Consider the following 72,089-nt stretch of genomic DNA (forward strand, 5'->3'; position numbering starts at 1 on the left):
CCCTAACCCTAACACTCACCCTAACCCTCACCCTGACCCTTACCCTCAGCCTAATCTCAACCCTAACCCTCACTCTACCCCTCACACTAAACCTAACCCTCCCCTAACCCTAACTCTACCCTTCACCCTAAACCTCACCCTAACCCTAACCCTCACCTTAACCCTAAGCCTAACCCACACCCTAAACCTAAACCTACCCCTAAACCTAACCCTCACCCTAACCATCACCGTCAACCTAACCCTCATCCTAACCCTAACACTCACCCACAGCCTAACCCTCACTCTCACCCGAATCCTCACCTTCACTCTAACCCTCACCCTCATCCTAAACATCACCCTAAAACTAAACGTGACCCTAACCCTCACCCTAACTTTAACCCTCACCCAAAACCTCACCCTCAACCTAATCCTCACCCTCACCCTAACCCTAACCGTTACCTAACGGAAACTCTCGCCATCCCATCACCCGAACCCTAACCATAACCCTAACCTTCACCCTCACCCTCTCCCTCACTCTAACCCTAACCCTAACCCTCAGCCTAACCCTAACCTTCACCTTCACCCTCACCTAATCCTAACCATAACCCTAACCATAACCCTCACACTCACACTTTCACTCAACCTAATCCTTACCCTCACTCTCACCCTAACCCTCGCCCTAATTCTCATGCTACTCCTAACACTCACTCACACCCTAACCTTTACCCTAAGCCTTACACTCACCCTAACCCTAACCATAACCCTCACACTTACCCTAACCCTCACCCTAACCCTAACCCTACACCTCAACCTAACCTTCATCTGAACCCTCACCCTAACCCTAACCCTAACCCTCACCCTAACACTAACTCTAACACTAACCCTGACCCTAACCCTCACACCAACACTCACTCTAATCCTCAAACTAAACCTTACTCTCACCCTAAACCTAACCCTATCCCTCACCATAACCATTAACCTAACCCTCACCCTAAACCACCAAATAATCCTTACCCTCACCCTAAACCTAACCCTAACCCTCACCCTGAACCTCAGCCTAACTCTTACCCTCACACTAACCCTAACCCTCGCCCTCACCCTATCCCTCACCCTAACCCTAACCCTATCCTTCATCCTAACCCTTACCCTAACCCTTACTCTAAAACTAACCCTTACCATAGCCCTTATCTAACGGAAAATCTAACCCTACACTCACCTTAACCCTAACCCTAACACTAACCCTAACCCTCACCCTCACCCTCACCCTCATTTTAAGCCTAACCCTAACACTAACCTAATACTAAATCTAACCCTCACCCTCACTCTCACCCTAAACCTAAACCTAACAATAAACATCATCCTAACCCTAACCCTCATCCTAACCATAACCCTAACCCTAACCCTCAAACTCAACCTAACCCTAACTCTAACCCTAAACCTAACTCTCACCCTAACCCTCACCCTAACCCTTACCATCAGCTTCATCCTAAACCTAACCCTCACCCTAACCCTCCCACTAACATTAACGATCACCCTAACTCTAACTCTAACCCTCACACTCACCCACAAACTCACCCTAACCCTCAACCCAACACTCACCCTCACCATAACCCTCACCCTAAACCTAACCCTCACCATAACCCTAACCCTAACACTTACCCTCACCCTAACCCTAATCCTATTCTTCAGCCTCACTGTAACCCTAAAGCTAACACTAACTCTCACCCTAAAATTCACCCTAACCCTCACCCTGATCTTAACTGTAACCTTAACCCTCACCCGCACCCTAATACTCACCGTAACCCTTATCCTCAACCTAACCCTAAATTGAACCCTAATCGTAACTCTCACACTAACCCTAACCCTCAAACTCAGCCTCACCCTCACCCTAACCCTAACCCTCACCCTCACCCTAAACATCTTCATCACCCTAACCCTCATGCTAACCCTAAACCTAACACTCACCCTCAACATCACCTTAACCCTAAACCTAAACATAACCCTATCCCTCACCTTAACGCTAGTCCTCACCCTAATCCTAACTTAACCCTCACCCTCAACCTAACCCTAATGCTAACCCTAACCCTAACACTCACCCTATCCCTCACCCTCACCCTAACCGAAACCCTAAACCTCACCCTAACCCTAACCCTAACCATCAGCCTAACCCTCAACCTAATCGTTACGGTAACCCAAACGCTAACCCTAACACGCTAACCCTCACCCTGACCGTTACCCTCACCTAACCCTAACCTTAACCCTAATCCTAACCCTCACACTAACCCTAACCCTCACCCTAACCCTAACCCTGCTCCTCACCCTAATCCTAACCCTAACCCTCACCCGAATATTCACTCTAACCCTAAACCTCACCCTCACTCTAACCCGCACTGTCAACCTAACCCTCAACCTAAACCTATCCCTAACACTCACCCTCACCCTCACCTTCACCCTAACCCTGACCCTATCCATCACCCTAAACCTAAACATATCCCTCAGCCTATCCCGCACCCTAACCCTAACACTAACCAAATCCCTTACCATAACCCTTATCTAATGAAAACTCTCACCCTCCCCTCACCCTAACCCTAAGCCTAACACTAACCACAACCCTCAACCTCACCCTCACCCTCCCCCTAAGCCTAACCCGAACCCTAACCCTAATCCTAATCCTAAATCTAACCCTCACCCTCACCCTCAACCTCACCCTCACCCTAACCCTAAACCTAACGCTAAACCTCACCCTTACAATAACCCTCGCACTAAACCTAACCCAAAACCTAAACCTCAACGTCAACCTAACCCTAACCCTAATCCTCACCCTAACACTCACCCTGATCCTAACCGTAAACTTAACCCTCAAGCACACCATAAACCTCACATTAACTCTTATCCTCACACTAAACCTAACTTTAACCGTAATCCTTACCCTCACATTAACCCTCATCCTCACCTTCACCCTCACCCTAACCCTAACCCTAAAGCTCACCCTAATCCTAACCTTCACCTTGACCCTAACCCTCACCCTAACCCTAACCCTAACACTCACCCTCACCTTCAACCTAAGCCAAAACCTAACCCTAACCCTAACCCTAACCCTCACCCTAGCCCTCACCCTAACCCTAACACTAACACTCACCCTCACCCTACCCCCTAATGCTAACCCTAACCCTAACCCTCACCCTATCCCTCAACCTCACCCTAACCCAAACCCTAACCCTAACCCTAACCCTTACCCTAACCCTCACCCTAACCCTCAACCAAACCTTTACTGTAACCCAAACGCTAACCCTAACACTCAACCTCACCCTAACCCTCACCCTAAATATTATCGTCACCCTAACCCTAAATTAAACCCCAATCTTAATCCTCACACTAAACCTAACACTCACCCTAACCCTATCCCTGCTCCTCACCCCAACCCTAAACCAAACTGTCACCCTAATCCTCATTCTTGCCCTAACCCTAAAACTCACCCTCACTCTAACCCTCAACTTCACCCTAACCCTCACCCTAACCCTAACCCTAACACTCACCCTCACGCTAAACCTCACCCTAACCCTAACCCTAACCCTCACCTTCACCCTATCCCTCACATTAAACCTAAACCTATCCCTCAGCCTAACCCACACCCACACCCTAACCCTAACCCTAAGCCTTACCATAACCCTTATCTAACTAAGACTATCACCCTCCCTCACCCTAACACTAACCCTAACACTAACCCTAACCCTAAACCTATCCCTCACCATAATCCTCACCCTAACCCTCACCCTAACCCTCACACTAATACTTACCCTCACCCTACCCCTAACCCTAACCCTCACCCTAAACCTAACCCTAACTCTTACCCTCACCCTAACCCTAACACTCACTCTCACCCTAACCCTCACTCTAAACCTGACCCTACCATCACTCTAACCCTAATGCTAAGGCTAAACCTCACCTCACCCTAACCCTCACCCTAACCCTAACCCTCACCCTAACCCTAACCCAAACATTCACTGTCACCCGAACCCTCACCAAAAGCCTAACCCTCACCCACACCCTATGCTTCAACCTCACCCAAGCGCTCACCGTCACCCTAAACAATACCCTAACCCTCAAACTCACCCTAAGCCTAGCCCTAACCCTCACCCTCACCTTAACTCTCACCCAATCCCTTACCCTCACCCTCACCCTAACCCTCCCACATACACTAACAATTACCCTAACCCTAACTCTAAACCTCAAACTCACCCTCAACCTCATCCTAAACCTAACCTAACCCTAACCCTCACCCTCACCCTAACTCTCACCCTCCCCCTAACCCTCACCCTCACACTACCCCCAAAACATGATCCTCACACTAACCCTAACCCTCACCCTAACACTCACCCTAACCCTTATCCTCACCCTAACCATAACTTTAACACTAATCCTAAACCTCACACTAACCCTCACTCTCACCCTCACCCTCACCCTTACCCTAACCCTAACACTCACCCTCAGCCTAACCATCACCATCACCCTAAACCTCACCCTAACCCTAATGCTAACCCTTACCCTCACCCTCATCATAACCCTAATGCTAACCCGAACCCTAGCCCTCACCCGATCCCTCACCCTCACCCTAACCCAAACCCTAACCCTCAACCCTAATCCTAATACAAACCCTAACCCTCACTCTCACCCTCACCTTAAATCTAACCCTATACCTAAACCTCACACTCAACCTCACCCTAACCCTAACAGTAACCTTAACCCTAAGCCTAACCCTCACCCTAACACTAACCCTAACACTTACCCTCACATTAAACCTAACTCTCAACCTAACCCTAAACCTACCCCTCAGCGTAACCCTCACCCTAATCCTAACCCTAAACTTTATCCTCTCCTTATCCCTAGCACTCACCCTAATCCTAACCCTCGCCCTGACCCTAAAACTCATCCTAACCTTAACCCTAACACTAACCCTCAACACACGCCTCACCCTAAACCTCAACCTAACCCTAACCCTAACCCTAAACCTAACACTCACACTCACACTAACCCTCACCCTAACCCTAACCCTAACCATCATGCTGACCCTCAAATAAACTCTAATCCTAAACCTAACCTTCACCCTCACCCTCACCCTAACCCTCATCCTCTACCCTCACCCTCAGCCTCACCCTATCCCTAACCCTAAACCTAACCCTCACACTAACACTAAAACTAATCCTGACCCTAACCCTAACCCTCACACTAACCCTAACACTGACGTTACCCCTCACCCTACCCCTCACCCTAACCATCTTCCTAACACTAACCCTAACCCTAACCCTAACCCTCACCCTCATTCTAACACTAACACTGAACCTAATCCTCACCCTATCCCGAACAATCACCCTAACCCTCAACCTCACCCTAACACTCACCCTAACCCTTACTCTCACCCTAACCCTCATCCTCACCCTAAACCTCACCCTAACCCTTACCCTAATACTAAACCTCATCCAAATCCTAACCCTAACCCTAAACTTAACCCTCACCCTCACCCTAACACTCACCCTAACCCAACCCTAACCCTCACCCTAACTCTAACCCTAACCCAACCAAAACCCTCAGCATCACCCTAACCCTCACCCTAACCCTAACCCTCAACCACACCCTAACCCTCACCCTCAGCCTAACACTAACCCTAAACCAGCCTAACTCTAACCCTAACCCAACCCCAAACCTCAAGATCAACCTAACCCTAACCCTAACACTAACCCTCAAACACACCCTAAACCTCACACTCACTCAAACCCTCACACTCACCCTCACCCTCACCCTAAGCTGAACACTCACCCTAAACCTAACCCTAAACCTAACCCTCACCCTAACCCTTACGCTAACCCTTACCGTCAACCTACCCCTCAGACTAAACCTAACCCTTACCCTAACCCTAACCCTATCCTTCAACCTAACACTCACCCTAACCTTAACCCTAACCCTCAACCTAACCATAATTCTAACCCTCACCCTCACCCTAGCCCTCACCCTCATCTGAACTCTCACCCTCACACTAACACTCACCCTCACCCTCAACATCACCCTAACCGTAACCCTAACTCTAACCCTTCCCCTAACCCTCACCATGACCCTAACCCTCACTGTAACCCTCAACCTCAAACTAATCAGCACCCTAACCCTAACCCTAAACTTTACCTAACCCAAAACCTCACCCTCACGCTCACCCTCACCCTAACCCTTACCCTCACAATAGCCCTCACCCTAACCCTAACCCTAAACCTCACCCTCAAACTCACCCTCACCATCAGCCTAACCCTAAAACTACACCTAATCCTAATCAGAACCCTCACCCTCACCCTCAACCTAACCTAACCCTAACCATAACCCTCACGCTAAACCTACCCCTCACCCTACCCCTCACCCTACCCCTCACCCTAACACTAACTTTAACCCTCTCCCTCACCCTAAACTTCAACCTAACACTTACCCTCACCCTAACCCTCACTCTAACCCTAACCTTAACCTTAAACATGACCCTAACCCTCACCCTAACCCTAACATTAACCCTCATACTAAACCACTCCCTAAACCTCACCCTATCCCTAACCCTAAACCTAACCATAACTCTCACACTAACCCTAACTCTCACGCTAACCATAACATTACCCCTCACCTTAACCCTCATCCTAACCCTAAACTTAGCCCTAACACTCATCCTAATCCTAATCCTAACCCTAACCCTCACCCTCACCCTAACACTCACCGTCACGCTAACCCTCAGCCTAACCCTAAGCTTCACCTATACCCTAACACTCACCCTCAACTTCACACTCACCCTCACTCTAACCCCCACCCTCACACTAGCCCTTACCCTAAACCTAGCCATAACCCTAAACGAAACACTCACCCTAACCCTCACCCTCAACCTAAACCTTATCCTCAACCTAAGCCTCACCATAACCATAAACCTCACCTTCACGCTCACCCTCAAGGTCACCCTCACTCTAACCCTGACCCTAACCCTTACCCTCACCCTCTGCCTCAGCCTAACCCTAACCCTACCCTCACCCTCACCCTCACCCTAACCCTATACCTAACCCTAACCCTAACCCTTACCCTCACCCTCACCCTCAACCTAACCCTAACCCTAACCCTCACACTCAGGCTCACCCTAAACCTAAACCTAACCCTAATCCTCACCTTCACCCTCACCCTCACCCTAAACCTAACAATAAAGCTAACGCTAATCCTAACTGTAACCCTAATCCTAAGCCTAAACCTCACCTTACCAGAACCCTAACCCTAACCCTCACCCTAATCCTAAACATAAACCTCACCCTCACACTAACCCTAACCCTAAACCTAAACCTCACACTAAACCTAAACCTCACCCTTACCCTAAACATCACCCTATCCCTAACACTAACCCTCACCTCCACCCTAATCCTCACCCTAACCCTTACCCTCACCCTCACCCTAACAATGACACTAAGCCTAACCCTAAACCTCACGCTAACCCTAAGCCTCACCCTCACCCTAAACCTGACACTAACCCTAACCCTCAATCTAACCCAAAACTTAACACTTAACATAACCCTCAACCTCAACCTCAGCCTAACCCTAACCCTAACTCTAATCCTAAACCTCACCCCCACACTCACACTAACCCTCTCCCTCACCATCACCCTCACCCTCACCCTATCCCTAATTCTAACCATAACCCTGAACATAGCACTAGCCCTCACCCTAAACCTAACCCTCACACTAACTCTAACCCTCACACTCAGCCTCACCTTCACCCTCACCCTAACGCTCAAACTAATCGTAACCCTAACCCTCACCCTAAAACTAACCCTAACCCTAAACCTAACACTCACACTAACTCTAACGCTCGCCCTCTTCCTAACCCTATCCCTAACCCTAACACTCCCCCTCCCCCTCACCCTTACCCTTGCCCTTAGCCTAACCCTAACGCTAATCCTTATCCTAACCCTAAACCTCACTCTCACCTTCACTCTAAACCTAACATTAAAACTCACATTCCCCCTCCCCCTCCCCCTCACCCTCACCCTCACCCTAAAAATAACCCTAACCCTAACCCTAACCCTCATCCTAACCCTAAACATAACCCTAATTCTAACCCTCCCCTTCCACCTCACCCTCAACCTCAGCCTAACACTAACCCTAATAATAATCCTAACCCTAATCATCACTCTCCCTCACCCTAAACCTAACCCTAACCCTAAACCTCACCCTCAACTTCACACTAAACCTAACAATAATCTTAACCCTAACCTTAACTCTAAGCCTAACCCTCACCCTAACATTAACCCTAACCCTAACCCTCACACTAAACCTAACACTCAAACTAACCCTAAACCTATCCCTCAGCCTAAACCTCACGCTAAACCTAAGCCTAATCTTAATCCTTTCCGTATCCTTAACCCTAAGGCTAAACCTCACCCTCAACCTAGTCATCACCCGAACCCTAACCCTAAAACCTAAACCTCACCCTAACCCTAACCCTCACCCTATCCCTAATACTTACCCTGAACCTAACCCTCATCCTAACCTTAATCTTAACCCTAAAAATCACCCTAACCATAACCCTAACCCAAACCCTCACCCTACGCCTCACCCTAACCATTACCCTAACCCTAACCCTCACCCTCACCCTAAACCTAATCCTCACCCTAAACCTTACCCTCACCCTAACCCAAACCCTAACCCTAACACTCACCTTAACTCTAATCCTAAACCTAACCCTCACCCTCACCGTCACCCTAACCTTAACCTTAAACCTCATGCTAACCCTTACCTTAACCCAACAAAAACACTCAGCGTCACCCTAAAGCTAACACTAACCCTAACCCTCAACAACACACTAACCCTCACCCTCACCGAAACCCTCACCCTGACCCTCACACTCAACCTAAGCCGAACACGCACCCTAACCCTAACCCTAACCCTAAACCTCACCATAACCCTAATATTAATCCTAAACCTCACGCTAATCCTCACCCTCACCCTCACCCTCATTCTAACCCTAACCCTAACCCTAATCCTAACCCTAACTCTCACCCTCACCCTAACACTAATCCAACCCCAACCCTCACCCTAACTCTAACCCTAACCCAACCGCAACCCTCACTGTCAATCTAACCTTAACCCTAACACTAAACCTCCACCACACCCTAACACTCACCTTCACCCGAACCCTTACCCGAACACTCACCCTAAGTAGAACACTCACCCTAAACCTAACCATATACCTAACCCTTACCTTAACCCAAATTTAACCCTAAACCTCACCCTAAACCTAACCCTCACCATAACCCTAATGCTAACCCTCAAACTCAGCCTAACCCTAATCCTAACACTAACCCTCACCCAAATCCTAACCCACACCCTCACACTCACCCTAACCATCACGGTCACATTAACCCTCACCCTAAATCTAAGCCTTACCCGCTCCCTAACACTCACCCTCACCGAAACACTCACCCTTACACTAAACCTCACCCTGGCCCTAAACATCACCTTAACCCCAACCCTGACCCTAACATTAACCCTAAACCTCACCGTAACCCTAAACCTCATCCTCACCTTCACTCTCATCCTAAGCTTAACGCTAAACATAACATTAATCCTAATCCTAACACTAATTCACACCCTCACCCTAAACGAAACCCTCTCTCTAAACCTAACCCTAACCCTCACCCTCACCCTAACCCTCACCCTAACCCTAACACTAAACCTCACCCTAACTCTAACCCTGACCTTAACCCTCACCCTAACCATTACCCTCACCCTAACCCTAACCCTAACCCTAATCCTCACACTAACCAAACCATCACCCTAAACCTAAACCTACCTCTCACCCTAACATTCACATTGTCCCTAAACCTATCCCTAACCCTCACCCTAAACAAAACCCTAACCCTCACCCATATCCTAACCCTCACCGTCAACCTAACCCTCACCCTAACCCTAAACCTAACACTCACGCTAACGCTTACCCTCACCCTAACCCTCACTCTCACCCCAATTCTCACCCTAACCCTAACCCTTACCTAACAGAAAAACTCACCCTCATCCTCACCCTCACACTAATCATCACCCCCACCCTAACCCTAACCCTAACCCTAACCTTAACCCAAACCAACAACCTCATCCTCACTCTAACCCTAAACGTAACCGTAACCCTCACCCTAACACTCACCCTCAACCTCACCCTGACCCTCACACTCACCCACAACCTAAGCCTAAAGCTAACCTTAACCCTAAACCTCACCTTCACCCTAACCCTAACCCTCACCCTTACCCTCACCCTAACCCTCACACTAAACCTAACCCTCAACCTAACCCTAACTCTCACACTCATGCTCACCCTATACCTCACCCTCACCCTCACACTCACCATAACCCTAACCCTAAACTTAATCCTCACCCTAACCCTAACCCTCACCCTAAACTTAACCCTAACCTTCATCCTCACCCTCTCCCTAACGCTAACCCTAACCCTAACCCTCACTCTAACTCTAATGATAACACTAACACTCACCCTCACCCTAACCCTCACCCAAACCATTAACCTCACCCCAACGCTAACTCTAACCCTAACCCTAACACTCACACTAAACCTAAACCTCACCCTAACTGTAACCCTCAACCTCACTCTAAACCTCACACTAACCCTAGCCCTCAAGCTAACCCTAAAGCTAATACTTAACATAACCCTCTACCTCACCGTCAGCCGAACCCTAAACCTAACCTTAATCCTAAACCTAACCCTCAACCTCAACCTCACCCTAACCCTCACCCTCACCATCACCCTCACCCTCACACTAAACCTAACCCTAACCATAACACTCACCTTAGCATTAACCGTCACGGTAAACTTTACCCTAATCCTCAACCTCACCCTCATCCTCACCCTAAACCTAACCCTAAACGTAACCCTCATACTAACTCTAACCCTCACCCTCACCCTAAACCTAACCCTAACCCTAAACCTCCCCCTCCTCCTCGCAGTCCCCTTAAACCTAAAAATAACCCTAACCCTAACCATTATCCTAACCCTAATCCTAACCCTAATCCTAACCCTCCCCCTCCAGATCACCCACACCCTCATCCTAACCCTAACCCTAATCCTAATCCTAACCCTAACCCTCACTCACACCCTCACCCTAAACCTAAACCTAAACCTATTCCTCACCCTTACCCTCATCCTCACCCTCACCCTCACCCAGAGCCTAACAATAACTATAACTCTGACCTAAACCCTAAGCATAACCCTCAACCTAACCCTAACCCTAACCCTAAACCTCACACTAAACCTAATCCTCAACCTAACCCTAAACCTTCCCCTCAGCCTAACCCTCATGCTAACCCTAACCTTAAACATAATCCTCTTTCTATCCATAAACCTAACCCTAACCCTCACCCTCACCATTGTCCTCACCCTAAACCTAACCCTAAACCTAACCCTCACCCTAACCCTAACCCTCACCCTAACACTAACACTCACCCTGACCCTAACCCTAACCTTACCTTAACCCTAATCCTAACCCTCACCCTAAACCAAACCCTCACCTTATGCCTCAACCTAATACTAACCCTAACTCTAAACCTCACCCTCAACCTAACGCTCATCCTAACCCTTAACCTCAACCTAACCCTCACCATAACCCTAACCCTAACCCTAACCTTACTAACCCTCACCTTAACTCTAAACCTAAACCTAACCCTCCCCCTCAACCTAGCCCTCACTGTTACCCTCACCCTCATCCTATCCCTAACCCTAAACCTAACCCTAACACTAACCCTAACACTCACCCAGACCCTAACACTAATCCTCAGTCTAACCCTACCAATCACCCTACCCCTCACCTGACCCCTCACCCTAACCATCATCCTAACCCTAACCCTAACCCTAACCCTAACCCTCACCCTCAGTCTAACCCTAACCATAAACCTAATCCTCAACCTATCCCTAACACTCACCCTGACCCTCACCCTCACCTTACCTCTCACCCTAAGCCTTACCCTCACCCTAACCCTCACCCTAAACCTAAACCTCATGCTAACCCTCAGCCTAATCCTAACCCAAATCCTCACCCTCAACCTAACCCTCACAGTCACCCTAATCCTAACCCTAACCCTAACCATAACCATAACCCTGAACCTCACACTAACCCAAAACTTAACCCTAAACCTCACGCTAATCCTCACCCTCACACTCACCCTCAATATAACGCTAACACTAACCATAATCCTAACCCTAACCCTCATACTCACCCTCACCCTAAACCTAACCCTAACACTAAACCTCACCCACACCCTCACCCTCACCCTCACCTTCACCCTAACCCTAACAATAACCTTAATCCTAACCTTAACCCTAAACCTAACCCTCACACTAACCCTAACCCTTACCCTACACCTCACCCTACGCTTAACCCTAACCCTCAACCACACCCTAACCCTCACCCTCACCAGAACCCTCACCCGTACCCTCACCCTAAACATCACCCTAAAGGGAACCCTCACCCTCACCCTAACCCTAACCCTCAACCTAACCTTAACCCTAATCCTAACCCTAATCCTCACCCTAATCCTAACCCAAACACTCACCATCTCCCTGACACTCACCCTAACCTTCTCCCTCACCCTAACCCTCACCCTAACTCTTACCCTCACCCTAATCCTCACCATAACCCTAACCCGCACCCCAACCCTCACCATAACCCTAACCATAAACCTAACCCTCAACATAACCCTCACTCTAACCCTAAACTTAACCCTCACCCTCACACTAACCCTAACCATCACACTACCCCTCACCGTACACCTCACCCTAACCCTAAACCTAACCCTAACCATAACCCTCATAATCACCCAAACCCTAACCCTAACCCTAAACCTCACCCTACACCTAACCTTAACCCTAAACCTCATGCTAACCATAACCTTAACCCAACCAAAACACTCAGCTTCACCTAACCCTAACCCTAACCCTAACCCTCAAACACACCCTAACCCACAACCCTCACCGAAAACCTCACCCCCACCCTCACCCTCAACCTAATCCGAACACGCACTATCACCCTAACCCTAACGATAAACCTCACTGTAACCCTAACCTTAACAAACCTCACGCTAATCCTCACCCTCACCCTCACCCTCAGTCTAACACTAACCCTAACCCTAATCCTAAACCCAACTCTCACCCTCACCCTAAAAATAACCCTAACCCAACGGTAATCCTCACCCTAACTTTGACACTAGCCCAACCCCAACCCTCACCATCACCCTAACCCTAACGCTAACACTAACCCTCATCCACACTCTAACCCTCAACCGAACCCTCACCCGAACCCTAAGCAGAACACTCACCCTAAACCTAACCATACACGTAAAACTTACCCTAACCGTTACCTTAACCCTAAATCTCACCCTAAACCTAACGCTCACCATAACACTAATGCTAACCCTCAAATTCACCCTAACCCTAATCCTAACACTAACCCTCACCCAAATCCTAACCCAAACCCTCACACTCACACTAAACCTCACGTTCACATTAACCCTCACCCTGAACCTAATCCTTACACACTCCCTAATACACACCCTCACCCGAACACTCACTGTCACACTAACCCTCACCCTCGCCCTAAACATCACCTTAACCCCAACCTTCACCCTAACATTAACCCTAACCCTCACCGTAACCCTAAACCTCATCCTCACCCTCACCCTCATCCTAAGCTTAAATCTAAACCTAATGTTAATCCTAATCCTAACCCTAAACCACACCCTCAACCTAACCCTAACCCTCACTCTAACCCTAACCCTAACCCTCACCCTCACACTAAACCTAACCCTAACCCTAACCCTAACCCTCACCCTAACCCTAACACTAAGCCTCACCTTAACTCTAACACTCACCCTAACCCTCACCCTAACCATTACCCTCACCCTAAGCCTAACCCTAACCCTAATCCTCACACTAACTTAACCATCACCATAACCCTAACCCTACCCCTCACCCTAACACTCACACTGTCCCTAAACCTAACATTAACCCTCAACCTAACCATAACCCTAACCCTCACCTTCATCCTAACCTTCACCGTCAACCTAACCCTCACCCTTATGTAACCATCGCTCAATCCCTAATCATCACCCTAAACCCAACCCTCACCCTAACCCTAACACTCACGCTAACCCTAACCATCACCCTAACACTCACGCTAACCCAAATCTTCACCCTAACCCTAACACTTACCTAACAGAAAAACGCACCCTCATCCTCACCCTCACACTAACCCTCACCCCCAACCTAGCCCTCACCCTATCCCTAACCTAAACCCTAACCATGACCCTCACCCTCACTGTTAGACCTGACTCTAACCCTCACCCTAACCCTCACCCTCACCCTCACCCTGACCTTCAAACTCACCCCCACCATAATCCTAACGCTAACCCTAACCCTAAACCTCACCCTCACCCTAACCCTCACCCTAACCCTAATCCAAACCCTAACCCTCACCCTCACCCTAACCCTTATGCTCACCTAACCCTATCACTCAACCTCACTCTAACCCTCACCTGAACCATTAACCTCACCCTAACCCTAACTCTAATCCTAACGCTAACCCTCACACTAAACCTAAACTTCACCCTAACTGTAACCCTCACCTCACCTTAAACCTCACACTAACCCTTACCCTCAAGCTAACCCTAAACCTAACCCTTAACATCACCCTCAACCTCAACCTCAGCCTATCCCTAAACCTAACCCTAATCCTAAACCTAACCCTCACCCTCACCATCACCCTAACCCTTATGCTCACCATCACCCTCACCCTCACGTAATCCTTAACACTAAACATAACCCTCACCCTAACCCTAACCCTCACCATAACCTTAACCCTAAACCTCATCCTCACCCTCACCCTAACCCTAACCCTAACCCTTAACCTAACTCTCGTACTAACTCTAACCCTTACCCTCTCCCTAACCCTAATCCTAACCCTAACCCTTCCCGTCCCACTCACCCTCGCCCTCAGGCTAATCCTAACCCTAAAACTCACTCTCACCCTCACCCTTAACCTAACCATAACCCTAAACCTCCCCCTCCCTTCCCCTTATCGCAAACCTAATAATAACCCTCCATAATCCTAACCCTAATCCTAACCCTAATCCTAAGCCTCACTCTCACTCTCAACCTAAACCTAAAACTAACCTTAATCCTCACCCTTACCCTCATCCTTACCCTCACCCTCACTCTAACAATAACCTTAACCCTGACCTTAACCCTAGGCATAACCCTCACCCTAACACTAAACCTAACCCTAAACCTCACACTAAACCTAACCTCAACCTATCCCTAAACCTACCCCTCAGCCTAACCCTTATCCTAACCCTAAACCTAAACCTAATACTCTCCCTCTCCGTAACCCTAACCCTCACCCTCACCATAGTCCTCACCCTAACCCTAACCCTAAACCTAACCCTCACCCTAACCCTAACCCTCACCCTAACCCTAACACTCAACCTGACCTTAACCCTCACCTAACCTTAACCCTAACCTTAACCCTCACCCTAACCCAAACCCTCAACCTACGCCTCACCCTAATAGTAACCCTATCTCTAATCCTCACCCTCAACCTAACCCTCACCCTAACCCTTACCCTCAACATAACCCTCACCCTAACCCTAACAGAAACCATAACCCTAACCCTCACCCTAACCCTAACACTCACCCAAACCCTAACACTAACCTTCAGCCTAACCATAACCCTCACCCTACCCCTCACCCTAACCATCATCTTAACCCTAACCCTAACCCTAACCCTTACCCTCAGTCTAACCCTAACCCTTAACCTAATCCTCACCCTATCCCTAACACTCATCCTGACCCTCACCCTCACCGTACTTCTCACCCTAAACCTTATCCTCACCCTAACCCTCACGCTCACCCTAACCCTAAAACTAAACCTCACACTAACCCTCAGCCTAACCTTAACCCTAAACCTAACCCTCACCATTACCCTCATCCTAATACTAACTCTAACACTCACCCTCACCCTAAACCTCACGATAACCCTTACCCTCACCCTAAACCTAAACCTAACCCTAACCCTAAAACTAACCCTCACACTAACTCTAACCCTCATCCTACTCCTCACCCAACCCCTCACCCTAGCCCTCATCCTAACCCTAACCCTAAGCCTAACCCTCACCCTCAGCCAAAGCCTAAACCTAACCCTTATCCTAACCCAAACCTTCACACTCATCCTCACATTCACCCTCAGTCTAAACCTAACCCTAACCTTAATCCTAAACTTAACCGTCACCCTCACCCTAACTGTAACCCTAACACAACCTTAACCCTCACCCTAACTCTAACCCTAATCCAACCACAAACCTCACAGTCACCAGAAACCTCATCCTAACCCTCACACTCACCCGAATAATCAGCCTCACACTAATCCTCACTTTAGCCCTAATCATCACCTTAACACTAACTCTCACCCTAATATTAAAACTAACCCTCACCAAACCCTAAATCTCACCCTCATCCTCACCCTCACCCTAAGCCTAAACCTAAACCTAATATTAATCCTAATCCTAAACCTAACCCTCACCCTCACCGTAATCCTAACCCTCACCCTAACCCTAACCCTAAGCCTCACCCTCACCCTAACCCTAAACCTAACCATAAACCACATCCTAACCCTAATCCTAACCCTAATCCTAACCATCATCCTCAACCTCACCCCCACCCTCAGACTAACCCTAAACCTAATCCCAATCCTAACCCTAACCCTCACACTCACCCTCAACCTAAACCTAACACTAACCCTAAGCCTCACCCACACCCTCACCCTCAAACTCACCTTCACCCTCACCCTAACAATAACCTTAATCCTAACCTTATCCCTAAACCTAACCCTAAACCTAACCCTCACACTAACCCTAACCCTCACTCTACCCCTAACCCTAACCCTCAACCACACCCTAACCCGAACCCTCACCCGAACCCTCACCCGAACTCTCACCCTAAACATCAACCTAAACGGAACCCTCATCCTAACACTAACCCTAACACTCACCCAAATCCTAACCCTAACACTAACCCTAACCCTCAACCTAATCCTCAACCGAACCCTAACCCTAACCCTAAACCTAACACTCACCCTTACCCTAACACTACCCCTCTCGCTAAACCTCAACCTATCCCGAACCCTAACCCTAATCCTCACCCTCACCCTAACCCTAACCCTCAACCTAAACCTAACCCTCACCCTAATCCTCACCCTCACCATAATCGTCTGGCTAACACTAAACCTAACCATTACTTAACCCAAAACCTCACCCTCAGCCTCACGCTAACTCTATCCCTAACACTACCTGTGAGCCTAACCTTAAGCCTAACCCTAACCCTCACCCTCAACCTGATCCAAATCCTAACCCTAACCCTTAGCCTAACCCTCACCCTCACCCTAACCCTCACCCTAACCCTTACCCTCACCCTAACCCCAAACCTAACCCTAACCCTAACTCTCACACTAACCCTAACACTCACCCTAACCCTAACCATAAAATTAAAACTAAACCTTAACCTAACCTTCACCCAAACCATAACCCTAACCCAAACCCTAACCCTAACCCTCACCTACCACTCACCCTAACCTTAACCCTAATCCTAACCCTCAACCTACCACTCACCCTAATCCTAACCCTAAACCTAACCCTCATCGTCACCCTAAACCTCACCCTAACACTTATCCTCACCCTACTCTAACCCTAACCCTAACCCTAACACTCACCCAAACCCTAAGCCTAACACTAACTCTAACCCTCACCCTAAACTTCACATAACCCTAAACCTAACCCTAACCCTCACAATAACCCTAAACCTAACCCTAACTTTAACCCTCACACTAAACCTAACCTTCACCCGAACCTTAACTCTACCCCTCACCCTAACCCTCACCCTAATCCGACCCCTCACCCTAACCATCACTCTAACCCTAAAACTAATCCTCACCCTAACCCTATCACTAAACCTAAACCTCACCGTAACCTTCACCCTCACCCCCACGCTAACCCTCACCCTAAACCTAACCCTAACATTAACCCTAACCATCACCCTTACCCTATTCCTAAACCTAAACCTTACCCTAACCCTGACCCTAATTCTCACCCTAATCCTAATATTAACTCTCACCATTACCCTCACCCTAACTCTCACCCTCATGCTAACACTAACGCTAACCCTAATCATCACCCTAACACTCACCCTAACCCTAATGGTAACCCAAAGACTCACCCTCAACCTAACCCTCACCCGAACCCTCACATTCACCCTAAGCCTAACCCTAACCCTCACACTAAACCTCACCCTCACCCTAACCCTAACTCTACTACTCAGGCTAAACCTCACCCTAACCCTAACCCTAAACCTAACCCTCATCCTACCACTCACCCTAAACCTAAAGCTAAACCTAACCTTCACTGTCACCCTAAATCTAACCCTAATCCTTATCCTCACCTTACTCTAACCCTAACCCTAAACCTAACCCTCACCCTAACCCTAACACTCACCCAAACCCTAAGCCTAACACTAAACCTAACCCTCACCCTAAACTTCACCTAACCCTAACCCTCACAATAACCCTAAACCTAACCCTAACTCTAACCCTAAACCTCACCCTAACCCTAAACCTCACCCTAACCCTTACACTCACACTAACCCTCACCCTAACCCTAACCTTAACCCTCACCTTAACGCTCACCCTTAATCTAACCCTAACCCTAAACCTCACCCTCACCTTCACCCTCAGCCAAAACCTAACCCTAACCCAAACCCTAACCCTAACCCTAACCCTCACACTAAACCTAACCCTCACCCTAACACTAAACCTAACGCTAACCCTAACCCTAACCCTCACACTAAACGTAACCCTCAAGATAACCTTAACCCGATACCTCAGCCTAACCCTCACCCTAACACTAACCTTAGCCTTAAACCTCACCCTATCCCTATCCCTAACCCTAACCATCAACCTCAACCTAGCCCTCACCGTAACACTGCTCCTAACCCTAACACTCAACCTAACCCTCACCCTCACCCTAAATGTAACCCTCACCCTCACTCTCACCGTAACCCTCACCCTCACCCGCACCCTCACCCTCAGTCTAACCCTAACCCTCACCCTAACCATAAACCTAACCCTCACCCTCACCCAAACTCTAACCCTAAGCCAACCCTAAACTTCACCCTAACTCTAACCCTATCCGAACCCTAACCCTCACCCTAACTCTGACCCTAACGCAACCCTAACCCTCATGCTAACCCTAACCATTACCGAAAACCTTTCGCTAATCTTCACCCTAACCCGAAACCTAACCCAACCCTCACCCTAAAACTCCCCCTAAAACAAACGCTAACCCTAAACCTCACTCTCAACCTAAACCTCACCCTAACCATTATCCTCACCCTAACGCTGATCCTAACCATTACCGTAACCCTCACACTACTCCTAACCCTCACCGGAACCCTAACCTTCACCCTAACCCTAACCCTAACACTGCAACTCACACTATCCCTATCCCTAACCCTAAACCTCAACCTAACCCTACCCCTCAGCTAACACTAACCCGAACTCTCACCCTCACTGTCACCCTAAACCTCACCCTAACCCTAACCCTCAACCACAACTTAAACCTCAACCTCACACGAACCCTCACCCTCATCCTAACCCTAAACATCACCCTAAACCGAACGCTAACCCTAACCCTAATTCTCACCCTAAACCTAACCTGCACCTTCACCCTTACCCTCACCCTCACCCTAAGCCTTACCCTGACCCTAAACCTAACCCTATCCCTCACCTTCACCATGACCCTAACCCAAACAATAAACCTTACCCTAACCCGAACCCTCACCCTAACCCTCACCGTCACCCTAACCCTAACCCTCACCGTCACCCTAACCCTAACCCTAACTTAACCCGCACCCACACCCTAACACTCAACCTCACCGGAACACTCACCCTCACACTAACCCACACCCTCAACCTAAACCTCACCCTAATCTTAACCTACACCCTAACCCTAACCCTAACCCTCACCCTAACCCTAACCCTAAACCTCAAACTCACCCTAACCCTATCCCTCATCCTCACCCCACACTAAACCTAAACCACACCCTAAGCCGAACCCTAACCCTAACCCTAACTTTCACCTTAATCCTCACCCTTACCTAACCATATACCTCACCCTAACCCTAAACCTAACACTAACCCTAACCCTCACCCTAAGACTAACCCTTACCTAACCCTAACCCTCACCCTCAGCCTAATCCTAAACCTGACCCTCACCCTTACCCTCACCCTCAGCCTAACCCTAACCCTAACCCTAACCCTCACCTTCACCCTCAGACTAACACTAAACCTAACCCTAACACTAATCCTCACCCTCACCCTTACCAGAACTCTAAACGTAACCCAACCCTAACCCTCACCCTAACTCTAACCCTAACACAAACCTAAGCCTCCTCTAACCCTAAACCTAACCCTAAACCTTACGCTAACCCTTACCCTCACCAGAGACTTAACCCTAACCCTAACCCTCTACCTAACCCTCAACGTAACCCTCACTCTAACCCTAAAGCTAACCTAACCCTCACCCTCACCCTAAACCTCACCCTAACACTTATCCTCAGCATAACCCTGAGACTAAACCTAACCCTAACCCACAAACTAATCCTAACCATAACCCTAACCCTAAATTTCCTTCTAACCCTCAACCTCACCCTAACACAAATCCTCACCCTCTCCCTAACCCTAACCCTAACCCTCACACTATCCCTAACCCTAATCCTTATCAGCACCCTAACCCTAATGCTAACCCTAACCCAAAACATCACGCTAAACCTAACCCTCACACTAACCCTAACCCTAAACCTCACCCTCACCCTAACCCTCAACCTATCCCTTACCCTCAGCCTAACACTAACTCTAACCCTAACACTAACCCTCACACTAAACCTATCCCTCACCCTAAACATAACCCTAAACCTAACACTTACCTTCAGCCTAACCCAAACCCTAACACTAATCCTAACGTAACACTCACCCTCAGGCTCACCCTAAACCCAGCCCTAAACCTAACCCACACCCTAACTCTAAAGCTAAAAATAAGCTTATCCCTAATCCTAACCCTGAACCTCACACTAACCCTAACCCTAACCCTCATCCTAAACCTAACCCTAACCCTAACCCTCACCCTAACCCTAAGCTTAATCCTCACCCTCACCCTTAATCTAAACCTACCACTAACCCTCACACTAAACCTAACCCTCACCCTTACCCTAAACCACACCCAAACCCTAACTCTCACCATCACACTAATCCTCACTCTAAACCTTACCGTCACCCTCAAATTTACCCTCAAACTAACCCTAAACCACAACCTAAACCTAACCCTAACCCTCACCATCACCCTCACCCTCAGCCTAACCCTAACCCTAACTCTAACCCTAAACCTCACCCTAACGCTAAACCTCACCCTAACCCTTACACTCACACTAACCCTCACCCTAACCCTAACCTTAACCCTCACCCTTAATCTAACCCTAACCCTAACCCTCACCCTCACCTTCACCCTCAGCCTAATCCTAACCCTAACCTTAACCCTAACCCTAACCCTCACACTAAACCTAACCCTCACCCTAATACTAAACTTAACCCTAACTCTAACTCTAACCCTCACACTAAACGTAACCCTCATGATAACCCTAACCCTATACCTCAGCCTAACCCTCACCCTAACACTAAACTTAACCTTAAAACTCACCCTATCCCTAACCCTAACACTAACCCTCAACCTCACCCTAGCCCACACCCTTTCACTGATCCTAACCCTAACACTCACCCTAACCCTCACCCTCACCCTAAACGTAATCCTCACCCTCGCTCTAACCGTTACCCTCACCCTCACCCTCACTCTCACCTTCAGCCTAAACATAATCGTAACACTAATCCTAACCCAAACCCTCACCCTCACCCTCAATCTAACTCTAAACTTAACCCTAATCCTAAACCTCACCCTAACCCTAATGCTCACCCTAACCCTCACCCTCACCCTAAACCTCACCCAGTCCCTTACTTGAACCCTACTCCGAACCTTAACCTAACCCTAACCCTCACACTAATCCTAACCCTCAACGTAACCCTAATCCTACACCTCACCCTAACCCTCACCCTAACACTAACCCTAAAACTAACAATTACCGTAACCCTAACCCTAATCCTCACCCTCACCCCAACCCTCATTGTCACCCTAACCCTCACCCTAATCCTAACCTTCACCCACAAACTAACTCTCACCCTCACCCTCACCCTCACCCTCACACTAATCCGCAACCTCATGCTATACATCATCCTAACCATAACCATCACCTTAACCCTAAACATATCCCTCACCCTAACCCTAACCCTCACCATAACCCTCACGCTCAGCCTAACCCTCTCCATAACCCTAACCATAATCATAACCATAACTCTCACCGTTAACCTCACCCTAACCCAAAACCTTTCCCCCACCTTCAACTTCAGCCTCACCCTCAGCCTAACCCTAACCCTAACCCTTAATCCTACCCTAACCCTAACCCTAAATCTAACAATAAACCTAACCCTAACCCTATCCCTCACGCTAACCCTAATCATAACATTAACCATAACCCTCACCCTAACCCTCACCCTAACCCTAAACATACCCCTCACCAAAACCCTCATCCTAAACCTAACCCTTACCCTTACCGTCACCATAAACCAAACTTTAATCCTTAACCTAACCCTAAACCTAACCCTCACCCTCACCCTAAGCCTCACCCTAAACATTACACTAACCGTAATCCTAACCCTAACGGTAACCCTCACACTAAACCTTACCCTAATCCTATCCCTAAACCTAACCCTCACACTAACCCTAACCCACACCCTACACCTAACCCTACCCGTCACACTAACCCACACCCTATCCCTGACACTAACCTAACCCTCACACTAAGCCTAACCCTCACCCTCACCCTCACCCTAAAACTAACCCTACACCTCACCCTAACCCTCATGCTAACCCTAACCCTAACCCTAACACTCACGCTAACCCTAAACCTAACCCTAACACTCACCCTCACCCTCATCCTCAGACTAAACTTAACCCTCACCCTAAACCTTACCCTCACCATACCCTAACCATAATCCTAACCCTAACCCTAACCCTAAACCTAACAGTCACCCAAAACCTAACCCTAACCCTCACCCTCACCCTAAACCTCACCCTAACCATTATCCTCACCCTAACGCTGATCCTAACCCTAACCCTAACCCTCACACTAATCCTAACCCTAACCCTAATCCTCAATTTCACCCTAACCCTAATCCTAACCCAAACAGTAACCCTCACCCTAATCCTTACCCTCATCCTAACACAAACTCTAACCTTAAGCCTACCACTCACACTAAAACTAAACCTCACACTAACCCTAAACCTACCCCTCACCCTAACCCTAAACCTAACCCTAAACCTAAACCTTACCCTCACCCTAAGCCTAACCCTAACACTCACCCTCACCCTAAGACACACACTGACCCTAACCTTCACCCTAACCCTAACATTAACCCTCACATTAACCATAACCCTAACCCTAACCCTAACCTTATCCCTCACCCAAACCATAATGCTAAAACTAACCCTCATCTGGACCCTAAACCTCACCCTAACCCTTACCCTAAACCTAACCCTAACCCTACCCTAACCCTAACCCTCAGATTAAACATAACCCTCTCCCTAACCATAACCCTACCCTTCAGCCTAACCCTCACCCTATCCCTAAACCTAACCCAAAACCTCAACCTCACCCTAGCCCTCACCCTAATTCCAACCCTATCCCTAAACCTCACCCGAACCATCAGCCTCACCCTAACATTCACCCTCATCCTAAACGTCACCCTAAACCTAACCCTAGCCCTCACCCTAACCCTAACCCCAACCCTCAACCTAACCCTAACCCTCACCCTTACACTTACCCTCACCCTAATCCTCAACCTAAACCTAAACCTAACCCTTACCTAACCGAAACCCTCACCCGCACCCTCACCCTAACCCTGACCCTCAGCCTAGCCCTCACCCTAACCTTCACACTAATCCCAAACCCTCAACCACACCCTCAACCTCACCCTCAGCCTAACCCTAACCCTATCACTAATCCTAAACCTAAACCTCACCTTCAGCCTAACCCTAACCCTAACCTTCACCCTAACTTCACCCTCACCCACACCCTCACCCTAACTCTAAACCTAACCCTAACCCTCACACTAACCATAAACCTGAACCTAACCCTAACCCTAACCCACACCCTAACCCTAACCCGAAACCAAACCCTCACCCTAACCCTCCCTCTTATTCTCACACTCAACCTTAGCCTAAGCCTAACCCTACTCCTAATCCTAACCCTACAATTCACTCTCACCCTCACCCTAAACCTAACTCTAACTCTAAACCTCACCCTCACCCTGAACCTCAGTCTAACCCTAACCCTAACCCTAATCCTAATCCTAAACCTCACCCTCATCCTCACCCTAACTCTAACCCTAATCCAACCCTAACCCTCACGCTAACTCTAACCCTCACCCAAACCTAACCCTCACTCTCAACCTCAATCTAACCCTAACCTTAACCCTAACTCTCACCCTGACCCTTAGCCAAACCCTAATACTAACCTTCACCCTAACCCAAACCCTCACCCTAAACCTAACCCTGACCGTGACCCTAGCCCTCACCCTAACCCTAACCCTAACCCTAACCCTCACCCTAACCCTCATCCTAACCCTAACCGTAACCCTAAGCCTCACCCTATGCCTCACCCAAACCATAACCCTAACCCTAACCCTCACTCTCCCTAACGCTCACCCTAACCCTTACAATCTCCCTAATCCTCACCCTAACCCTAACCCTAAAACTAATCTTAAGCTTCACAGTAACCCTCACGCTAAACCTAAAAATAACCTTCACCCTCAACCTAACCCTCATGCTAACCCGTACCACTTCCCTAACCCTAACCTTAACCCTAACCCTAAACCTCATAGTAACCCTAACCCTCACCCTAACCATAACCCTACCCCTCAACCTACCGTCATCCTACCCCTAACACTAACAGTCACGCTTAACCTCACCCTCACCCTAAAACTAACCCTCAACCTAATCCAAACCGCCACCCTCACCCTCACCCTCATCCTCAGTCTATCCCTAACACTAACCCTAATCCTCACCCCAACCCTCACCCTCACCCTAAATATAACCCTAATGCAACCCTAACTCTCACTGTAATTCTAACCCTCACCCAAACCTAACCCTCACCCTCAACCTCAATCTAACCCTAAACTTAACCCTAACTCTCACCCTAAACCATACCCTCACCCTAACCCTTACCCTAAACCTAAACCTAAACCTAATCCTAACCCTCACACTAATCCTAATGCTAACCCTAACACTAACCCCCACCCAAACACTAAAACTAACCCTAACCCTAACCCTAATCCTCACACTCACCCTAACCCTCACCGTCACCCTAACCCTAACCCTAACCCACACCATAACCCTCACTCTCACCCTGACCTTCAACCTCACGCTAAACATCACCATAAATATAATCCTCACCCTAACCCTAACACTAAGACTCACCCTAAACCTAACCCTCACCCTCAACCTCACCCTCACTCACATCCTAATCCTAACCCTAACCCTAACCCTCACCCTCACCCTAACCCTAAACCTAACCCTCACCCTAACCCTAATCCTCACCCTAACCCTAACGCTATCCCTAACCCTAAACCTCAACCTCACCCTCACCCTAAGCCTAACCCTCAACCTAACACTAATCCTAAAACTGTCACTCTCACCTTAACCCTCACCCTAACCCTAACCTAACCTTAAACCTAACCCTCACCCTAAACCTCACCCTAAACTTAACCCTAACCCTAAACCTCCCACTCACCCTAAACCTCAACCTAACCCTTATCCTAACCCTCACCCTAACCCTCACATTAACCCTAACCCTCACCCTAACCATAAGCATAAACCTTACCCTCACACTCATTGTCACCCTCAGCCTAACCCTAACCCTAACCCTAACTCTAACCCAAACCCTCACCCTCACCCTCACCCTAACTCTAACCCTAATTAAACCATAACCCTCACTCTAGCTCTAACCTTCAACCAACCCTAACCCTCACCCTCAACCTCAATCTAAACCTAACCTTAACTCTAACTCTCACCCTAAACCCAACCCTCACCCTAACACTTACCCTCACCCTAACCCTCACCCTAAACCTAACCCTCACCCTAAACCTTAACCTAACCCTCACCCTCACCCAAATCCTCAACATCTCCCTAACCCTCACCATAACCCTAACCCTCACCCACAACTTAACCCTCACTCTCACCCTGACCCTCACCCTCATGCTAAACATCACCCTAAACATAACCCTCACCCTAAACCTAAACCTAACCCTAACCCTAACCTTAAACCTCACCCTAACCCTCACCCTAAACCTAACCCTCACCCTAAACTTAACCTTAACCCTCACCCTCACCCTAACACTCACCATCACCCTTACCCTCACCATATCCCTAACCCTCACACACAACCTAACCCTCACTCTCACCCTGACCCTCAGCCTCAAGCTAAACATCACTCTAAACATAACCCTCATCCTAAACCTAACCCTAATCCTCACACTCACCCTAACCCTCACCATCACCCTATCCCTCACCATAACTCTAACTCTAACCCACACCCTAACCCTCACACCCACACTGACCCTCACCCTAAACCTTAACCTCACACTAAGCCTAACCCTAACCCTATACCCTAACCCTCAGACTAAAACTAACCCTCACCCTAACCCTAACCATTCCCCTCAGCCTAAACTTCACCCTAACCCTAACTGTAACCCTAATTCTCACCGATCCCTAACACTAACCCTAACCCTCACACTCACCCTATCCCTCAACCTAACTCTAAACGATACCCTAACCCACACCCTCACCCTCACCCTCAAACTAACCCTCGCCCTCATCCTTAACATCACCCTAACCCTATCCCTCACCCTAACCCAACCCTAACCCTCACCATAACCCTAACCCTCACACTAACCCTCTCACTCAACCAAATCCTCACCCTAACCCTAACACTAACACTTACCTATCGGAAAACCTCACTCTCACCCTCACCCTCACCCTAATCCTCACCCTCACAATAGCCCTCACCCTAACCTTAACCCAACCCTAACCCTAACCCTCAAACTCACCCAAACCCTCAGCGTAACCCTAACACTAACCCTAATACCAACCCTAACCCTCACCCTCACATTAACCCTAACCCTAACACTAACCCTCACCCTCCCTCAAACCCTCACCCTAACCCTAACCCTAACCGTAAACCTCACACTAACTCTCACCCTCACCCTCACCCACACACTAACCCTAACACTAACCCTAAGCCTAACTCTCACCCTCACCCTAAAACTCACCCTAAACCTTACCCTCACCCTAAACCTAACCCTAACCCTAACCCTCACTCTAACCTAACCCTTCCCCTCTCCCTAACCATAACCTTAACCCTAACCCTAACCCTCACAGTAACCCTAACCCTCACCCTAACCATAACCATACGCCTCAATCTAACCCTCAGTCTACACCTTACCCTAACCCTTTCGTTTACCCTAACCCTAACCCTCACCTTAAAAAAAAACCATCACTCTCACCCTCACCCTGACCCTCAGTCTAACCCTCACCCTAAACCTAAACCTAACCCTAACCCTCACCCTCAACCTCAGCCTAAATCTAAACCAAATACAACCATAACCCTCACTCTAATTCTAATCCTCACGCAACCCTAACCCTCACCCTCAACATCATTCTAAACCTAATCTTAACTCTAACTCTCACCCTAACCCTAACCCTCACCCTAACACTTACCCTCCCCCTAACCCTCACCCTAAACCTAACCCTCACCCTAAACATAACCCTAACCCTCACACTCACACAAACCCTCACCATCACCCTTATCCTCACCATAACCCTAACACTCACCCACAGTCTAACCCTCACTCTCTCCCTTACCCTCACCCTCATTCTAAACATCATCCTAAACATAACCCTCACCCTCACCCTAACCCTAAACCTAAACCTCACCCTAACCCTAACTCTCACCCTAACCCTCACTCTAAAGCTAACCCTCACCCTAAACCTAGCCCTCACCCTCAACCTAACCCTCACCCTATCGCTTAACCTCAAAATAACCGTCACCCCAACCTTTCCCTATCACTCAGCCTAACCCTCACCCTCACCCAAACCCTAACCTTCACCCTAACACTAACCCTAACCATAACCCTAAGCCTCACACTAAATCTAACACTCACCCTAACCCTTACCCTACCCCTCAGCATAACCTCACACTAACACTGACCCTAACATGCACCCTAAACCTAACCATAATCCTAAGCCTCACCCTAACACTAGCCCTAACCCTTACCCTCACCCTAACCCTCACACTAATCCTAAGCCTAAACCTAACCCTAACCCTAAACTTCACCCTAACCATCACCCGCAACCTAACCCTCAGCCTCAACCTCACCCTCACCCTCAACGTCACGCTCACCCTCACCCTAACCCAAACAATAACTCTAACCCTAACCCTAATGCTAACCCTCACCCGAACCCTTACCCTACCCCTCAGACTAACCCTCACCCTCACCCTAACCCTAACCCTAAACTTCACCCTAACACTAACCCTAACCCTAACTCTTACAAGAAATCTAACCCTCACCCTAACACTTACCCTACACCTCAGCCTAATCCTCACCCTAACCCTGACACTAAACTGCACTCTAAACCTAACCATAACCCTAACCCGATCCCTAACCAGTACCCTAACCCTTACCCTCCCCCTAACCCTCAAACTAATCCTAAGCCTAACCCTATCACTAAACCTCACCCTAAACCTCACACTAACCCTAACACTAACCCTAACCCATAGCCTAACCCTAATCCTAAACCTAAGCCTCATACTCACCCTAACCCTCACATTCTCCCTCACTCTCACCCTAGGACTAACCTTAATCCTAACACTAATCCTAAACTTACAACTCACCCTAACACTCACCCTAAACCTAACCCTAACACTAACCCTCACCCTAATCCTTACCCTCATCCTAACACTAACCCTAACCCTCAACCTCACCCTAACCCTAACCCTATCCCTAGCATTAACCCTAACCTTCACCCTAACCCTCATCCTATCCCTAAACCTAACCCTTACCCTCACCCTAACCCTAACCCTAACCCTAACCCTCTCACTAATCCTAATGCTAACCCTAACCCTAACCCTCCCCCTAACCCTAAAACTACCCCTAACCCTCACCCTAACCCTAACACTCACCCACACCCTAATCCTCATTCTGACCATGACCCTCACCCTGTCCATAAACATCACCCTAGACATAACCCTCACCCTACCCTAACACTAAGCCTCACCCTAAACCTAACCCTCACCCTCACCCTCATTCACAGCCTAAGCCTAACCCTAACCCATCCCTCAACCTAACCCTAACCCTAAACGTAACCCTCCCCCAACACTAAAACTCACCCTAACCCTAACACTAACCCTAAACATCACCCTAACCCTAACCCTCACCCTTACCCTAACCCTATCCCTAACCCTAAATCTCACACTCACCCTCACCCTAAGGCTAACCCTAAACCTAACACTAATCCTAAACCTACCTCTTACTCTCATCCTTACCCTAATGCTAACCCTAACCCTAACCCACACACTAATACTCACCTTCACCATCACCCTAACCCTAATGCTAACCTAATCCTAACCCTCATCCTCACCCTAACCCTAACCCTAACCCGAACCAGAACCGTCACCCTCACCCTAACCCTCACTCTCACACTAAACCTCACCCTCACCCTAACCCTAGCGCTAATCCTCACACTAACACTTACTGTCACCCTAATCCACAAGTCACCCTAATCCTCACTCTAAACCTAAAGTTAAACCTTATGCTAACCCTAACCCTCACCCTCACCCTCACCTTCACCCTCAGCCTAACCCTCACCCTCAACCTAGCCATCACCCTAACCCTAACCCTAACCCTAACCATCACCCTGAACCTAACCCTCACACTCACCCTAACACTAACCCTAAACCTAACCGTAACCCTCACCGTAAACCTACCCCTAAACCTCACCCTCACCCTCAAGCTCACCCTCAACCTAACCCTAATCTTAAACCAAATCTTTCCATAATCCTCACACTTATCCTCACCTTAACCCTAACCAAACTCACCCTCACCCTCACCCTAACCCTTAGCCTCACTCTCAGAGTCACCCTAACTCTAACCCTAACACTAACCCTCACCCTCACCCTAACCCTAACCCTAAACCTATCCCTCACCCAACCCTCACCCTAAACCTAACCCTAAACCTCACCCTCAACCAACCCTCACCCTAACCCTTACTCTCACCCTAAGCCTAATCTAACCCAAAACCTAACCGTAACCCTCAGACTTAACATAACCCTCACCCTAACCCTAACCCTACACCTGAGATTAACCCTCACCCTAAATCTAACCCTAACCCTAATTCTCACCCAATCCCTCTTCATAACCCTAACCCACACACTCATCCTAGCCCTCACCCTAACTCTATCCCTAACCCTAACCTTCAGCCTAAACCTCACACTCACCATCACCCTCACACTAATCCTAAAAATAACTTTAACATAACTCTCATTGTAACTCTAACCCTACCCCTAACCCTAAGCCTCCCCCTCTCATTCCCTCTCATCATCAGCCTAACCCTAACCCTAATCCTAATACTAACCCCAACCATCACTCTCACCCTCACTCTAAACCTAACCCTATCCCTAAACCTCACCCTCCGTCACCCTCACCCTCACCCTAACCCTAACACAAACCCTAACACTAACACTAATCCTAACAATAACCCTCACCCTAACCCACACCCTAACACTCACACTAACCCTTACACTAACCCTAAACCTCACACTAAACCTAATACTCACCCTAACCCTAAAACTACCCCTCATGCTAACCCTAACCCTAACGCTCAACCTAACCCTAAGCCTAACCCTAACACTCACCCTCAACTTAGCCCTAACCCTAACAATAATCCTAACCCTAAACCTCACCCTAACCCTAACCTTCATTCAAACCCTAAACCACACCCTATACCTAACCCTCACCCTAACCCTAACATTCACCCTAAAAGTTTCCCTAAAGGTAAACTTAACAATAACCCTAATCTTCACCATAACCCTAACCTAACATTAACCCTAACTCTCACCCTAACCCTAACCCTAAACCTCCCACTCATCCTAACCCTCAGCCTAACACTTATCCTCACCCTCACCCTAACCCTGACATTAACCCTAACCCTCACCCTAACCCTTACCCTAACCCTAACCCTATCATTAACCCTAATCTTCACCCTAACTCTAATCCTAAACCTAACTCTAACCCTGCCCCTCACCCTAAATCTCAATGTAATCCTTACCCTCACCCTCACCCTAAGAATCACACTAACTTTATCCCTCACCCTAACCCTAAACCTAACCCTCACCCTCACCCTCACCCTCAGCCTAACACTAACCGTAACCCTAATCCTAACCCTAACCCTCAGCCTCACCCTCATCCTAACCCTATCCCTAAACCTCACCCTTACCCTCACCCTCACCCTAACCCTCACCCTCACCTTCATCCTCACCGTAACCCTAACCCTAATCCTAACCCTCACCTTAACAATAAACCTCACCCTAACCCAAACCCTCACCCTCATATTAACCCTAACCCTAACCCTAACCCTCACTTTAACCCTCACCCTAACCCTCAGGCTAAAACTAAAACTCAAACTCACCCTAACACTCACCCTAACCCTTACCCTAACCCTAACCCTAACCCAACCCTAATCCTAACCCTCAACCTAACCCTAACAATACCCCTCAGCCTAACCCTCACCCTAAACTTAACCCTAACTATAATTCTCAACCTATCCCTTACCCTAACCCTAACCCTCAACCTCACCCTAGCCCTCACCCTAATTCTAACCCTATCCATAACCCTAATCCTAACCCTCACCCTCAGCCTAACCCTCACCCTTATCCTAAATATCACCCTAAGCCTAACCCTCACCCTCACCCTAACCCTAACCCCAACCCTCAATTTATCCCTAACACTCAACCTAAATCTCACCCTCACCCTAGTTCACAACCTAACGCAAAAACTAACCCTTACATAAGCGAAAGCCTCAACCTCACCCTCACCCTCATACTGACCCTCACCCTAGCCCTCACCCTAAACTTAACAATAACTCTAATGATCAACCACTCAATAAACCTCATCCTAACCCTAATCCTAAACCTAATCCTAAACCTAACAATCACCTTCAACCTAACCCTAACCCTAACCATAAACCTAAACCTCAACCTCACCCACACCCTCACCGTAACCCTAAATCTAACCCTAACCCTCAACCTAACCCTAAACCTGACCATAACCCTAACCCTCACCCTCACCCTAATCCTAAACCGAACCCTAACCCTAACCCTCCCTCTTACTCTCACACTAAATCTGAGCCTAAGCCTAACCCTAATCCTAATCCTAAACATAAAGCACACTCTCACCCTCACCCTAAACCTAACTTTAACCCTAAACCTCACCCACACCCTCACCCTCAACTTCACCCTAATCCTAATCCTAAGCCTAACACTAACCCTCACCCTCACCCTAACCCTAACCCTAACTCGAACCCTAAACCTCACACGAAACCTAACACTCACCCTAACCCTAACCCTATCGCTCAGCCTAACACTCGCCCTAACACTTACCCTAACCCTAATCCTAACCCTGACCCTAACCCTAACCCTCACCTAAACCTAACCCTCACCCTGACCCTAATCCTCACCCTAACACTAACCCTAACCCTAACCCAATCCCTCACTCTAACCCTCAACTTAACCCTAACCTTAACCCTAACACTAACCCTCACTCTCCCTAATCCTCACCCTAACCTTTACCCTCACCCAAAACCTCACAGTAACCCTAACCCTAACCCTAACATCAACCTTAACCCTCACGGTAACCATCACCCTAACCCTAACACTAACCCTCAGCCTCAACCTAACGCTCACGCTAACCCTTACCGTCTCCCTAACCCTAACTTTAAACCTAACCCTAACCCTCAAAGTAACCCTAACCCACACCCTCACCATAACCCTACCCCTCCACCTAACCCTCATACTACCCCTAAGCCTAACACTCATGCTTACCCTCACCCTAACCCTAACCCTAAATTTCAACCTAACCCAAACCGTCATCACCCTCACCCTCACCCTCACCCTCAGTCTAACCCTAACCCTATTCCTAATCCTAAGCCTAACCCTCACCCTCACCCTCACCCTAACTCTAACCCTTATCCCACCCTAACCTTCACTCTAACTCTAACCCTCACACAACCCTAACCCTCATTCTCACCCTGACCCTCACCCTCAAGCTAAACATCACCCTAAACATAACCCTCACCCTAAACCTAACCCTAATCCTCACACTCACCCTAACACTCACCATCACCCTAACCCTCACCATAACCCTAAGCCTCACCCACATCCTAACCCTCACTCTCACCCTGACACTGACCCTCATGCTAAACATCACCCTAAACATAACCCTGACCCTAAACCTAACCCTAAGCATCACCCTAAACCTAACCCTCACCTTCACCCACACCCTCACTCACAGCCTAAGACTAACCCTAACCCTAAACCTCACACTCACCCTAATCCTCACCCTAACCATTAACCTCACACTTACCCTAACCTTAACCCTAACACTAACACTCAGACCAAACCTAAACCTCACCCTAACCCTAACCATTCCCCTCAACATAGCCCTCACCCTAACGCTCAACATAACCCTAACCCGCACCCGAACACTCACCCTCACCCTAAACCTCACCCTCATCCTAAACATCAACCTAACCCTATCCCTCACCCTAACCCTAAGCCTAAACCTCACCCTAACCCAAATCCTCACCCTCACCCTAATCCTCATCTTAATCCTAAACCTAACCCTTACCTAACAGAAACCCTCACCCTCACCCTCACCCTAACCCTCACCCTCACAATAGCCCTCACCCTAACCTTAGGGTTATTGTGAAGGTTAGGATGAAGGTGAGGGTTAGGGTGAAGTTTAGGATTAGGGTGAGTGTTAGGGTTAGGGTTAGAGTTAGGCTGATGGCTAGGGTGAGGGTGAGGGTTAATGTGAGGGTGAGGGTGAGGGTTAGGGTGTCGGTGAGGATTAAGGTAGGGTGAGGGTTAGGGTGTTAGGGTGAGGGTGCAGTTTAGAGTTAGGGTTAGGTTTAGGATTATGGTCAGGGTGAGGATTACTGTTAAGGTTAGGGTTAGCATGAGGGTTAGGGGGAGGGGTAGGGTTAGGGTTAGGGTTAGGTTGAGGGTAAGGCTTAGGTGAGGGTGAGAGTTAGGGTTATGGTTAGGGTTAGGTTTAGGGTAATTATTAGGCTGAGGGTTAGGATGAGGGTGAGGGTTAGGGTTAGGGTGAGGGTTAGGGTGATGTTTAAGGTTAGGGTTTTCGTTAGTGTTAGGGTTAGGCTTAGCGTGAGGGTTAGGTTGAGGGTATGGTTTAGGGTGAGGGTTAGGGTGAGTTTGAGGGTTAGAGGGAGGGTTAGGGTTAGGGAGAGGGTTAGGCTTAGGGTGACAGTTAGGGTTAGGGTTAGGGTGACGGTTAGGTTTAGGGTGATGTTTTGGGTGAGGCTGAGGGTTACCGTGCAGTGAGGGTTCGTGTGAGGGTGAGGGTTAGGGTTAGGGTTCGGGTAAGGGTTAGGGTGAGGGTGAGGGTTAGGATTAGGGTGCGGGTGACCATGACGGTGAAGGTGAGGGTGAGGGGAAGGCTAGCGTGAGGGTTAGGGTGAGGGTAAGTGTTAGGGTGAGGGTGAGGGTTAGGGATAGAGTGAGGGTGAGGGTTTTCGTTAGGTAAGGTTTAGGGTTAGGGTTACGGTGCGGGCTACGTTAAGGGTGAGGTTTATGGTGAGAGAGAGGGTAAGGTTGAGGGTTAGGGTGTGGGTGAGAGTTAGGGTTAGGGTGAGGGTTAGAGTGATGGTGAGGGTTAGGGTAAGGCTGAGGGTTAGGGTTAGTGTTAGGTTTAGGGTGAGGATTAGGGTCAGGATGAGGGTTAGGGTGAGGGGTAGGGTTAGGTTTAGGGTGAGGGTTAGGGTTAGGGTTAGGGTCAATGTTAGAGTGAGGGTAAGGGTTAGGGTGAGTGTTAGGATGAGGGTGATGTTTAGGGTTCGCTTGAGGGTGAGGGTGAGGGTGATGTTTAGGGTTAGGGTTAGGATTATTTTGAGGGTTAGGGTTAGGTTTAGTGTCAGTGTTAGGGTGAGGGTAAGGGTTAGGGTGAAGGTTAGGGTGATGGTGAGGTTTAGGGTTAGGTTTAGGGTTAGGGTGAAGTTTAGAGTTCTTGTGAGGGTGAGGGTTAAGTTTAGCTTTAGGGTGAGGGTTAGGGTTAGGGTGAGAGTTAGAGTTAGGGTTAGGGTTAGGGTGAGGGTGAGGTTTAGGGTTAGACTTAGGGTGAGGTTAAGGGTTAGGTTGAGGGTTAGGATGAGGTGAGGGTTAGGGTTAGGGTGATGTTTAAGGTTAGGATTAGGGTTAGGGTGAGGGTTTGGGTGAGGGTTAGGGTTAGTGCTAGAGTTAGGTTTAGGATGAGGGTTAGGTTGAGGTTAAGGTTTAGGGTGAAGGTGATGGTTAGGGTTAGGGTTAGGGTGAGGGATAGGGTGAGGTTTAGGTTTAGGGTTAGGGTTAGGGTAAGGGTTAGGGTTAGGGTTAAGGTTAGGGTGATGGTGAGGGTTAGGGTTAGGGTGAGGGTGAGGGTCTGGGTGAAGTTTAGGGTTAGGGTTAGGTTTATGGTTAGGGATAGTCTGAGGGTGAGGTTGAGTGTGAGGGTGAGGGTTAAGTTTAGGGTTAGGGTTAAGCTCAGGGCTAAGGAGAGGGTGAGGGTTAGGGTGAGAGTGAGGGTAAGGGTGACGGTTTTGGTTAGGTAAGAGTTAAGGTTATGATTAGGGTGAGGATTAGGGTGAATTTGAGGGTTAGATGGAGGGATAGCGTTAGGGCGATGGTTAGGTTTTGGGTTAGTGTGAGGATTAGCGTTAGGGTGATATTTTGGGAGAGGTTGAGGGTTACCGTGAGGTGAGGGTTCGATTGAGGGTGAGGGGTAGGGTGAGGATGAGGGCTAGGTTTAGGTTTTTTTGAGGATTAGGGTGAGGTTAAAGTTTAGGGTGAGGGTTAGGTTGAGGGTGAGGGTTAGGGTTAGTGTTAGGGTTAGGGTGAGGGTTAGGGTGAGGGTTAGGGTTAGGGTTTGGGTGAGGGTGAGGTTTAGGATTAGGGTTATTTTGAATGTTAGGGTTAAGGTTAGGGTTACGATGAGATTTAGGGTTAGGTTGAGGGTGAGGGTGAGGTTGAGGGTTTCGGTTAGGTAAGGTTTAGGGTTATGATTATGGTGAAGATTAGGGTGAGTTTGAGGGTTAGAGGGAGGGTTAGGTTTAGGGTGAGATTTAGGGTTACGGTTAGGGTGACAGTTAGGGTTAGGGTGATATTTTCGGTGAGGGTGAGGGTTACCCTGAGGTGAGGGTGAGGGTGAGGGTGAGGGTTAGGGTGAGGCTAAGGGTTAGGGTGAGGGTGACGGTTAGGGTTGGGTGATGGTGACCTTGAGGGTGTGGATTAGGGTTAGGGTTAGCGTGAGGGATAGGGTGAGGGTAAGTGTTAGGGTGAGGGTGAGGGTTAGGGTTAGGGTGAGGGTGAGGTTGAGGGTGAGGGCTCTGGTTAGGTAAGGTTTAGGGTTAGGGTTACAGTGAGAGCTAGGTTAAGGGTGAGGTTTTGGGTGAGGGTGAGGGTGAGGTTGAGGGTTAGGGCGTAGGTGAGGGTTAGGGTTAGTGTGAGGGTTAGAGTGACGGTGATTGTTAGTGTCAGGCTGAGGGTTCGGTTTAGGGTTAGGTTTAGGGTGTGGATTAGGGTCAGGATGTGGGTTACGGTGAGGGGCAGTGTTAGGGTTAGGTGAGGTTTAGGGTTAGTGTGAGGAATAGGTTTAGGGTTAGGGTTAGGGTGAGGGTAAGGGTTAGGATGATGTTTAAGGTTAAGGTTAGGTTTAGGCTTAGGGTTAGTGTGAGGGTTAGTGTTAGGGGTAGTGTGAGGGTTAATGTGAGGGTAAGGGTTAGGGTGAAGGTTAGGGTGAAAGTGAGGGTTATGGTTAGGGTTAGGGTGAGGGTTAGTGTTAGGGTGAGTGTTAGTGTTAGGTTGAGGGTTAGGTTACGTTAGGGTTAGGGTGAGATTGAATGTGAGTTTGAGGATTAGGGTTAGGTTAGGGTTAGGGTGAGGGTGAGCTTTAGGGTGTGGGTGAGGATCAGGGTTAGGGTTAGGATTAGGTTGAGGGTTAGGTTGAGGTTTAGGGTGAGAGTGAGGGTTTGGGTGAGGTTTTGGTTTAGGGTGAGTGTTAGGGTTAGTGTTACGCTAAGAGTTATTGTTAGGGTGATGTTCAGGTTTAGGGTGAGGGTTAGGGTGAGGGTGAGGGTTCGGTTTAAGATGAGATTTACGGTGTGGGTGAGGGTTAGGTTTAGGGTGAGGGTTAGGTTTACAGTGAGCTTTAGCGTGAGGGTTAGGCTTAGTGTTAGTGTGAGAGTTAGCATTAGGGTTAGTGTTAGGGTTAGGGTGAGGGGGAGGATTAGGGTTATCATGAGTGTTAGGGTGAAGTTTAGGGTTAGAGTGAGGGTTAGGGTTAGGGTGAGGGTGAGGGTAATTGTTAGGCTGAGTGTTAGGGTGAGGATGAGGGTTAGGTTTAGGGTTAAGTTTATGGTTAGGTCTAGTGTGAAGGTTAGGGTTAGGGTTACGGTGAAGATTAGGGTTAGGTTTAGGGTGAGGAATAGAGTGTGGGTGAAGATTAGGGTGAGGGTTAGCGTTAGGGTGAGGTTTAGGTTTAAGATTTGGGTAAGGTTTAGGGTTAGCCTGAGGGTGAGGGTGCAGGTGAGAGAGTGGGTTAGGGTTAGGTTTAGGGTTAGGGTTAGGCTGAGGGTGAGTGTGCAGGTTAGGTTTAGGGTGAGAGTTAGGGTTATGTTTACGGTTAGGGTGAGGGTGAGGGTTAGGGTGTGGGTGAGGGTTAGGGTGACGGTGAGGGTTAGGGTGACGGTGAGGATTTGGGACAGGCTGAGTGTTAGGTTAGGGTTAGGGTTAGGGTGAGGGTTAGGGTTAGGTTTAGGGTTACATTGACGGTTTGGTTGAGGTGTAGGGTTTGGGTTTAGTTTAGGGTGAGGGTGATGGTGAGGCTGAGGGTTAAGGTGAGAATGAGGGTGAGTGTGAGGGAGAAAGTTAGGCTTAGGTTTAGGTTTAGGGTGAGGGTGAGGGTGAGGGTGAGGGTTAGTGTTAGGATTAGGGTTAGGGTTAGGATTAGGCTGAGGGTGATCTTTAGCGTGAGGGTAAGGGTTAGGGTTAGGGTTATGGTGATGGTTAGTGTTCGTGTGAGGGTTAACGTGAGAGTGAGGATAAGGGTTAGGTTGAGGGTTAGGGTGAGAATAAGTTTTAGGGTTAGGTTTAGGTTTAAGTTTACATCAGGGTTACGTTTAGGGTGAGGGTCAGGGTTAATGTTAGGGTTAGGGTTAGGGTAAGGGTTAGGATGTGGTTGAGGTTTAGGGTTAGGGTGAGGTTTGGGGTTCATGTGAGGGTTAGGGTAAGGTTTAATGTTAGGGTGAGGGCTAGGGTGAGGGTGAGCATTAGGATTAGGCTTAGGGTTAGGGCGAGGGTTAGGTTTATGGTTAGGGTGAGTGTGAGGGTCATGGTGAGGGTTAGGGTTAGGTTTAGGTTGAGGGTTAGGGTTAGTTTGAGGGTAAGGTTGACGGTGAGGTTAAGGTTTAGGGTGAGGATTAGAGTGAGGATGAGGGTTAGGGTTAGGGTTAGGATTAGGGTTAGGGTGAGGGTTAGGGTAAGGGTGAGGGTTAGGTTTAGTGTGAAGGTTAGGGTTAGGGTTAGGTTTAGGGTGAGGGTGAAGTTTAGGCTTAGGGTTAGGTTGAGGTTTAGGGTTAAGGTTGGGGTTAGGGTGAGGTTTAGGGTTAGGGTTAGGGTTAGGTTTAGGGTTAGGATTACGGATAGGGTTATTGTTAGCTTTAGAATTAGGTTTAGGGTGAGGGTTAGGTTTAGTGTGAGGGTTAAGTTTAGAGTTAGTGTTATGCTAAGTGTAAGGGTTAGGGTGAGGGTTAGGGTGAGGGTGAGGTTTAGGGTTAGGTTTAGGGTGAGAGGTAGGGTTACGGTTAGCATTAGGGTTAGGGTGAGGATAAGGATTAGGGTTAGGGATAGTGTGAGGTTTAGGGTTAGGGTTAGGGTGAGGGTGAGGGTGAGGGTGAGGATTAGGTTTAGGGTTATTGTTAGGCTGAGGGTGAGGGTGAGGGTTAAGGTTAAGTTTAGGGTGAGCTTTAGGGTAAAGGTGAGGGTTAGGTTTAGTGTTAGTGTTAGGATGAGGGTGAGGATGAGGTTAAGGGTGAGCTTGAGGCTGAGGATTAGGGTTAGGATTAGTGTTAGGTTTAGGGTTAGGCTGAGGGTAAGTTTGATGGTGAGGGTTAGGTTTATTGTTAGGGTTAGTGTGAGGGTAAGTGTGAGGGTGAGGGTAAGGTTTAGGGTGAGGATTAGGCTGAGGGTGAGGGTTAGTGTTAGAGTTAGGATTAGGGGGAGGCTTAGTGTAAGGGTGAAGAATAGGTTTAGGGTTAGGGTTAGGATAAGTTTTAGGGTTAGGATTAGGGATAGGGGTATCGTTAGCTATAGAGTTAGGGTGAGGGTGAGGGATAGGGTGAGCCTGAGGGTGAGGGTTAGGGTTAGGATTAGTGTTAGGTTTAGGGTTAGGCTGAAGGTAAGGGTGAGGGTGGGGGTGAGGGTTAGGGTTAGGGTTAGTGATAGGCTGAGGGCGAGGGTTAGGGATAGGTTTAGGTGAGGGTGAGGGTTAGGGTTAGATTTAGGGTTAAGCTTAGGTTGAGGGTTAGTGTTAGGGTTAGGGTGGGGGTGAGGAATAGGGTTAAGGTAAGGGTGAGGATTAAAGTGAAAGTTAGGTTTAGGTTAGGATGAGGGTTAATTTGAGGGTAAGGGTTAGGGTAAGGGTTAGGGTGAGGGTGAGGGTGAGGCTTAGGGTTATTGTTATTTTGAGGCGTACTGTGAGGGTGAGGGTTAGGGTTTCGGTTAGAGAAAGGGTTAGTGTGAGGGTGAGGGTTAGGGTTTCGGCTAGAGAAAGGTTTAGAGTGAGGGTGAGGGTGAGGGTTAGGGTTAGGCTGAGGGTTAGTTTCAGGGTAAGGGTTAGTGTTAGGATGAGGGTGAGGCTTAGGTTCAGGGTTAGTGTTAGCTGAGGGCTACTGTAATGTTGAGGATTAAGGTTAGGGTTAGGGATAGGGTCAGGTGTAGGATTAGTGTTAGGGTTAGTGTGAGGGTTAGACTCAGGGGTAGGTGTAGGGTTAGCATGAGGGTTAGGTTTAGTGTGAGGGTTAGGATTAGGGTTAGGGTTAGTGTTAGGGTGAGGGTTAGGTTTAGTGTGAATGTTAGTTTTCGGGTTCAGGTTAGGGTGAGGGTAAGGTTTTGGGTAAGGTTTAGGGTGAGGGTGAGTATTAGGGTTAGGGTGAGGGTCAGGGTGAGGTTTAGGGTTAGGGTTAGTTTTAGGGTGAGGGTTAGGGTTAAGGTGAGGGTTAGGTTTAGGGTTAGTGTTAGGGTGAGGGTGAGGTTGAGGTTGAGGGTCAGCTTGAGGGTGAGGGTTAGAGTTAGGATTAGTGTTAGGTTTAGGGTTAGGCTGAGGGTTAGGGTAAGTGTGAGGGTAATTGTGAGGGTGAGCGTAAGATTTAGGGTGAGGATTAGGGTGAGGGTGAGGGTTAGTGTTTGGTTTAGGATTAGGGTGAGGGTTAGGGTAAGGGTGAGGAATAGGTTTAGTGTGAGTTTTAGTGTTAGGGTTTGGGTAAGGTTTACGTTAGGATTAGGGATAGGGTTATTGTTAGCTTTAGAGTGAGGGTGAGGGTGAGGGTTAGGGTGAGCCTGAGGGTGAGGGATAGGGTTAGGATTAGTGTTAGGGTTAGGGTTAGGCTGAAGGTATGGGTGAGGGGGGGTGAGGGTTACAGATAGGGTTAGGGTTAGTGTGAGAGTTAGGGTTAGAGTTAGTGTTAGGCTGAGGGTAAGGGTTAGGGTGAAGGTGAGGGTTAGGGGTAGGGTTAGGGTGAGGGGTAGGGTTAGGGTTAGCTTTAGGGTTAGGGTGAGGATAAGGATTAGCGTTAGGGATAGTGTGAGGTTTAGGTTTAAGTTTAGGGTGAGGGTGAGGGTGAGGGTTAGGGTTAGGGTTAGTGTTAGGCTGAGGGCGAGGGTGAGGGTTAGTGTTAGGTTTAGGGTGAGGGTGAGGTTTAGGGTTAGTGTTAGGCATAGAGTGAGGGTTAGGGTTAGGTTTAGGGTGAGGTTGAGGGATAGGTTTAGGGTAAGGGTGAGGATTAAAGTGAAAGTTAGGTGTAGGTTAGAGTGAGGGTTAGTGTGCGAGTATGGGTTAGTGTGAGGGTTAGGATGAGGGTGAGGGTTAGGCTTATGGTTAGTTTTATGGTGAGGCGTAGGGTGAGGGTGAGGGTTAGGGTTTCGGTTAGAGTAAGGGTTAGTGTGCGAGTGAGGGTGAGGGTTAGGGTTAGGCTGAGGGTTAGGTTCAGAGTGAGGGTTAGGGTTAGGGTTAGTGTGAGGGTTTGTGTTAGGGTTAATGTTAGCTGAGGGCTAGGGTAAGGTTGAGGGTTAGGGTTAGGGTTAGGGATAGGGTGAGGTTTAGGGTTAGTGTTAGGGTTAGTGTGAGGGTTAGACTCAGGGGGAGGGTTAGGGTTAGCATGAGGATTAGGTTTAGTTTGAGGGTTAGGAATAGAGTTAAAGTTAATGTTTGGGTGAGGGATAGGTTTAGTGTGAGGGTTAGCGTTAGGGTTCAGGTTTGGGTGAGGGTAAGTTTTCGGGTGAGGTTTAGGGTGACGGTGAGAGTCAGGGTTAGTATTAGGGTTAGGGTGAGGGTTAGGGTGAGGGTTAGGTTTAGGGTTAGGTTTAGGGTGAGGGTGAGGGTTAAGATTAAGTGTAGGGTGAGCGTTAGGGTTAAGGTGAGGGTTAGGTTTAAGGTTAGAGTTAGGGTGAGGGTGAGGATGAGGTTGAGGGTGAGCTTGAGTGTGAGGGTTAGGGTTAGGATTAGTGTTAGTTTTTAGGGTTAAGCTGAGGGTGAGTGTGATGGTGAGGGTTAGGTTGAGGGTTAGGTTGAGGGTTAGGGTTAGTGTGAGGGTAAGTGTGAGTGTGAGGGTAAGATTTAGGGTGAGGATTAGGGTCAGGGTGAGGGTTAGTGTTAGGGTTAGGATTAGGGTGAGGGTTAGGGTAAGGGTGAGGAATAGGTTTAGTGTGAGGTTTCGGGTTAGGTTTAGGGTAAGGTTTAGAGTTAGGATTAGGGATAGGGGTATTGTTAGCTTTAGAGTTAGGGTGAAGGTGAGGGTTAGCGTGAGCCTGAGGGTGAGGGTTATGGTTAGGATTAGTGTTAGGGTTAGGGTTAGGCTGAAGGTATGGGTGAGGGTGGCGGTGAGGGTTACAGATAGGGTTAGGGTTAGGGTTAGGGTGAGAGTTAGGGTTAGAGTGAAGGTTAGGGTTAGAGTTAGTGTTAGGCTGAGGGTAAGGGTTAGGGTGAGGGTTACGGTGAAGGTGAGGGTTAGGGGTAGGGTTAGGGTGAGGTGTAGGGTTAGGGTTAGCGATAGTGTGAGGTTTAGGGTTAGGGTTAGGGTTAGGGTTAGGGTGAGGGTGAGGGTGAGGGTTAGGGTTAGGGTTAGTGTTAGGCTGAGGGCGAGGGTGAGGTTGAGGGTTAGGTTTAGGTATAGGGTGAGAGTGAGTGTTAGAGTTAGGGTTAGGGTTAGGCTTAGGGTGAGGGTTAGGTTTAGGGTTAGGGTGAGGGTGAGGGATAGGTTTAGGGTAATGCTGAGGATTAAAGTGAAAATTAGGTTTAGGTTAAGGTGAGGGTTAGTGTGAGGGTAAGGGTTAGGGTAAGGGTTAGGTTGAGGGTGAGGGTGAGGCTTAAGGTTATTGTTATTGTGAGGCGTACAGTGATGGTGAGGGTTAGGGTTTCCGTTAGAGTAAGGGTTAGTGTGAGGGTGAAGGTGAGGGTTAGCGTTAGGCTGAGGGTTAGGTTCAGGGTGAGGGTTAGGGTTAGGGTGAGTGTGAGGGTTAGGGTTAGGGTTAGTGTTAGCTGGGGGCTAGGGTAAGGTTGAGGGTTAGGGTTAGGGTTAGGGATAGGGTGAGGTTTAGGGTTAGGGTTAGGGTTAGTGTGAGGGTTAGACTCAGGGGTAGGGGTAGGGTTAGCGTGAAGGTTAGGTTTAGTGTGAGGATTAGATTTAGGGTTAGGGTTAGTGTTAGGGTGAGTTGTAGGTTTAGTATGAGGGATAGGGATAGGGTTCGGTTTAGGGTGAGGGTAAGGTTTTGGGTGAGTTTTAGGGTGAGGGTGAGTGTTAGGATTAGTATTAGCGTTAGGGTGAGGGTTAGGGTGAGGGTTAGGTTTAGGGTTAATTTTAGGGTGAGGGTGAGGTTGAGGGTTAGTGTTAAGTTTAGGGTGAGCGTTAGGGTTAAGGAGTGGGTTAGTTTTAGGGTTAGTGTTAGGGTGAAGGTGAGGATTAGGTTGAGGGTGAGTGTGAGGTTGAGGGTTAGTTATAGGGTTAGGTTGAGGGGTAGGGTTAGTGTGAAGGTAAGTGTGAGTGTGAGGGTAAGATTTAGGGTGAGGATTAGGGTGAGGGTGAGGGTTCATGTTAGGGTTAGGATTAGGGTGAGGGTTAGGGTAAGGGTGAGGAATAGGTTTAGTGTGAGGTTTGGGGTTTGGGTTAGGGTTAGGGTGAGGGTGAGGATTAGGGTTAAGGTTAGTGTGTGGGTTAGGTTTAGGGTTAGGTTTATGGTGAATGTTAGGGTTAAGGTTAGGATTAAGGTGAGGGTTAGGGTTAGGTTTAAGGTGAGGGTTAGGGTGAGTGTGAGGGTTAGGGTTAGAGTGAGGTTTAGGGTTTGGGTGAGGGTGAGGGTTAGGGTTAGGGAGAGTGATAGGGTGAGGGTGTGAGTGAGAATTAGGGTTAGGTTTAGGGTGAGCATTAGGGTAAGTGTTTCGGTTAGGTTTAGGGCTACAGTAAGGGTGAAGTTTAGGGTGAGGTTTAGGGTGAGGGTTAGTGTTAGGGTTAGGGTTAGGGTGAGGGTTACGGTGAGGGTTAGGATGAGTGTGAGGGTTAGGGTTAGGGTGAGGATTAGAGTTAGCGTGAGGGTTAGGGTTAGGGTTAGGGTAAGGGTGATGGTGAGGGTTAGGTTTAGGTTGAGGTTTAGGGTTAGTGAAGGGGTTAGGGTAAGGGTTAGTATGAGCATTAGGGTGAGGGTGAAGGTTAGGGAGAGAGTTAGGTTTAGAGTGAGGTTTAGATTTAGGATTACGCTGAGGGTTAGGTTTAGGGTGATGTTTAGTGTGAGGGTGAGGGTTAGGGTGAGGGTGAGAGTTCGGGTAAAGATGAGGGTTAGGGTGTGGGTTCGATTTAGGATTAGGGTGAGGGTTAGGGTGAGGGTTAGTGTTAGGGTTAGTGTTAGGGTAAGTGTTAGGGTTAGTGTTAGGGATACAGTTAGGGTGAGTGTTAGGGTTAGGGTGAGGTCTAGGGTGAGGGTTAGGTTTAGAGTAAGGTTTAGGTTTAGGGTTAGTGTGAGGGTTAGGATGTGGGTGAGGTTTAGTGTTAGGGTGAGTGTTAGGGTGATGTTGACAGTTAGGGTGAGTTTTAGGGTTAGGGATATGGTTAGGGTGTGGGTTAGGGTTAGGGTTCGTGTTAGACTGAGGGGTAGGGTGAGGGGTATGGTTAGGGTTAGGGTGAGGATTAGGATTAGTGTGAGGGTAAGTGTTAGGTTTAGGGTTAGGGTGAGGGTAAAGGTTATGGTGAGGTTTCGGCTGAGTGTGAGGTTTTGGGTTAGCATTAGTGTTAGGTTGAGGGCTAGGATGAGGGTTAGGGTTAGGGTTATGATTAGGGTGAGGGTGGGGGTTAGGGTTTGGGTTAGGTTTAGGGTGATGGTTATGGTGAGGGTCATGGTTAGGGTGAGGTTAAGGGTTAGGGTTAGTGTTAGGTTGAGGGTGAAATTTAAGGTTAGGCTTAGGGTTAGGGTGAGGGGTAGGGTGATGTTTACGGTTCGGGTTAGATTTAGGGTTAGAGTGAGGTTTAGGGTGAGGGATAGGGTTAGTGTTTGGGTTACAGTTAGGGTAAGTGTTAGGGTTAGGGTGAGGGTTAGGATTAGGTTTAGGGTAGGGTGAGTGTAAGTGGTAGGGTGAGGGTTAGGTTTAGGCTGAGGGTGAAGGTGAGGGTGAGGGTTAGGTTTAGAGTTAAGGTTAAGGTGAGTGTTAGGGTTAGGTTAGGGTTAAGGTGAGGGTTAGGGTGAGCTGTAGGGTTAGGGTTAGTGTGAGTGTAAGGTTGAGGGTTATGGTTAAGGTGAGGGTGAGGGTTAGGTTTAAGGATAGGGTTGCAGTTATGGTGAGTGTTAGGGTTAGTGTGAGGGTTAGGGTTAGGTTTAGGATAGGGTGAGTGTAAGGGGTATGGTGAGGGTTAGGGTTAGGCTGAGGGTGAAGTTGAGGGTGAGTGTTAGGGTTAGGGTTAAGGTTAAGGTGAGGGTTAGGGTTAGGTTAGGGTTAGGATGAGGGTTAGGTTGAGGTGTAGGGTTAGGGTTAGTGTGAGTGTAAAGTTGAGGGTTAGGGTTACAGTGAGGGTGAGGGTTAGGGTTAGGTGTAGGTTTAGGGAGAGTGTTAGGGTGTGGATGAGTGTTAGGGAAAGTGTTAGGGTGAGGGTGAGGGTTCGCATTAGGGTTAGGTTTAGGGTTAGGGTTAGGGTGAGGTTTAGGGTGAGGGTTAGGATTAGTGTTAGGGTTAGGTTTTGGGTGAGTGTTAGGGTTAGTTTGAGGCTTCGGTTTACTGTTAGGATTAGGGTAGGGTGAGGTTAAAGCTTAGGGTGAGGGTTAGGGTTAGGCTGAATGTTAGGTTTAGGATTAGGTTTAGGTTTAGGGTGAGGAAGAAGGTTAGGGTGAGGGGTAGTTTTAGCGTTAGGGTGAGAGTGAGAGTGAGGGTGAGGGTGAGTGTTAGGGTGAGGGTTAGGGTGAAGATGACGGTTAGGATTAATGTTAGGTTTAGGTTGAGGGTTAGGGTGAGTGGTAGGGTAAGGGTTCGAGTGAGGGTTAGGGTTAGTGTGAGAGTTAGTGTTAGTGTTAGGGTTAGGGTTACTGTGAGGTTAAGGTTAAGGGTGAGGGTTAGGGTGAGCGTGGGGGTTAGGGTTAGGGTTAGGGTGAGAGAGTATTAGGGTGAGGATGAGGGCTAGGGTTAAGGTTAGGGTTAGGGTGAGGGTTAGGGTGAGGGATAGGGTTAGGTTTCGGGTTATGTTGAGGGTGAGTGTTAGGGTTAGGATGATGGTTAGGGTAAGGTTTAGTGTTAGGGTGAGTTTAGGGTAAGGTTTAGGGTGAGGGCGAGGGTGAGGATTAGGGTTAGTGTAAGAGTTAGGGTGAGGGTGAAGGTTAGGGTTAAGGTTAGGGTCAGGTTTATGGTTAGTGTTAGGGTTAGGTTTAGGGTGAGTGTTAGGGTTAGTGTGCAGTTTAGGATTAGGGTTAGGGTTAGGGTTAGGGAGAGTGTAAGGGTTAGGATGAGGGTTAGGGTGAGGGTGAGGATTAAGGTGAGGGTGAGAGTGAGGGTTTCGTTTAAGTAAGGGTTAGGTTTGGTTTAGTGAGAGGATTAGCGTTTGTTTGAGGGTTAGGGTGTGGGTAAATGTTAGGGCTAGGTTGAGGGTTAGGGTTAGGCTGAGGGTGAGCATTAGGGTTTCGGTTAAGTAAGAGTTAGGGTTAGGGTTATGGTTATGGTTAGGGTTAGGGGTAGGTTGAGTGTTAGCATGAGGGGTAGGGATATGGTTAGGGTGAGGGTTAGTTTTAGGGTGAGGGTTAGGCTTAGTGATAGGATTAGGGTTAGGTTGAGGTTAAGAGTTAGGGTGAGTTTTAGGATGAGGGTGAGGTTTAGGGTTAGCGTTAGGGTTAGGGTGAGGGTTATTGATAGGGTTAGGGTGAGGGTTAGTTTTACGGTTAGGTTAAGGGTGAGTGTGAGTGTGAGGTATAGGGTTTGGTTTATGGTGAGGGTGAGGTTGAGGGTTAGGTTTAGGTTCAGTGTTACTGATAGGGTTAGGCTTAGGGTTATGGTGAGGGTGAGGGTTAAGGTTAGGTTGAGCGGTTGGGTTAGGGTTAGGGTGATGATTAGGTTTAGGTTTAGGGTTAGGGTGAGAGTGAGTGGTAGGTTGAGGATGAGGGTTAGGGTTAGGGTTAGGGTTAGGTTTAGGGTTAAGGTGAGGTTGATGGTTAAGTTTAGGGTTAGAGTGAGGATTAGTGTTAGGGTTAGGGTTTGGGTGAGGGTAAGTGTTAGGATTAGCATTAGGATTAGGGTGAGGTCTAGGGTGAGGGTTACGGTTAGGGTTAGGTTTAGGTGAGGGTTAGGGTGAGGGTTAGAGTTAGGGTTAGGGTGAGGGTGAGGGTTGTTGTTAGGATTAGGGTTAGTTTTAGATTTGGGATAAGGGTGAGGGAGAGGTTGAGGGTTAGGATTAGGATAAGGGTTAGGGTGGGGGTTAGGTTTAGTGTGAGGTTCAGGTTTAGGGTTTGCATGAGGGTTAGGTTTAGGGTGATGTTTAGGGAGATGGTGAGTATTAGGGTGAGGGTGAGGTTTTGGGTGAGGGATAGGATGTGTTTGAGGGATTGGCTTAGGGTGAGGGTTGGGGTTAGTGTTCGTGTTAGGGTGAAGGAAAGGTTGAGGGGTATGATTAGGGTTAGGGTGAGGATTAGGATTAGTGTGAGGGTATTGTTTAGGGTTAGGGTGAGGGTAAAGTTTAGGGTGAGGTTTAGGGTGAATTTGAGGTTCTCGGTTAGCGTTAGGGTTAGTTTGAGGGTTAGAATGAGGGTTAGGGTTAGGGTTATGTTTAGAGTGAGGGTGAGTGTTAGGTTTAGTGTTAGGTTTAGGGTGATGATTAGGGTGATGGTTAGGGTTAGGGTTAGGGTTAAGGGGATAGTTAGGTTGAGGTTTAGGGTTAGTGTTATGGTTTCGGTGAGGGTGAGGGTGAGTGTTAGGGTTAGGGTGAGTGTTTGGGTTAGGTTTAGGGTTTGGGTAGGGTGCGGGTAAGGGGTAGGGTGAGGGTTAGGGTTAGTCTGAGGGTGAGGGTTAGGGTTAGGGTTACGCTGAGTGTTAGTTTTAGGGTTAAGTTTAGGATGAGGGTTAGGGTGAGGGATAGGGTTAGGGTTAGGGTGAGGGATAGGGTTAGGGTTAGGGTGAGGGTGAGGCTTAGGGTTAGGTTGAGGGTTAGGGAGAGGGTGAGGCTTGGGGTTAGGGTGAGGCTTAGGGAGAGGGTTAGGGTGAGGGTAGGGGTGAGGTTTAGGGTTAGGGTTAGGTTTAGGTTGAGACTTAGGGTGAGGAGTAGGGTTAGGGTAAGTGTGAGCCTTAGTGTTAGTGCGAGAGTTAGGTTTAGGGTTAGGTGAGGGTTACCGTGAGGGGAATGGTAAGGGTGAGGGTTAGCGTGAGGTTTAGGGTTAGGGTGAGGGTGAGTGCTAGGGTGAGGTTGAGGGTTAGTTTAGGGTTAGGGTGAGGGTTAGCGTGAGGGTTAGGTTTAGGTTTAGGTTTAGGGTGAGAATGAGTGGTACGGTGAGGATGAGGGTTAGGTTTAGGTTTAGGGTTAGGTTTAGGGTTAGGGAGAGGGTGAGGGTTAGGGTTCGGTTAAGGGTTACGGTGAGATGTAGGGTGAGGGTTAGGGTTAGGGTTTTGGTTAGGGTTAGAGTGAGGGTGAGGGTTAGGGTTAGGGTAAGGGTGAGTGTGAGGGTGAGGTTTAGGGCTAGGTTTAGTGTTAGGGTGAGGGTGAGTGGTAGGTTAAGGATTAGGATTAGGGTTAGGCATAGGGTTAGGATGAAGGTGTGGGTTATGGTTATGGTGAGGGTTAGGGTTAGGGTGAGGGTGAGGGTTAGGGTTAGGGTGTTGTTTCATGTGAGGGTGAGTGTTAGGGTGGGTGTGAGGGTTCGCGTGTGGGTTAGGGTGTGGGTGACTTTTAGGGTTAAGGTGAGTTTTAGGATGACAGTGAGTTTGAGGGTTAGGTTTAGTGTAAGGGTAAGGGTGAGTGTTAGCTTGAGGGTTATGGTTAGGGTTAAGTTTAGGGTAAGTGTTAGGGTTTGGGTGAGTGTTAGGGTTAGGGTTAGGGTTAGAGTTAGGGTAGGGTGAGGTAAGGTTTAGGGTGAGGGTTAGTGTCAGGCTGAGGGTGAGGGTGAGGTTGAGGTTTAGGGTTATGTTTAGGGTTAGGGTGAGTGTAAGTGTTAGTGTTATGTTTAGGATGAGGGATAGGATTAAGGTTAGGTTGAGGGTGAGGGTGAGGTTTAGGGTTAGGGTGAGTGTTAGGGTTAGTGTTAGGTTTAGGATGTGGGTTAGGGTGAGGGGTAGGGTTAGGATTATTGGGAGGGTTAAGTTTAGTGTGAGGCTTAGGGTTAGGTTTAGGGTTAGGGTGAGGGTTAGCGTTAGGGTTATGGTTAGGGAAGGGTGAGGGTTAGGGTGAGGTTTAGGGTTAGTGATAGGGTTAAGTTTAGGGTGAGTGTTAGTGTTAGTATGTGTGTTAGGGTTAGGGTTAGGTTTAGTGTTAGGGTGAGTGTAAGTGTTAGCGTGAGGTTTAGGCTGAGGGTGAGGGTTAGGGCAAGGTTTAAGTTTAGGATTAGGGTCAGGGTGAGGGTGAGCGTTAGGGTCAGTGAGAGGGGTCGGCTGAGGGGTAGGGTTAGGGTCAGGGTTAGGGTGAGTGTGAGGGTTAGGTTTAGGGTTAGGGAGAGGATTAGGTTTTGGGATAGGTTGAGGGTTAGTGTGAGAGGTAGGGTTATGGTTGGGTTGAGGGTTAGGGTTAGTGTGAGGGTTAGGTTTAAGGGTAGGATTAGGGTGAGGGTAAGTGTTAGGGTGAGGGTTAGGATGAGGGTGAGGTTTAGGGTTAGTATGAGGGTGAGGGTTAGGTTTTGGATTAGTGTTAGGGTTAGGCTTAGGCTTAGTGTGAGGCTGAGGTGTAGGGTGATGGAGTGGGTTGGGGTTAGGATTTGGGTGAGGGTTAGTATGAGGCTTAGTGTAAGAGTTAGGGTTAGGGTTTGGGTGAGTGTTAGGGTGAGGGTGAGGATTAAGATTAGGTTTAGGGTTAGGGTGAAATCTAGGGTGAGGGTTAGGGTTAGGTTTAGGAGGAGGGTTATTTTGAGAGGTAGGGTTAGGGTTAGTGTGAGGGTTAGGGTTAGTGTGAGGTTTAGGGTTAGGTTTAGGGTTAGGGTTACCATGAGGGTAAGGGTAGGGGTGAGGGATAGGATGAGTGTGAGGGTTAGGATTAGGGTTAGGGTGAGGGTTAGCCTGAGAGGTAGGTTTATGTTTGGGGTGAGGGTAAGGTTTATTGTGAGGGATAGGTTTAGGATTAGGGTTAGGTTGAGGGTAACGGTTAGGGTGAGGGTTAGGATGAGGTTGAGCATTAGGGTAGGGTGAGGGTTAGGGTGACGGTGAGGGTTAAGTTGAGGGTTAGGGTGAGGGTTTGGGAGAGGATGACATTTAGGGTTAGGGTTAGGGTGAGTGAAAGGATTAATGTGTTAGGGTTAGGATGAGGATTAGGGTTAGGTGAGGGTGACGGTGAGTGTGAGGGTTTCCCTTAGTAAGGGTTAGGTTTATGTTTAGGGTGAGGATTAGGGTGAATTTGCGCGTTAGAAGGAGGGTTAGCGTTAGGGTTAGGGTGAAAGTTAGGTTTAGGCTGATGTTTTGGGTGAGGGTGAGTGTGAGGTTGAGGGTTAGGGTGAGGGTGAGGGTTAGGGTTAGGGTGAGTGTGATCGTGAGGGTGAGGGTGAGGGTTAGTGTTAGTGTGAGGGTTAGGATGAGGGTAAGTGTTAGGGTGAGGGTGAGGGTTAGGGTTAGGGTGAGGTTGAGGGTTTCGGTTAGGTAAGGGTTAGGGTTAGTGTTAGGGTTATGGTGAGGGCTAAGTTCTGGGTGAGTTTTAGGGTGAGGGTGAGGGTTAGGGTTAGGGTTAGGGTCAGGTTGAGGAGTAGGTTGAGGGGTAGGGTAGAGTTAGGGTGAGGGTTAGGGTTAGTGTAAGTGTTAGGTTTAGGATTAGGGTTAGGGTTACCGAGAGGTTAAGGATAATTGTGAGGGTTAGGGTGAGCATGGGGGTTAGGATTTGGGTTAGGGTGAGAGTGAGTGTTAGGGTGAGGATGAGGGTCAGGTTTAGTGTTAGGGTGAGGGGTAGGGTTAGGATGAGGGTTAGGGTGAGTTTGCGGTTAGGGTTTGGGTGAAGACAAGTGTGAGGGTTAGGGTTAGTGTAAGATTTAGGGTGAGGGTGAAGGTTAGGGTTAGTGTTAGGGAAAGAGTGAGAGGTAGGGTGAGTGTTAGGGTTAGGGATATTGTTAGGGTTAGTGTGAGGGTTAGGGTGAGGTTTAGGGTTAGTGTTAGGTTTAGGGTTAGGGTGAGTGTTAGGGTTAGTGTGAGGGTTAGGATTAGTGCTAGGGTGAGGGTTAGGGTGAGAGTAAGTGTTAGGGTGAGGGTTAGGGTGAGGGAGAGGGTTAGGGTTAGGGTTAGGGTGAGGGTGAGGGTCAGGGTTTCCTTGATGGAAGGGTTAGGTTTTGGTTTCGCGAGAGTTTTAGCGTTTGTTTGAGGGTTAGCCTGAGGGGTAGGGTTATGATTAGGGTGAGGGTTAGTGTTAGGGTGAGGGTTAGGTTTAGTGATAGGATTAGGGTTATGGTGAGGGTAAGGGTTAGGGTGAGTGTCAGGATGAGGGTGTGGTTTAGGGTTAGCATTAGGGTTAGGGTGAGGGTTAGGGTGAGGGTTAGGTTTAGGGTTAGGGTGAGGGTTAGGGTTAGGGTTAGGGTGAGTGTGAGTGTGAGGTTTAAGGTTAGGTTTAGGGTTAGGTTGAGGGTGAGGGTTAGGTTTAGTTTTAGTGTTCCGGTTAGGGTTAGGCTTAAATTTATGGTGAGGGTGAGGGTTAGGGTTAGGTTGAGGGGTAGGGTTAATGTTAGGGTGAGGATTAGGGTTAGTGTGATGTTTAGGGTGGGGGTGAGGGTCAGGATGAGGGTGAGGGTTAGGTTGTGGGTGAGGGTTAGGGTGACGGTGAAGTTGAAGGTTAGGGGTAGTATAAGGGTTAGGGTGAGTGTTAGGGTGAGGTTGAGGGTTAGGGGTAGGGGTAGGGTGAAGGGTAGGATGATGGTTAGGGTTATGGTTAGGGTTAGGGTTACGGTGAGGGTTAGTGTGAGGGTTAGGGTTAGTGTTAGGTTTAGGTTTTGTGTTAGTGTTAGGGTTAGGGTGAGTGTTAGAGTTGGGGTTATGGTTAGGGTATGGTGAGGGTAAGGTTTAGGGCGACGGCTAAGGTTAGGCTGTCGGTGAGGGTGAGTGTGAGTGTTAGGGTTAGGGTGAGTGTTAGCGTTAGGGTTAGGGTTAGGATGAGGGTTACTGTGAGGGTAATGTTTAGGGTGAGGATTAGGGTGACGGTGAGTGTTAGACTTAGGGTTAGGCTTAGTGTTAGGGTATAGTTGAAGGTGAGGGTTAGGGTTAGGATTAGGGTTAGTCTGAGGGTGAGGGTGAGGGTTTTGGTTAGGCGCAGGTTTAGGGTTAGGTTTAGGGTGAGGGTTAGGGTTAGGGTGAGGGTTAGCCTGAGGGTGAGGGTTAGCGTTAGGGTTAGTGTTAAGGTGAGGGTTAGGGTGAGTGTTGTGATTAATGTTAGGGTTAGCCTTTGGGTGAGGCTTAGGGTTAAGTTTAGGGTTACTGTGAGAGTGAGGGTTATGGTATGATTAGAGTGAGGGTTAGTGTTAGGTTGAGGGTGAGGGTGAGGTTGAGTTTGAGGGTTAATGTTTGGGTTAGGTTTAGGGTGAGTGTGAGGGTGAGGGTTATGGTTAGTGTAAGGGTTAGGGTCAGGGTTAGGGAGAGAATTAGATTGAGCGTGAGGAATAGGGTGAGGGTTAGGCTTAGGGTGAGGGATAGGTTTAAGTTTAGGGTGAGGGTTATGGTTAGGATGATGTTCAAGGTGAAGGTGAGGGTTAGTGTGAGGGTGAGGGTTCCTTTGAGGGTGAGAGTTAATATGTGGGTGAAGGTTAGGATTAGCGTGAGTGTTAGTGTGAAAATGAGGGTTGGGGTGAGGGTGAGGATTAGGGTTAGGGTTATGGTGATGGTTAGGTTTAGGGTTAGTGTTAGAGTGAGGGTTCGGGTGAGCTGTAGGATTAGGGTTAGGTTGAGGGTTAGGATTAGTAGGTTTATGGTTAGGTTGAGGGTTCGGGTTAAGGTGAAGGTAAGGTTTTGGGTGAGGTTTAGCGTGAGGGTGAGGGTGAGGGTTAGAGTGAGGTTTATGTTTAGGGTTAAGGTTAGAGTTAGCTTGAGGTTGAGTGTGAGGGTTAGTGTTAGGATGAGAGTTAGGATTAGGTTTAGGCTGAAGGTGAGGGGGCGTGTGACGGTTAGGGTTTGGGTTAGGGTTAGTCTGAGGTTAGGTTTAGGGTTAAGGTTAGGGTTACGTTGAGATTAAGTGTTCGGGTGAGGTTTAGGATGAGGGTGAGGTTTAGGGTTAGGGTAAGGGTGAGGGTTAGGTTGAGGGTGAGGGTTAGGTTGAGTTTGAGTTTTAGGGTGAGGATTAGGGTGAGGGTTAGGTTTAGAGTTAGGGTGAGGGTGTGGGTTAGGGTTAGGGTAAGGGTTAGGTTGAGTGTTAGGGTGAGGGTGAGGTTTAGAGTTAGGGTTAGGGTTAGTGTGAGGGTAGGGTGAGGGGTAGGTTTAGGGTTCGGGTTAGGGTTAGTGTGAGGGTTAGGGTTAGGGTTAGGGTTAGGGTGAGTGTTAGGTTTAAGGTTATGGTGAGGGTTAGGGTTAGGATTAGGGTAGGGTGTGTGTGAGCGGGAGGGGGAGGGTTAGGATTAGGTTTAGGATTAAGGTTAGGGCAAGTGTGAGGATTAGTTTTAGGGGTAGGGTTATGTTTAGTTGAGAGTTGGGGTGATGTTTAGGTTTAGTGTTAGGGATAGGGTTAGGATGAGTGTTAGGGTTATTGTGTGGGTTAGGATTAGGGTTAGGTTTTTGGATTGGGTAAGGGTAAGGGTTAGGGTGAGTGTTAGGGTGAGGGTGAGGGATAGGCTAAGGGTTAGGATAAGGATTAGGTTCAGGATGAGGGTGAGGGTTAGGGTTATTGTGAGTTTTAGGGTGAGGGGTAGGTTATAGTTATGGTTAGGGTTAGGGTGAGGGTGAGGGTGAGGGTTTCGGTTAAGTAAGGGTTGAGTTTAGGGTTAGGCAGAAGATTAGGGTGAGGGTGAGGATTAGGGTGAGGGTTAGGGTTAGGGATAGGTTGAGGGTTAGCGTGAGGCGTAACCTTAGTGTTAGGGTTATGTTTAGGGTTAGGGTTAGGGTTATGGTGAGGGATAGGGTCAGGATAAGGTTAGGGTGAGGGTGAGGGTGATGGTGAGGGTTAGGTTTAGTTTTAGGTTGAGGGTTAGGGTTAGTGTGAGGTTTAGGTTTAGGGTTAGGCTGAGGGTGAGGGTTACAGTTGGGGTTATGTTTAGGGTGATGGTGTGGGTTATTCTGAGGGAGAGGGTTCCGGTGAAGGTAAGGGTTAGGGTGTGGGTGAGGTTTAGCGTTAGGGTGAGGGTTAGGGTGATGGTGCGGGTTAGGGTTAGGGTTAGTGTTTGGCTGTGGCTGAGGGTGAGGGAGAGGGTTAGGATTAGTCATACAGTGGGGCTGAGTGTTAAGTTTAGGGTTAGAGTTATGCTTAGGGTGAGGCTTATGGTTGGGGTTAGGTTTAGGGTTAGGTTTAAGAATAGGGTGAGGGTGAGGGTGAGGGATAGGGTTAAGGTGAGGATGAAGGTTAGGGTTAGGGTTAGGTTTAGGGTGATTGTGATGTTGAGGGTTAGGGTTAGGGTTAGCGTAAGGATGAGGGTGAGTGTGAGATTTAGGTTTAGGGTTAGTGTTAGATTTAGGGTTAGGCTTAGGGTGAGGGTGAGTGTGTGGGTGCAGGTTAGGTTTAGGGTGATGTTTAGGATTAGGTTAGGGTGAGGGTTAGGGTTATTGTGACGGTGAGGGTTAGGGTGAAGGTGAGGGTTACGTTGAGGTTGAGCGTTGAGGTTAGGGTGAGGATGAGGGTTACGTTTAGGTTGAGTGTGAGGGTTAGGGTTAGGGTTAGGGTGATGGTTATGATTAGGGTTAGGGTGAGGATTACCCTTAGGATGAGGGTGAGGGTGAGGGTGAGGATTAGATTTAGCTTGAGGCTTAGTTTTAGGGTTAGGTTAAGAGTTCGGTTTAGGGATATGTTTATGGTTAGGGTGAGGGTGAGGGTTCCTGTGAGGGTGAGGTTTAGGGTGTGGTTGAGGGTGAGAGTGAGGGTGAAGGTTAGGTTTACGGTTAGTGTTAGGCTGAAGGTGAGGGTGAGGGAGAGGGTTAGGTTTAGGATTAGGGTGAGGGTGAGGGTTAGGCTTAGGGTGAGGGTTTGGGTTAGGGTTACTGTGAGGGTGAGTGTGAGGGATAGTGTTAGGGTTAGGGTTAGGTTTAGGTTTAGGGTTTAGGTTATAGTTAGTGTGATGTTTAGGGTGAAGTTGTGGGTTAGTGTGAGGGTGAGAGTTCAGGTGAGGGTAAGAGTTATGGTGTGGGTGAGAGTTAGTTTTAGGGTGAGGGTTAGGGTGACGGTGAGGGTTAGGGTGGGGTTGAGCGTTAGGTTTAGGATTAGGGTGAGGGTTAGGGTTAGGTTGAGTGTTAGGGTTAGGGTGAGGGTGAGGGTTAGTGTTAGGCTGAGGGTGAGGGTGAGGGAGAGGGTTAGGGTTAGGCTTAGGTTGATGGTGAGTGTTAGGGTTTAGGTTAGTTTTAGGCTTAGGGTGAGGGTTAGGGATAGAGTTAGGGTTAGGGTGAGGGTGAGGGTGAGGGTGAGTGTGAGGGTTGTGGTTAGGTTTAGGTTGATTGTGACGGTGAGGGTTAGGGTTAGGATTAGGGTTTGAGTTAGGGTGAGGTTTAGGCTAAGTGTGAGGGTGAGGGTGAGGGTTAGGGTTAGGGTGAGGTTTAGGTTTAGGTTTAGGGTGAGTTTTAGGGTTAGGGTGATGTTTAGGGTAAGGAAGTGCGTTAGTGTGAGGGCGAGTGTTCGGGTGAGGGTGAGGGTTAGGGCATGATTGAGGGTTAGGTTTAGGGTGAGGGTTAGGGTTAGGGTGAGGGTTAGAGTGACGGTGAGGGGTAGGGTGATTGTCAGGGTTATGATTAGGATTAGGGTGAGGATGAGGGTTTGGTTTAGAGATAGGGTTAGGGTGAGCGTTAGGATTAGTGTTAGGGTGAGTTTTAGAGTTAGGCACAGGGTTATTGTAAGGATAATTTTTAGGATGAGTTTTAGGGTGAGGGTGAGGGTTAGGGTTAGTATTACGGTTAGGGTGAGGGTTATTGTGAGGGTGAGGGTGAGGGTTAGTGTTAGGGTTAGGTTTCTGGTGAGCGTGAGTGTTAGGGTATGTTTTACGGTTAGGGTTATTGTTAAGGGAGGGTTAGATTTGGGTTAGATTTAGAGTTAGGTTGAGGGTTAGAGTTGGGTTTGGGTTAGAGTTAGGGTGAGGATGAGGGTGAGTCTTAGGGTTAGGATTAGGATTAGGGTGAGGGTGAAGGTGAGGGCTAGGATTAGGGTTAGTGTTAGGCTGAGGGTGAGGGTGAGGTTTAGGGTTAGGATTATGGTGAGGGTGAGTATTAGGTTTAGGGTTAGTGTTAGGGTGAGGTTGAGGGATACGGGTACGGTAAGGGTGAGAATCAAGGTGAAAGTTAGTGTTAGGTATAGAGTGAGGGTTAGGGTAAGGGATGGGGTGATGTTTATGGTGAGGGTGTGGGTTAGTGTGAGGGTTAGGGTTAGGGTTAAGGTTAGTGTTACGGTGAGTGTGAGGGTTTGGGTTAGGGTGAGGGTTAGGGTGATGGTGAGGGTTTGCGTGAGGTTGAGTTTTAGGGTTAGGGTTAGGGTGAGGGTTAGGGATAGGTTGAGTGTTAGGATTAATGTTCCGGTGTGGGTTAGGGTTAGGGTTAGGGTGAGGGTTAGGCTTAGTGTGAGGGTGAGGTTGAGAGTGAGGTGTTAGGTTTAGGGTGAGGGTTAGGGTTAGAGTTAGGATGAGGGTTCGGTTTATGGTGATATTTATGATTAGGGTTCTGGTGAGGGTGAGGTTTAGGGTGTGGTTGAGGGTTAGGATTAGGGTGAGGGTAAGGGTGACAGTGAGAGTGAGGGTTAGGGTTAGGGTTAGTGTAAGCTGAGGGCTAGGGTGAGGTTGAGGTTTAGGTTTAGGGTGAGGGTTAGTGTGAGTTTTAGGCTCAGAGGTAGGGTTAAGGTTAGAGTGAGGGTTAGGTTTAGGGTGAGGGTGAGTTTGAGGGTTAGGGTTTTTAGGCTGAGCATTAGGGTTAGGATGAGGGTTATGGTTAGGCTTTGTGTCAGGGTGATGGTGAGTTTGAGGCTTAGGGTGAGGGGGAGGGTGAGGGTTAGGGTTAGATTTAGAATGAGGTTTAGGGTTAGGCTTAGGGTGAGGTTGATAGTGAGGTTTAGGTTTAGGGTAAGGTTGAGGGTGGGGGTGAGCGTTAAGGTTAGGCTTAGGGTTAGGGTTAGGTTGATGGTTAGGTTTAGTGTGAGGGTTATTGTTAGGGTTAGTGTTAATGTTAGAGTGAGGTTTAGGGTTAGGCTTAGGGTGAGGTTGATGATGAGGGTTCGGCTTAGGGTAAGGTTGAGGTTGGGCGTGAGGGTTAAGGTTAGGCTTAGCTTTAGGGTTAGGTTGATAGTTAGGTTTAGTGTAAGGCTTAGGGTTAGGTTTGGGGTTATGGTTAGGGTGTGGGTAAGTGTTAGGGTGTGGGTTAGGGTGAGATTGAGGGTTTGGGTTAGGGTTAGTGTGAGGGTTAGGCTTAGGGTTAGCTTTAGGTTTAGGGTGAGGATAAGGATTAGGGTAAGGGATGGTGTGAGGTTTAAGGTTAGGGTTAGGGTGAGGGTGAGTGTGAGGGTGAGCGTTAGGGTGAGGTTTAGGGTTAGGGTGAGGGTGAGGGTGTGGGTGAGGGTTAGGTTTAGGGTTTGGGTTTACCTTCGGTTGAGGGTGAGGGTGAGTTTTAGTTTTAGGGTTAGTCGTAGGTTTAGGTTTAGCCTTAGGGTGAGGGTGAGGGTTAGGATTATGGTGAGGGTTAGGGTAAGGGTGAGGGTGAGGGTTACAGTTAGGGTTATGTTTAGGGTGAGGGTGTGGGTTAGTGTGAGAGTGAGGGTTCGGGTGAAGTTAAGGGTTAGGGTGTGGGTGAGGGCTAGCGTTAGGTTGAGGCTTAGGGTGATGCTGAGGGTTAGGGTGTGGTTGAGGGATAGGATTAGGTTGAGGGTTAGCGTTAGGGTTAAGGTTAGGGTGAGGGTTAGGGTTAGGGTTAGTGTTGGGCAGAGGGTGAGGGTGAAGGTGAGGGAGAGTTTTAGGATTAGTCATACGGCAAGGGTGAGTGTTAAGTGAGGGTTACGGTTAAGCTTAGGGTGAAGGTTATGGTTAGGGTTAGACTTGTGGTTAGGTTAAAGGTTATGTTTAGGGTGACGGTGAGTAATAGGGTTAGGGTGAGGGTGAAGGTTAGGGTTACGGTTAGGTTTAGGGTGATTTTTATGGTGAGGGTTAGGGTTAGTGTTAGGGTTAGCGTAAGGGTGTGGGTGAAGGTGTGATTTAGGTTTAGGGTTAGTGTTAGGTTTAGGGTTAGGTTTAGGGTGAGGGTGAGGGTGAGGGTGAGGGTTAGGGTTAGGGTGAGGTTTCGGATTAGGGTTAGAGTTAGTGTTAGGATTAGGGTGAGGTTTAGGGTGACGGTGAGTTTTAGGGTGAGGTTGAGCGTTAGTGTTAGGGTGAGGGTGAGGGTTTGGGTTTGGTTGAGTGTGAGGGTTAGGTTTAGGGTTAGGGTGAGGGTTAGGCTTAGGATGAGGGTGAGGATTAGATTTAGCTTGAGGGTTAGTTTTTGGGTTAGGTTAAGAGTTCAGTTTAGGGAGATGTTTAGGGTTAAGATTCGGTTGAGGGTTCCGGTGAAGGTGAGGTTTAGGGTGTGGTTGTGTTTGAGGGTGAGGGTGAAGGTTAGGGTTATGGTTAGTGTTAGGCTGAAGGTGAGGGTGAGGGAGAGGGTTAGGTTTAGGATTAAGGTGAGGGTGAGGGTTAGGCTTAGGGTAAGGGTGAGGGAGAGGGTTAGGGTTACTGTGAGGGTGAGGCTGAGGGATAGTGTTAGGGTTAGGTTTAAGGTTCGGGTGAGGGTGAGGGTGAGAGTTAGGTTTAGGGTTAATCTTAGGTTTAGGTTTATGCTTAGGGTGAGGGTGAGGGTTAGGGTTAGGGTGAGCGTTAGGGTTAGGTTTAGGGTGTGGGTTAGAGTTAGTGTGATGTTTAGGGTAAGGGTGTCGGTTAGTGTGAGGGTGAGTGTACGGGTGAGGGTAAGGGTTTTGGTGTGGGTGAGGGTTAGCTTTAGGGTGAGGGTTAGGGTGAGGTTGAGCGTTACGGTTAGGATTAGCGTGAGGGTTAGGGTTAGGTTGAGTGTTAGGGTTAGGGTTAGGGTGAGGGTTAGTGTTAGGCTGAGGCTGAGGGTGAGGGAGAGGGTTAGGGTAATGCTTAGGGTGAGGGTGAGTGTTAGGTTTAGGGTTAGTGTTAGGCCTAGGGTGAGGGTTAGTGATAGGGTTAGGGTTAGGGTTAGGGTGAGGGTGAGGGTGAGGGTGTGCGATAGGGTTAGGCTTAGGGTGAGGTTGAGGGTGAGGGATAGGGTTGGGGTTAGGTTTTTGGTGATTGTGATTGTGAGGGTTAGGGTTAGGTTTAGGGTTAGAGTTAGGGTGAGGGTTAGGATTAGGGTGAGGGTGAAGGTGAGGGTTAGGGTTAGGCTGAGGTTTAGGTTTAGGTTTAGGGTGAGGTTTAGGATTAGGGTGATGTTTAGGGTGAGGGAGTGCGTTAGTGTGAGGGCGAGTGTTCAGGTGAGGGTGAGGATTAGGATGTGATTGAGGGTTAGGTTTGGGGTGAGGGTTAGGGTTAGGGTTAGGGTTAGAGTGACGGTGAGGGGTAGGGTGATTTTCAGGGTTAGGATTAGGTTTAGGGTGTGGATGAGGGTTTGGGTTATGGTTAGGTTTACTGTGAGGGTTAGTGTTAATGTTAGGGTCAGGGTTATTGTAAGTATAAGGGTTAGGATGAGGTTTAGGGTGAGGGTGAAGTTTAGGGTTAGGGTTAGGGTTAGTGTTAGGGTTAGGTTTCTGGTGAGCGTGAGGTTTAGAGTATGGTTTAGGGTTAGGGTTAGGGTTAAGGGAGGGTTAGATTTGGGTTAGGGTTAGAGTTAGGTTGAGGGTTAGAGTTGGGTTTGGGTTAGACTTAGGGTGAGGGTGAGGCTGAGGCTTAGGGTTAGTATTAGGATTAGGGTTAGGTTGAGGGTTAGTGATAGGGTTAGGGTTAGGGTGAGGGTTAGGGTGATGGTGAGGGTTAGGGTGAGGGTGAGGGTTAGGTTTAGGATTAGTGTTAGGGTTAGGATTAGGATTAGTTTGAGGTTTAGGGTTAGGGTTAGGGTCAGCGTTAGGGTGAGGATAAGGGTAAGGGTAAGGTTTAGGGTGATGTTGAGTGTTAGGGTTAGCGTTAGGGTTAGTGTGAGGCTTAGGGTGAGGGTTAGGGTTAAGTTTCGGTTGAGGGTGAGGGTTATGGTAAGGTTTTGGGTTCGTGTTAGCGTTAGGGTGATGGATAGGGTTGGGTTAGGGTTAGAGTTAGGGTGAGGTTTAGGTTTGGGTTTAGGGTTAGAGTTAGGGTGAGGGTGAGGGTGAGGGTTAGAGTTAGAGTTAGGGTTACTGTGAGGGTTAGGGTTAGGGTAAGTGTTAGGGTAATGGTTAGGATGAAGGTTAGGGAGAGAGGTAGGGTTATTGTTAGGGGGAGGGTAATATTGAAGGTTCAGTTTCGGTGTTTGATGAGGGTTAGCATGAGAGTTAGGGTTAGGATTAGGGTTAGGGAGAAGTATAGGGATAGGATAAAATTTAGGGTTAGGTTTAGGGTAGGGTTGAGGGTTAGGGTTAGCGTAAGTGTGAGGAGTAGGGTGAGGGTTATGTTTAGGGTTACGGTTAAGGTGAGCTTTATGGTGAGGGTTAGGTTTAGGGTTTGGGTTAGGGTTAGGGTTAGGGTCACGGTGAGGGTTAGGGTTAGGGTGAGGGTAAGGGTTAGGGTGAGGGTTATGGTGAGATTGAGGGTTAGGTTTAGCGTGAGTGTTAGGGTGAGGGTTAGTGTGAGGGTTAGGTTTAGGGTTAGTGTGAGAGTTAGCGTGATGGTAAGGGTTAGGGTTAGGGTTAGTGTTAGGGTAAGGGTTATGATTAATGTTAGAGTTAGGGTTAGTGTGAGAGTTAAGGTTTGGGTTAGGGTTAGGGTGAGGATGAGGATTAGGGTTAGGATTAGCGTTAGATTTATGGTTAGACTGAGTGAGAGGGTGAGGGTTAGGGGTAGGGTTAGAGTTAGGGTTAGGGTGAGGGCTAGAGTGTGCGTGAGGACTTGGGTGAGGGTGAGGGTGAGGGTGAAGGTTAGGGTTAAGGTAAGGGTTAGGCTTAGGTTTAGGGAGAGGATTAGGGTGGGGATGAGTTTTAGGGTTAGGTTTATGTTTAGGGTGAGGGTTAGATTTTGGGTTAGGGTAAGCCTTATGGTTAGGATGATGTTTAGGGTGAGGCTGAGGGTTAGGGTGAGGGTGAGTGTTGGGGGGAGGGTGAGAGTTACGGTGTGGGTGCGGGTTAAGATTTGGGTGAGGGTTAGGGAGAAAGTGAGGGTTAGGCTGAAGGTGAGTATTAAGGTTAGGGGTAGGGTGAGTGTTAGAATTAGGGTTAGTGTTAGGGTGAGTGTTAGGGTGAGGGGAAGGACTTGGGTTAGGGTGAGGGTTAGGATAAGTGTGAGTGTTGGGTTTAGGTTTAGGGTTCGGGTTAGGTGAGGGTAAATGTTTTGGTGAGGTACAGGGTGAGGGTTAGGGTGAAAGTGAGGGTTAGGCTGTCGGTGAGTATTAAGGTTAGGGGTAGGGTGAGGGTTAGAATTAGGGTTAGTGTTAGGGTGAGGGTTAGGGTGAGGGGAAGGATTAGGGTTAGGCTGAGGGTTAGGATAAGTGTGAGTGTTGGGTTTAGGTTTAGGGTTCGGGTTAGGTGAGGGTAAGGGTTTTGGTGAGGTTTAGGGTGAGGGTTAGGGTTAGAGTTAGGGTGCGGATGAGGGTGAGGTTTAGGGTTAGGATTAGTGTTAGGGTAAGGTTTAGGCTGAGGATGAGGGTTACTGTTAGGGTGAGGGTGACAGTTAGGGTGTGGGTTAAGGTTAGTTTTAGTGTTAGGGTGAGGGCTAGTGTGAGGGTGAGGGTAAGGGTTAGGGTTAGGGAAAGGGTGAGGTTTAGGGTTAGGCTGAGTGGTAGGCTGAGGGGTAGGGTTATAATTAGCGTGAGGGTTAGGTTTAGTGTGAGGGTCAGGGTTAGGTTTAGGGTTAGGGTTAGGGTGAGTGTTAGGTTTAGTGTGAGGTTTAGGGTTAGGGTTAGGTTAGGGTTAGGGTGAGGATTGAGGTGAGGGTTAGTGTTACAGTTAGGGTTAGGGTGAGGGATAGGTTTAGGAATATAGTGAGGTTTACAGTTATTGTGAGGGTTAGGGTTAGGGTTAGGGTTACCATGAGGGTAAGTGTAAGGGTGAGGGTTAGGATGAAGTTAAGGATTAAGTTTAGGGTTAAGATTAGGGTTTCGGTTAGGGTGAGGGGTAGGTTGAGGTTTAGTGTTAGGGTTATGTTTAGGGTAGGGTGAGGGTTTGGGTGAGGTTTAGGGTTAGTGTTTGGGTTAGGGATAGGGTGAGTGTTAGGATTAGTGTGAGGTTTAGGGTTAGGGTTAGGTTTAGGGTGAGGGTAAGGTTTATGGTGAGGGTAGTGTTAGGATGAGGGTGAGGGTTAGGGTGAGGTTTAGGGTTAGGTTTAGGCTTAGTGCGAGTGTTAGGGTTAGGGTTAGGGTGAGGATGAGGTTTAGGGTGAGGGGTAAGGTTAGGGTAACTTTTAGTTTGAGATTGAGGGTGAGGTTTAGGGTTAGGTTGTGGGTTAGAGTTAGGGTTAGGATGAGTGTGAGTGTTAGGGATAGGTTTAGGATGAGGGTTAGGGTGAGGGCTAGGGTAGGGTTATTGTGAGCATTAGGGTTAGTGTGAGGTTTAGGGTTAGGATTAGGATTAGGGTTACCATGAGGGTAAGGGTGAGGGTGAGGTTTAGGATGAGGTTGAGGATTAGGGTTAGGGTTAAGGTTAGGGTGAGGGTTAGAGTGAGGATGAGGGTTATGGTGAGGGTAAGGGTTATTGTGAGGGTTAGGTTTAGGTTTAAGGTTATGTTGAGGGGAAGGGTTAAGGTGAGGGTTAGGATGAGGGTGAGGATTACGGTGAGGGTTAGGCTTAAGGTGAGAGTTAGGTTTAGGGTGAGGGCTAGGGTGATCGTGAGGGTTAGGAGGAGGGGGAGGGGGAGGTTTAGTTTTAGGGTATGGGTGAGGGTTAGGGTTAGGTTGAAGATTACCGTGAAAGTGACAGTTAGGGTGAGGGTGAAGGTCAGTGTTAGTGATAGGGTTAGGGTGAGGATTAGGATTAGGGTTAGGGTTAGGATTAGGGTTAGGGTGAGTTTTGGGGTTAGGGGTAGGGTGAGGCTTAGGGTTAGTGTGAGGGTTAGGGTAAGGGTTAGTGTGATGTTATGGTTAGGGTTAGTTTTAGGGTTAGGGTGATTGTTAGTGTGAGGTTTAGGGTTACAGTTATGTTTAGGGTGAGGTTTAGGGTGAGGGTAAAGTTTAGGATGAAGGTTAGGGTTGTGGTGCGAGTTAGGGTTAGGATTCGGGTGAGGGGTTGGGTGAGGGTTAGGTTTAGGCTTAGGGTTAGGGTAAGGGTTAGGGTGAGGTTAAGTTTTGGGGGAGGGTTAGGGTTAGGGTTAGGGTTAGCCTGAGGGTGACGGTCAGGTTGAAGTTTAGGGTTAGGATTAGGTTAGGGTTAGAGATAGACTGAGGATGAGGGTGAGTTTGAGGGTGAGGATTAGGCATCTGGATAGGGTGAGGGTGAGGGTGAGTGTGAAGGTCAGAGTTAGGGTGAGAGTGAGGCTGAGGGTTTGGGATTGGTGAGGGTTAGGGGTATGATTAGGGTGAGGATTAGGGTGAGTTTGAGGGTTAGAGGGAGTGTTAGGTTTAGGGTGAGGGTTAGGGTTAGTGTGAGGATTAGGTTGAGGTTAAGGGTTAGTGTGAGGGTGAGTGTGAGTTTGAGTATTAGGTTTAGTGTTAGGGTTAAGGTGAGGGTGAGGGTTAGGGTTTGTGTGATGGAGAGGTTTTCGTTTAGGGTTAGGGTGAGTGCTAGGATTAAGGTTAGGGTGAGGATGAGGGTTAGGGTTAGGGTGAGGGTGAGGGTGAGGGTGAGATTTAAGGTAACTGTTGGGGTTAGGGTGAGGGTGAGGGATCGGGTTAGGATTAGGTTTAGGGTTAGGGTTAGGCTGACGGTGAGTGTGAGGTTGAGAGGGTTAGGGTAAGTGTTCAGGTTATAATTAGTGTGAAGATTACAGTGAGGGTGAAATTTAGGGTGAGGGTTAGAGTTAGGGTGAGGTTTGGTTTTAGGATTAGGGTGAGGGTTAGAGTAAGGTTGAGGTTTAGGGTGAGGGTGAGTGTTAGGGTTAGGGTGTGGGTTAGGGTTAGGATTAGGGTTATGGCGAGTGTTAGGATGAGGGTTAGGGTTAGGGTTAAGGTTAAGGTGAGGTTGTGTGTTAGTGTAAGTGTTAGGGTTAGGTTGAGGGTTAAGGTGAAGTTTAGAGTTATGTTGAGGGTGAGGGTTAGGGTTAGGTTTAGGGTGAGGGTTAGGGTTAGGGTGAGAGTTAGAGTTAGCGTTAGGGTGAGGGTGAGGTTTAGGGTTAGGTTTGGGGTTTGAATTAAGGTGAGGGTGAGGTTGAGGAATAGGGTTAGGATTAGGTTTAGAGTTAGGGTGAGGGTTAGAGTGATGTTTAGCTTTAGAATTTGGGTTGGGGTAAGGGTGAGGGTCAGGGTGAGTGTTAGGGTTAGGGTGAGTGTTAGGGTTAGGGTGAGGGTTAGGTTGAGGGTAATGGTGAGGTTGAAGGTTAGGGTGAGAGTTACGGTTAGGGTTATTGTTTGAGTGAGGTGTAGGGTGAGGTTTAGGTTTCGGATTAGTATGAGGGTTAGGGTTAGGGTGAGGATAAGTTTTAGGGTGAGGCTTAGTGTGAGGGTTGGGGTAAGGTTTAGGGTAAGGTTTAGGGTGAGATTTAGGGTAAGTAATAGGGTTAGGGCGAGGGTTAGGCTGAGCAGTATGGTTAGGGTGAGCGTTAGGGTGAGGGTTAGGTTTAGGGTTAGGGTGAGGTTAAGGGTTAGTGTGAGGGTGAGGGTTAACATGAGGGTGAGGGTTAGGGGGATATTTAGGGTTAGGGTTACGTTTAGTGTGAGTGTTAGGGTTAGGGTTAAGGTGAGGATGAGGTTTAGGTTGATGGGTAAGGTTAGGGTTACATTTAGGGTGAGGTTGAGAGTGAGGTTTAGGGTTAGGTTGAGGGTTAGGCTTAGGGTTAGGGTGAGGGATAGTGTGAGGATGAGGGTTATGGTGAGGGTAAGGTTTATTGTGAGGGTTAGGTTTAGCTTTAGGGTTAGTTTGAGGGTAATGGTTAGGGTGAGGGTTAGGATGAGGGTGAGGATTAGGGTGAGGGTTAGGCTTAGGTTGAGGGTTAGGTTTAGGGTTAGGGCTAGGGTGAGGTTGAAAGTTTGGTTTAGGGTATGGGTGAGGGTTAGGGTCAGGTTGAGGATTACCGTGAAGGTGAGGGTTAGGATGAGGGTGAAGTTTATGGTTAGTGTTAAGGTTAGGGTGAGGATTAAGTTTAGGGTTAGGGTTAGGATGAGGGTTAGGGAGAGTGGTAGGGTTAGGGTTAGGGTGAGGGTTAGGGTTAGTGTGAGGGTTAGGGTGATGTTAAGGTTAGGGTTAGGGTTAGGGTTAGGGTGATTGTTAGTGTGAGGGTTAGGGTTATGTTTAGGTTTAGGGTGAGGGTTTGGGTGAGGGTAAAGTGTAGAATGAAGGTTAGGGTGGTGGTGAGGTTTAGGGTTAGGGTTAGGGTCAGGGGTAGGATGAGGGTTAGGTTTAGGCTTAGGGTTAGGGTAAGGATTAGGGTGAGGTTAAGAGTTAGGGTGAGGGTTAGGTTTAGGGTTAGGGTTAGGGTGAGGGTGAAGGTCAGGTTGAAGTTTAGGGTTAGGATTAAGTTCATGGTTAGGGATATGCTGAGGATAAGGGTGAGTGTGAGGGTGAGTGTTAGGCATCTGGATAGGCTGAGGATGAGGGTGAATGTGATGGTTAGTGTTAGGGTGAGAGTGAGGCTGAGGGTTTGTGTTTGGTGAGGGTTAGGGGTATATTTAGGGTGAAGATTAGGGTGAGTTTGAGTATTAGAGAGAGGGTTAGGGTTAGAGTGAGGGTTAGGTTTAGGGTGAAGATGAAGGTTAGGGTTAGGGTTAGGGTTACGTTTAGGGTTAGGGTGAGGGTTAGGGTTAGGGTTATGGTGAGGGTTAGGGTTGGTAAGAGGGTTAGGGTTATTTGAAGTTCAGGGTTATGGTGAGGGTGAGGGTAAGTGTTAGGCTGAGGGTTAGTTTGAGGGTGAGTGTTAGGATTAGGGTTAATGATAGGGTGAGGTCTAGGGTGAGGGTTAGGTTTAGGGTTCGGGTTAGGGTTAGGATGAGGGTTAGGGTTAGGGTTAGGGTTAGGGTGACGTTGAGGGTTAGGGTTAGAGTTAGGTTTAGGGTGAGGTTTAGATTTAGGTTGAGGGTGAGCGTTAGGGTTAGGTTTAGGGTGAGGGTTACGTTTAGGGTGAGAGTTAGAGTTAGGGTTAAGGTGAGGGTGAGGTTTAGGGTTATGTTTGGGGTTCGAATTAAGGTGAGGGTGAGGTTGAGGAATAGGGTTAGGATTAGGATTAGAGTTAGGGTGAGGTTTAGATTGATGTTTAGGTTTAGGTTTAGGGTTAGGGTGAGGGTGAGGGTTAGGTTGAGGGTAAGGGTGAGGGGGAAAGTTAGGGTGAGGGTTACCGTTAGGGTTAGGGTTTGAGGTGTAGAGTGAGGTTTAGGTTTAGGGTGAGGATTAGGGTGTGTTTGAGTGTTAGAGGGAGGGCTAGGGCTAGGGTGAGCTTTAGGGTTAAGATGAAGGTGAGGTTTAGGGTTAGGGTTAGTGTGAGGATTAGGTTGAGATTAAGGGTTAGTCTTAGGGTGAGGGTGAGGTTGAGGGTTAGTTTTAGTGTTAGGGTTAAGGTGAGGTTTAGGGTTAAGGTGAGGGTTAGGGTGAGGGTTAGGTTTGCGTGACTGTGAGGTTTTGGGATAGGGTTAGGGTGAGTGTTCGTGTTAAGGTTAGGGTTAGGATGAGGGTTAGGTTTAGGATGAGGTTGAGGGTTAGGGTGAGGTTTAGGTTTAGGTTTAGTTTTAGTGTGAGTGTTAGGGTTAGGGTTAGGGTGAGTTTGAGGGATAGAGGGAGGTTTAGGGTTAGGGTGAGGGTTAGGGTTAGGGTTAGGGTGAGGGTTATGGTTAGTGTGATGTTTTGGATGATGGTGAGGTTTACCATGATGTGAGGGTTCGGGTGAGGGTTCGGGATAGGGTGAAAGTAAGGGTTAGGGAGAGGATGAAGGTTATGGTTAGGGTGAGGGTGACCGTGAGAGTGAGGGTGACAGTGAGGGTTAGGGTTAATGTGAGGGTTAGCGTGAGGGTAAGTGTTATGGTGAGGGTGAGGTTTAGGGTTAGGGTGAGGGTGGGTTGAGGGTGAGGGTTTCTGTTATGTAAGTTTTAGGGTTAGTGGTACGGTTATGGTGAGGTCTAGGTTGACGGTGAGGTTTAGGGTGAGGATGAGGGTGATGTTGAGTGTTAGGGTGTGGTTGACCATTAGCCTTAGGTTGAGGGATAGGGTGACCATGAGTGTTAGGGTGAGGGTGAGGTTTAGGGTTAGAGTTAGGGTTGGGGTGAGAATTAGGATCAGGATGAGGGGTAGTGTGAGGGTTAGGGTTAGGGTTAGGGTGACGTTTAGGGTTAGTCTGAGGGTTAGGCTTAGGGTTAGCTTTAGGGTTAGGGTTAGTGTAATGGTAAGAGTTAGGGTGAGGGTTAGGATGAGGGTGAGGTTTAGGGTTAGGGTGAGGTTTAGGGTTAGTGTGAGGGTTAGGCTTAGTGTTAGGGTTAGGGTTAGGTTTAGGTTGAGGGTTATGGTTAGGGTTAGGGTTAGGATGAGGGTGAGGGTTAGGGTTAGGGTGAGGGTGTGGGTTAGGGTGATGTTTAGGGTTTGGGTTAGTGTTAGGTTTAGGGTGAGGGTTAGGTTGAGGTTTAGGGTTAGGGTTAGAGTTAGGGTTAGTGTGATGGTTAGGGTGAGGGTAGGGGTTAAATTCAAGGTGAGGGCGAGGGAGAGGGTTAGGGTTAGCGTTAGGCTTACGGTTAGGTTTAGGGTGAGGGGTAGGGTTAGGGTTATGGTGAGCGTTAGGATTAGTGTGAGGGTTAGGGCTAGTTTGAGGATTAGGTTTATGGTGAGGGTCAGGGTAATTGTTAGGCTGAGGGTGAGTGTTAGGATTAGGTTTAACGTTAGGATGAGGTCTAGGGTGAGGGTTAATTTTAGGGTTCGGGTTAGTTAGGATGAGGGTTATGGTGAGGGTTAAGTTTAGGGTTAGTTTGAGGGTTCGGGTTAGGTTTACGGTTAGGTTTAGGGTGAGGGTGAAGGTGAGGGTTAGAGTAACGGTTACAGTTAGGGTGAGGGTGAGGGTTAGGATTAGGATTAGGGTTAGGGTTAGGGTTAGGCTGAGGGTGAGTGTGAGGATGAGAGGGTTAGGGTAAGGGTTAGAGTTATGGTTAGGGTGAGGATTAGTGTGAGGGTCAAATTTAGGGTGAGGGTTAATGTTATGGTGAGGTTTTGTTTTAGCATTAGGGTGAGGGTTTGGGTTAGGGTGATGTTTGAGGGTGAGGGTGAGGGTTAGGTTTAGGGTGTGTGTTGGGAGCCAAGAAAGTGTGTGGAAAGATAAGATTCCTCCAGCCCTCAGCAAACTACATTTGGCTAACCATTAATATTCCTCCAGCCCTAAGCAGACAACATTTGACTAACCATAAACTTTTCTCTTATCTCCAGCCCTAAGCAAACGCGCCTGGCTAACCATAAATATTTCTTAGAAAGACTAGCACAAAGGCCAAAGGAAAAGCATGACCCATCCCTGACCCGGGGACTTTTCACACTTGCTTCTGCAAAGTTTTTTCATTCTTTCCCTTCCCCTCTCCCTTCGGGTATATAAACCCTGCCTCACTTTAATAAAGCAGACCTTGACACGACTCAGACTGACTTTGTCTTCTTTATGCGCTTGGTCTCTTTTCTCTCTCGTCCCCATTGGTTTTTAGGAGGCGCCTCCTCGAGCCTAACGAATAACTGAACCTTCTGGATGGGTCAAGTGGCTCCCAACGTGGGGCTCGAGGCACGGTGGTCTGCCAGACGGCGCTGGAGACGGGGATCCCCAATAATCTAAGGGTAGAGACGCCCACATCGCATCACTCATGCACCGCGTTAAGTCTTGAGGTAAGTTTGCCGTCCCATAAACCATGGGCAAGATCTTGTCTAAAGAGCCATTATTTATAAAGGAAATGAAGGAAGCTCTTAGGGAGAGAGGAATAAGAGTAAAAAGAAAGGATCTTGTAAAAATGTTTTGTTTTGTAGTGGGAAAAATGTCCTTGGCTAATTTTGAGTGGCCCGGACATTCATCCTCTTACCTGGAGTAAAGTAGGGAAAAATATTAATGATTTAGCGGCTAAAGGAGAAGAAATTCCCGAGGCCTTTTTTAGTTTTTATGGGATTATCAGGGACATTTTAAAAGAGGTAGGAAAGGGAAGAGATGGTGCCCGCTTATTGATTTTAATGGAGGACACCTGCTGCCTCATGAATAGAATAAGATTGTACAATCGGTCCTGACCAGAGGTCAATATTTAACCTGGAAGGCTGAATTTATAGATAAGGCAGAGGTTCAGGCTATCATAAACAAAAAACATGTTCAGATGGCCACTACCATCTGAAGTTGCTTTTTCTGTTGCAGTCCTGGGTTCCTCTGTTTCTGTTTAGTGTTAATTGTCTCTGTTGTCTGTCTTGTTGTTCTTAAAGGGAAGGGGCGGCAACTAACAACCCCCTTAAGTCTGACTTTAGATCACTGGAAAAAAGTTACAGCCCGAGCCCAGATTGTCAGGTTTTAGGAACTTGCTTGTTTGTCAATTATGAAATTGTCACTGACCACCTGTGAGTGGCCCCAGTTAGATCTCAGCCTTGGGCCTTGGTTCAGGGGGTCTGAGGGTGGGGGAGAACCTGTCAGTCTGAGGGGACGGCCGCTAGGGATTTTTGTTTTCCCTTGCCCCAAGATGACTGGGAATTCTCCTCCGCCTTGGAAGGCCCCTGGGTCAATGCTTGCAGGAATCTAGAAAAAAGAAAAAAGAAAAAAAATCCTCCGGAGGAGAGAATAGGAGTGTTGAGTCCCCTAGTAAGTGAATGGTGGTGAGATGTCGCCCCATTCACTAAGACCTGATTTTGTCTTTGTGGCCACTTGTTTGTCTTGATTAGTGTGTGTGTTCATTTTATGTTTTCTGAGGTAGGGAAGATTTGGGTGAGTGTGGCAGGCTCACTCAGCAGACTCTGGATTCAGCTTGCTGAATGAGAACAGCACAAAGATTCAAACGACTAATTAGTGAATTGCCTTGCTAGATAAGCAAGCTCTGGGAAAATAACGCCCAACAAAGGTACCTAGTTAAAAGAAATCCTGTCTTAAATTTTTGTTTAAAAACTTTAAAAGGTGTACGTACAACTGATTTTGATTTTTGCGCGCTTTAAGATCTGTGTGAGTGTTTTGTGTGTGTCTGTGAACGTGTTCAAAGATAAAAATTGTCAGCATGCTGTAACAATTGGGTGAGTTTAAATTTAAAATTCAAAAAGTTATGAGGTTTGGACATTGACCAAAAAAAAAAAAATCTTCGCATTGTTTTAAATGGCTTTGTAAGGATTCTTTAACTTGCAAATTAGAAAATCTGGTATTTAAAGACTAATGTTTTAAAATGCATAAGACTGTTTATACTGTAATCAAGTTATCTGGCTTAACAAAAATGCATTCGCTGTTTGGGATCTAGTTCCCTTGGCTAAAATTTGGGATAAATATTAAAAATTTAAATGTACAGGTTAGTTTAACACTGTCAAAGATGTTACCTGTTCTGTCTGTCTAAAACTGTGTATTCCATTCGAAAACCAAGAGAAGAGATGGAGAAAAACTTAGAAGCCAACAGAAGACCTTTAGGGGTGAGGGGTGAACAAGCCGAAGTGCAGTTCAGCTGGTCATGCATGTTGGGACAGGCCCTGGGAGGGGTCCACGCATGGAGAAAGAGGGCAAGCTGATGCAAACACAGTTCATCTAACCCTTAAGAGTCAGATTGGGTGTGTGTCCATTCCATAGAAGGGGCTGAGTGGCCCATCTTTGTTCTCTCTTTTCTCTGCAGATAGACACTGAAACATGATGGTTAAAATGAGTGATGTGATGATCTGATTAGTATTGCTAAAACCTCCCATTGGATGTGTTAAAATTAAAATTAGGAAGGCCTTAAAAGAGGGCTAAAAAGTTATTTATATAATGTGGCTTACTTTCAATTATGTTCCACAATTAGGATGCTTTTAAAAGTTATAAAGGTGGCCGAGCGCCGGTGGCTCATGCCTGTAATCCTAGCTACTCAGGAGGCTGAGATCTGAGGATCGTGGTTCAAAGCCAGCCTGGGCAGGAGAGACCGTGAGACTCCTATCTCCAATAAAGCACTAGAAAAACCGGAAGTGGCACTGTAGCTCAAGTGGTAGAGCGCTCGCCTTCAGCTGAAGAGCTGAGGGACAGCGCCCAGGCCCAGAGTTCAAGCCCCACGACCGCCAAAAAAAAAAAGAAGAAAAAAAAAGTTATAAAGATGTTAAGTCTAGCTTCGTGATATAGTGAAGGTGACTATAAT

Source organism: Dipodomys merriami, unplaced genomic scaffold (assembly GCF_024711535.1).
Source record: "Dipodomys merriami isolate MVZ:Mamm:240054 unplaced genomic scaffold, mDipMer1.0.p SCAF_66, whole genome shotgun sequence".
In the NCBI taxonomy this organism is placed as follows: Eukaryota; Metazoa; Chordata; class Mammalia; order Rodentia; family Heteromyidae; genus Dipodomys; species Dipodomys merriami.